Below are 72,089 nucleotides of genomic sequence, written 5' to 3' on the forward strand. Positions count from 1 at the left end.
TCGCGGTGGGGCCCACACAGCTCAACCTCATGGGAAGTTTCCCATAAACTCGACGGCATATATATATATGAATGATTGAGTAAAAGACTCGTCTCTACCATGGCAAGACACGACAGTGATTGGATTGGAATGCACTTGAAAATTCTAAATTCCATGGAGTTTAACCGTATGCGGTGGAGAATGGGTTAGCTTTGATACGAAGAGGAGAAAGAAACTGAACTGAATAGTCTCTCGGTAGAAAGATGAGGTGGTGGAGAGTACAATGTGTGTACAAAGTGTGTGAGTGATCCAGGGATCAATCCCTAGTGGGGGTGGCTAACTTGGAGTGTGTACTGACATGGGTGTGTACTAATATATATATATATATATATATATATATATATATATATATATATATATATATATATATATATATAGCCGGTTCGCATTGAACTTGTATGAACTTTTTTGAGAACTCATCATATGTGATATGACTTCAAAATTTGAACGGTCCACGTGAAGCAGCACCCCATGAAATCCTCCAAGCCCAAGTTTTACTTTGATCCAAAACTTTGGTGGGCCATGAAAAATGAAAATAATTTTCAATTTTAGATCAGAGTCAAAATTGTTCTTTGGGGTTTCATGGGATTCCGCATCACATGGACTGTTCCGATTAGACACCCATGACACGTGTGCAAAGGTGTGCACGTGTGTAAGTGCGTAGGTGAGCATGGCTATATATATATATGATAAGTCATTTTTATTCAGAATTGATCCATGGATCACTCACACACATTGTACTCTCCACCACCTCATCTATCTACTGGGAGGCTATTCTGCTCAGTCTCTTTCTCCTCTAGCCTGGATCATCTGTTTGTCAAAACCACAGCTTTCCTGCTTTTTTCCTCCTTTGCTCTATAGTGATTGGTCCATCTCAGTCAGCGATGCATTATTCAATGCATTACACAATCACACGGTCCAATTAGATTGCAACAACCATAATTTTGCTGCTTGACGCAAACATAGGATCAGTATTCCTCCTCTAATTATCAAAGCTAACCCCATCTCCACCGCATGCGGTTAAACTCCATAGAATTTCCAAGTACATTCCAAGCACACTCCAATCCAAACAATGCCTAAAATTCAACATATGATCTTGCCGTGGCAGAAATGAAGAATCTTTTACTCAGTCATTATATATATATATATATATATTCTGATAAGTTGTTTTTCTTTGGGATTAATCCCTGGATCACTCACACACAGTATACTCTCCACCACTTCATCTTTTTACCGGGAGACTATTCAGCTCAGTCTCTTTCTTCTCTAAATATCAAAGCTAACCCATCTCTACACTCAGTAGAATTTTCAAGTACATTTCAATCCAAACATTGTCTGAAATTCAACGTGTCTTGTTGTGGTACGGACGAAGAATTTTTTTACTCAGTCATCCATGGAAATTTACTATCTCTGTCCCTGCCCTCATTGGCATCCTCTTCACACGTGTGAAGGAGTTGAGTCACTTATCATATAATTCATCTTATTCTTTCTCATCCACAGATTCATTCTCCACCCTCTCGTCGCAGTCACCACCGGCCATTCCTTCCCCACGCGGAGATAGATTTCCCTCTATCTTGCCCTCTGTTGCTACAGACTGGCTATCCTTTAGTGACTGCTCTCTCATCAGATCATAGACCATTGCGGGCTGCCCCTTGATCGCCGCGGTTGCATCCCATGTCCGGACACATCAAACATATTCTTTCCTCCATTGCGTCTGTTACTTATCGATTATCTCACACATACCTAAAGAAGCGAAGACATAAATATCAGCTTTATCCAAAACTTTTGTGGCCCTAAGAAAATTTTTATAGTAGGCGTTCAAATACCATTGTTTTCTGTGGTGTGATTCACGTCAAATTTAGATCTACTTCATTTCTAGGCTCATGACCTAAAATAAATTGGTAAAAAAAAAATAAAAATGGTGAGGGTAGATAAAACACATATATCATAGTGCGGTCCAAAGATCTCTAGAGTCCAAGTTTTGTTCCATGAGGGAAAGCTCAAGTCTCTCCAACTATCTTAGGACATGGCCCTAAAATAAAATACATTCAAAACTCAAGTTCGCGACGTGATAGGAACAAGTGGTGATTGAATGCCCCCCTTCTCTGATTAGCTTTTTATTTTTGTGTTTTTCAGTTCATCGGAATGGGAATGATCTTATAAACGGTTGGATTGGTATATAAACATGACAATGGATCTCCAAAGTTTGAACATTACCACTAATTATGATTTTTAAAATAAAAACTGAAAGATCAGAAACTAAAACATTGAATGTTTTTTTCATATGTTTTCATTGAGAATGTCTTTGAATTTATACCTAAGGGATCACCTCGAAAAGAAATTTACAATTAATTTACCTAATCAAATATGTCCAAAACAAAAATGATAAAAATTACTTTTAATATATATAAAAGAAAATATCATCTTTCCTAATCATATTTCCTCCTCAGTTTTTATCCGTCGCGTGGCCCATGGCATAACATGAGCTGGCAAAATGGATGAGTGAGATGGATTTGATGGGGACATCACGCGCACTCACGCCGCCCCCTACGCACGTACGCCAGAAAGAGGGCCCCACCGTCGATTTGGATCGATGACGACATCCAGGGAGGGCCTCCTACCTAAAAGACGAAGTTTTTATTTAAAACAGTGGACCCGTTAGTTAAGAAAAGTCCATCATGAGATCTCATGATCGTGGCCCACTAGTTAGATTGATTTCATATTTTATGTTTTGCTTATTAATGATATTTAGAACATCATGGACGCTTTAGATTTCTTTGATTAGTTTTTATTTTGGTTTACTTCATCGCCAAGTAATAGGTTGCGCACATGTCGCGAGTTTTGAGGTATAGGATTTTCTTATAAATAGGCACCCCTTGTAGCTTTTTTTTAAATTTATTGAAGATTAATAAAAATTCTACGTTTTCTTACTCTTTGAATTGTGAAGCCTAATTGGGTGCGAAGCCCTCCCTTCATCGAATAGTTAACTACCGTGGTGCGAAGCTACATCTATCTCGATTCACCCTCATCCATCATCATCTCTACTACCCATCTTCTACCATCCATTCTTCTTATCTCACTCCATCATTTATACTTCGAATCAATCATTTATTGCAGCAATTCTCCTCCCCACAGTAGAATTTCAAAATATAGCCCTATAGGAGGGCTGAAACTTTGGCAGAGCACCATGCACAAACCGTACATCGGATCGAGCTAAGATTTGGAGGTTTTGAAGTCTATCCTTGGCCGACCAAGAACAAGTAGCCTTTTTTTGAATAGTGGGCCCCACATGGCCGGTATCACATGCATGTGCGTTTAGGTCATTGTTGTTGTCCACACGTGCAGTACTTCTTTGGTTCATCTCTCTCCTTTCTTTCACTCCGCTTTCACCCAAAATCCATAAACCTAACCCTAAATTACTCAAATCTTCAATTTTATGCCCACTTTTTTACCTTAGGGTTCCCCGAATTGGAATTTCTGAATCCCTTGGATTATGGACTGATTACTATACATGTGTAGATGATTATTTCTTATCTTTGAGTATCGTTTGGTTCATAATTTTTATTGATCCAGCCCTATCATGTGTAGGCCTGGACCTACATAGATTCACCTTACTTGAATGTTTGGACTTTCATGTGGGATATGAAATTTGTGTAATTGTTTCTGAACTAACGTGATCTTAAGCCTGAAATCTCACATATCATATTTAATTTTCATGTCCTGCATCAAATTTAGTATCAAAGCCTTGGGTTCTTGTAGGAGAATTCATTACATGTTTAGGGTTTGGTTGTTTATGTCCATTACGCATCAATTCTCATCATATATGGCTGTTTAGAGGTCCATAAACCCTAACATAAGCTGCTGAAATTTTTTGTTATCCCCTTATTTGAATTATTTTAGGAATTAATTTAGTTTTCTATTTCTAGGTTTAAAAACTTTCTTTTTCTGTTTTTTTTTTAAAAAAACTAATTTTTTAGAAACTTTCTTAATCTGTTTTTAGAAACTAATTTCCTTTCCTTTTTCTTTTTTAGAAACTAATTTACTTTCCTTTTTCTTTTTTAGAAACTAACTTACTTTCTATTTTTAGAAACTTTCTTTTTTCTTTTTCTTTAGAAATTAGGTTTTTTTTTTTTTTTAAGAAACTTTTTAATTTGTTTTTTTTATAAAAAAAAAGCTTTCTTAATTTGTTTCTTTAGAAACTTTCCTAATTTGTTTTTAGAAACTTTCCTTTTTCGTTTTTAGAAACTAGGTTACTTTTCTTTAGAAACTTTCCTAATTTGTTTTGTTTTTAAACTTTCTTAATTTGTTTTTTTATAGAAACTTTCCTAATTTGTTTTGTTTTTAAACTTTCTTAATTTATTTTTTTATAGAAACTTTCCTAATTTGTTTTTCTTAGAAACTTTCCTTTTTCGTTTTTAGAAACTAAGTTGCTATTTTTTTTTAGAAACTTTCCTAAATTGTTTTAAAAACTTTCCTTTTTCGTTTTTAGAAACTAGTTTGTTTCTTTTAAAAATTTAAGAAAAAAATTCTTATAATTTGACAATTATATTGCTGAATTTTGGTTGGCACCCTACACTAAATATAGAATAGTTGAAAGAATCATTAAACAAGCTGTCCCAAAAGTTGGAGTTTATGATTAAGCGCTTGGAAATGGACCAATACTTAAAACAACTTGATGTGCGCATTACCCGACTAAAGACCATCGCCAAGACAAACCCCACCATTGGGGTAGATGTCCCATCTCAGGCAGGTGGCTTGGTGGATAGACCAATGGATGGAGTTGGTGAAGGAATCAATTATGGGTGTGTACCCATGCACCCACCCCATGAGAGACATCAAGGCCACTATTTTGAGGGGTACGACATGTGCGGCCTTGTGGCTGGAGAGAGTACACCAGACGCTAGTGTAGAGTTACCTACTGAGGTCATTCCGATAATGAATGAGTTACGTGATGTCTTTCCTGATGATCTATCGGATGAGTCTTCCCCTAAGAGGGATATAGAGCACACTAGAATATGGGACACCGTAATACCTATAGCCGAGTTTGCGTTTAATAGTTCTGTCAATAGGTCCACAGATCCCAGTTCTTATGAAGTCGTTACTGTTTATAAACCTGAGAAACCTATTGATCTTATCCCTATGTCACTGTCCCATAGGGTGTCAGAGCCTGCGGAGTCTTTTGCTCATCACATTCATTCATGGCATTAAGAAATCAGGCAGAAGATCACTACTAGTAATGAACATTACAAATTTTATACAAACCAACATAAACGTTTCAAAGAATTCAATATTGGGGACTCTGCGATAGTCCGCATCTGGCCCGAATGGTACCCTCCGGGAGCCGTTCGTAAGTTACACGCGCGTAGCGCTGGACCCTTCAAAATTATAAAATGAAACGATCTCAATGCGTATGAGGTAGATCTTCCACCTTATATGGGAATTAGTTCCACATTCAACGTGGAGGATCTAATTACTTTTCAGGGGACCCCTAATACTTTCTCCGGCCCTTCGCTTACCCGTCCTCATTCCCCATATTTATCCCTTGAACCATGATCCCTTCCTAACCCATTTTTTCAACCTCTACCTCTCATACCCACTCTTCCTGACCTTTTTTTTCCAGCATCTACCTCCCATACCTACCATTCTCTACCTATTTTTCTAGCCTCTACGTCTCATACTTACCCATCCCGACCTATTTTCGCATCCTCTACCTCTCATACCTACTCGTCCCGACCCATTTTCCAGCCTCTACGTCTCATACCTACCCTTCTCAACCCATTTTTTCAGCCTCTACCTCCCATACCTACCCATCCTGACCCATTTTCTCAGCCTCTACCTCCTATACCTATCCTTCCCGACCCATTTTTTCAGCCTCTACCTCTCATACCTAACTTTCACACACCCAAAAAGGAAATAGAGGATATCATGTACCATCAGATAGTTTCAACGTCGGACGGTGGGTTTCAAAAGTACCTGGTTAAATGGAAGTTACGCCCAGCTTCAGACAGCACGTGGCTCACTGAGGAGGAGCTTCAGAGAATTGATCCTAACATCCTGGAGCGGTTCATGAGTTTTATTTCGCCAGTGGCGAAATCTTCGCAGCCGGGAAGAATTGATGGGGACATTACGCGCACATGTACGCTCACGCCGCCCCTCCTACGCACGAACACCAGAAGGAGGGCCCCACCGTCGATCTAGATCGATGATGACATCCAGGGAGGGCCTCCTACCTAGAAGACGAAGTTTTGATTTAAAAGAGTGGGCCCGTTAGTCAAGAAAAGTTCATCATGGGTTCTCATGATCGTGGCCCACTAGTCAGATTGATTTCATATTTTAGGTTTTACTTATTAATGTTACTTAGAATATCATGGACGCTTTAAATTTCTTTGATTAGTTTTTATTTTGGTTTACTTCATCGCCAAGTAATAGGTTGCACACATGGTGCGAGTTTTGGGGTATAGGGTTTTCTTATAAATAGGTATCCCTTGTAGCTTTTTTTTAATTCATTGAAGATTAATAAAAATTCTGCGTTTTCCTACTCTCTGAGTTGTGAAGCCTAATTGGGTGCGAAGCCCTCCTTTCATCGAAGGGTTAATTACCGTGGTGCGAAGCCACATCTATCCCGATTCGCCCCCATCCATCGCTATCTCTACTACCCATCTTCTACCATCCCTTCTTCTCATCTCACCTCATCATCTACACTTCGAATCAATCATTTATTGCAGCAATTCTCCTCTCCATAGTAAAATTTCAGAATCTGGCCCTACAGGAGGGCTGAAATTTTGCGGAGCACCATACACAAACCATACATCGGATCAAGCTAAGATTTAAGGGTTTTGGAATCCATCTCTGGCCGACCAAGGCCAAGGTGGCCTTTTTTTCTTAATAATGGGCCCCACACACGTGCGGCCGGGATCACACGAACGTGCATTTAGGTCATTGTTGTTGCCCACACATGTAGTACTTCTTTGGTTCATCTCTCTCCTTTCTTTCACTCCGCTTTCACCCAAAATCCTTAAACCTAACCCTAAATTACTCAAATATCTAATTTTATCCCATTTTCTTACCCCAAGGTTCCTCGAATTGGAATTTCTGAATCCCTTGGATTATGAACTGATTACTATGTATGTGTGGATGATTATTTCTTATCTTTGAGTATCGTTTGGTTCATAATTTTTATTGATCCAGCCTTATCATGTGTAGGCCTGGACCTGCATAGATTCCCTTTTCCTGAATGTTTGGACTTTCATGTAGGATATGAAATTTGTGTAATTGTTTCTGAACTAACGTGATCTTAAGCCTGAAATCTCGCATATCATATTTAATTTTCATGTCCTGCATCAGGATTTCTCATAAAACATCACGGTGGGCAACCTGCCGTCAAGGGTCAGGCAATCCGCATCCAAGCAACCCTCTTATAAAATTACAGGCTGATCTGGACTCTAATATGGTTCTGCCATAAAACTCCAAATAGTTGTAGGCCCCACAGTTTATTTTCCATCATCGGTGGGCCTCACACGGTTCGAACGAATCTCATCTCAAATCACTATAAAATGGAGAGAACCTGCCTGCATACCACCACATCATCTCTTCTTCTTCTCGGCTCTTGGTAACTTCTCTCTCAATCTGTTTCCCGCCAATGGACACCCAAAATCCCCACGTGGCAATCCTCCCCAGCCCCGGCATGGGCCACATCACCCCCCTCCTAGAGTTCGGTAAACGGTTAGTTACTCTCTACGGCTTCCACGTCAGCTTCTTCGTCCTAACAACCGACGCCTCAGCTGCCCAAACCCACCTCCTCCGCTCCGCAAATCTTCCACAAGGCCTTAACATCATCCACCTCCCACCGACCGACGTCTCTGGACTGTTCCCGCCCGACGCTGCGATAGAGACCCGAATGTCTATAATCGTTAGAGAATCAGTCCCGGCCCTTCGGTCCGCGCTAGCTGAGTTGGCGCGGCCCACCGTCCTTGTCGTCGACGTCTTCGGCACCGACACGTTCCCGATAGCAGATGAGCTACACATACCTAAGTACGTGTTCTTCACATCGACAGCGATGCTGCTAGCTCTCCTTATGTATTTGCCAACGCTCGACGTGGAGGTTACAGGCGAGTACGTCCATCTCCAAGAACCGCTGCAGATTCCTGGCTGCAAGCCTATCCAGATCGAGAACATGGTCGACCCATTGCAGGACCGGAAGAACGATCGGTATGGATGGGTGTTACACCAAGCATGCAGATACACGATGGCCCAAGGAATTCTAGTTAACACGTGTGAAGATCTTGAGCCAATAACGATCAAGGCCTTGAAAGAGGACCCGATTCTAAGGAAAATCCCAACACCTTCCATTCACCCAGTGGGCCCGATAATACAATCGAATACCCCACTGGTATCGGGTAAAGAGTGTTTGACATGGTTGGACCGGCAACCGGCTGAATCAGTCATATATGTGTCGTTTGGGAGTGGCGGGACGCTATCAGCTGAGCAGATTACTGAGCTGGCATGGGGGTTGGAGTTGAGTCAGCAACCATTCCTTTGGGTGGTCCGTCCGCCTAGTGGAAATGAGAAATCGGCAACTTACTTCACATCAGGCGGGCAATGCGGCCACCCGTCGGAGTACTTGCCAGATGGGTTTCTAACAAGGACACAGGGAATTGGATTGGTGGTTCCTTCGTGGGGCCCACAGAGAGAGATCTTGAGACATAAGGCGACAGGTGGATTTCTAACCCATTGCGGGTGGAATTCTACGCTAGAGAGCATTGTCTATGGTGTGCCAATGATCGCCTGGCCACTTTTTGCTGAGCAGAAGCTGAATGCATCGACATTGACAGAGGAGCTTAAGGTTGCAGTTCGACCGATGGTGTTGCCGGAGAAGGAAGGAGTGAGACGAGAGGAGATTGAGAGGGTGGTGAGATTGGTGATGGATAGTGAAGATGGAAAGGCGTTGAGGGGGAGGGTGAAGGAGGTGAGTGATAGTGTCTTGAGAGGTTTGGATGAGGGGGGTTCCTCTTATAATTCGCTTTCTAATGTTGTCAATGAATGGAAAATCAACCTCCAAAAGCCTATAGGAAATGTAGAGTAGCTGTTTTGTGAAATACGCAACCTAGTTTAGGAAGTCTTTTGGTGTTTTCTTCTCTCTGATATTGGCAGGTGTAGTTACATATGCCAATGGCCCTCATTTCAAATAAGTTAACACTTCTCTTATTTTCTTCAATTTTTTCAGAATGGTTTTTGACTATGTGTGTTGGGACACGACATTGTAGAATATAAAATCACAGCTGATAAATCCAATCAAAACTCCCATTCAAATCTAATCTTAAGTGATTTCGGATCAGCCTAACTCGCAATTACAATTCATATTTGTTTGTGCTAATCTTCTTATACATGAGTGATGCATAGAAGATTGCAGACCTATTCTTCCCACGATTGAACCCCACAACTAAATCGAAAGAAGCACCAAAGTGGATATAGTCCATCAAATCTGGATCCAATCTTATATGAGGCACGGCGTAACTGCCATCCCATTCAAAGAAATTCATTCTATATATGGAGAATGTGTCGTTCAAGGTTAATCCATTTCACGATAAAACGTTTTCTTCCGGTTCAAAAGTGTGATTTTAGTAAAAACTTATTATTTTTAGTAATTTTTAATTTTAATATTTCTTATTCATTTTAGAGTTTTAGTGTGATTTTAGGAACAACTTACTACTTTTAGTAATTTTTAATTTTAATGTATCTATATCATTTTAGAGTTTTAGTATATGCAATCTTATTAGGAATTCTTGTAATCAAGTTAGGAATCATCTAGCACCATTAATTTAGAATTTTTATTTTTAGTAAAATTTACTATTTTGGATAAATTTTAGTTTAATTGAATTAAAAATCTTAATTAAAGTTTCACTTTTTTAAAAAAAATATAATTTGGAAGTATGCAAATTCGTTGAGTAATAAAATTTTAAAAATTTTATTTTAATTTACGAATTGAAAGTTTTGTCTATTTAAGGAATACGGTGATCTTTTTTATTATTGTTTCAAGATCTCCCCTACATCAATGTGTAAATCCTGTATGGATAAACTTCTTGTTAAATCCTAAATTTTAGTCAACAATTTATATATTTAAATGAATAGAAAAGGTATACTCAAGGTATCTAATTCCATGGTACCAGCCAAACCAAGTAATCTCATTTGTAAAGAAAATCCTTACAACTTAAGATGATAACCAACCCCACTCCAATAGCTTTCTTTTGGCAATTCATTGAATGCCCGCTATGCGAATTTATTTATTCACGGCATGCAAGACATGCATGAATATCCAGACCATATACCCAAATGCTTGTATATTGAATTGGGTGCTTATTGAATTGGGTGCTCCTGTAGGACACCAAGTCATTTTGATGTATTAGTGTGTTAATAATATAGCCCACGAGAAAGAGACTCTTCGACTTCTTTTCTAATTAATCCATTTATTCTCTCTGCCGTGCTCTTTACTTATAAAAGAAATCTCAACAACTGAAGTGGACAATAATAGAGAGAGATTGGCAGTTCAAATCTCGTCTGCTTGTGCCACGTGTACGGCCAACAATGTGGAAGCACCATATGGACCATGCTCTGAAAATTTCCTTAATGAGGTAATTGTAACAGGCGGACTTGTGACTGACCGTCAAGAAAAGAAATATTGCAATGGTTAGAATATTCAACTTAAAGAAAGTCAATGCATCTCTACTAAAGGCGTGTTTGGGCAGTGGGATTAGAAGGGATTAGGTGGGATGGGATTCATCTGGTCCTTGGTCTTGTGCCAATTCCACTCCATGTTTGGGAAGAATGGAATTAGCTTAGATGGAATTGTACCGGGTCCGTGCCAATTTCACTCAATGTTAACAAGTTGTGTAGGTCCCACCATGATGTGTGGGCTATATCCACACCGTCCACCCATTTTTCGAGATTATTTTAGAGCATGGGCCAAAAAATCAGGTAAATCTAAAGTTCAAGTGGACCCCACTATAGAAAGCAATGGGATTGAATACTTACCGTTGAAAACTTCTTTGGGGTCACATAAGTTTTGGATCTACCTCATTTTTAGGCCCATGCCATAAAATGAGGTTACAAAACAAATGAACAGTTTATATATAACACGTGTGTTATTCTCAGTAATTTCAAATGATGGTGGATATATCCATTCAATGTACCATCGTATTACCAACAAAGCATGGGATTAATCTTATCCCATGGCTCCCTTCTAATTCCACCGCCCAAACACGCCTTAAATGTAATGGGAGGAATATTTGAACATTTTTATCCTCACAATTAATTTATGTGGGAGAGACCTTTGGATATACAAAGGACAAAAGAAGATATTCGTACGAAGTTTAAGATGTTTTAGCAATTTGAAAATGTGGTATTTTAATGTTTCATGAATTAGATTTTGCTTACGAAAAACCTGTAACAAACATGCTTAATGCTAATAGGCGGCTCTCTTCTTCCTTGCATATAGCCAGAGCGGTTGTATTATTATAGATATGTGTAACAAAGGATATGTAGGGCCACCATAATGAATGTAGAAAGGTTGAGTCACTTAGCCCAACTCTCTCTTTCTCTCACTCTCACTCTATCCAATCTATCCATCCATTTTGTAGCCCACAAATAAGGCAAATCAAAACTTCAGTAGGCCACATCACATTAAACCATTGCCACAGAAACGACCACCACTGAAACTATCCTTGGGCCCACCAAGTTGTTTATTGCTAAAATTCTGCACCAAAATCACTATTGAATCTGTTTTTTTTTTTTTTTTTTCAAAGCCCATATGAGCCATGTTTCAGATATTAATAAGACCCAAGTATTAGTGTATCTTAAATTAGTATTTTTGACATTTTCCTCGTGAAAATGTGGGTTTTATGATAAGTTATGTTAACGTTAAGAAAGAATTATGATTTTTTGTTGTTTTTTAATATTTTGAGAGCCTCAAGAAGAGAGAGTTAGGGTTTTGGCTGTAAGTTCTCTCCATCCTTATAATATTTTCTGAATAGTATATTAATCGTCACTTTGTGTCGTAGCTTTTTTCCACAAGAGCTCTTCACATAAAAAAATCATATATTCTTTGCATGGTTGCTTGAATTTTCATTTTTTTATTGATACAATTCAAATTAAGTTACTTCTATAAAATTGATCTCCAACGTTTATATACCATTTACCTATTCGTAAAGTCATTCCACTGGATGAATGGAAAACACATTTATATATCATTTAACTATTACTAAAGTCATTCCCACTTGGATGAATGGAAAGCATAAATATTCAGATAATTCAAAACTTCAATGAGAACTCGGAAAGTTTCAACTTAATGCCTTGAGGGAGAAGGCTATCCTAAGCAAATCCCCACCCCACGTGCATCCAGTGGGCCCAGATGAGATCGGACTGCCCGGAGTGTCTCACATCGTTTTTGGGAGCAGGGGGACGACTGAGCTGGTGTGGATGTTAGAGCAGAGTCAGCAGCGGTTTGGCCCATCCACCTAACGGAAGGTGCGGATGTTTATGTGTTGATGGACGGATCTGATGATCAGTTGGTCAAAGATGATCATGGAGAGCCACATAGCTATCCCATAGCATGGATGGACTTTGGCGTAAGCGGATTGCATGGTGTGGCAATCCGACCTCTGAATTGTGTTGAGGTGGCAAAGCTATGGAGGCCCACCATGTTGTATGTGTTATATAAACACCGTTCATCTATTTCGCCAGATAGATCCAAAAATGAGGTAGATCCAAAGTTCAAATTGATCACACCAAATAAAGCAGTGGGGATTAAAAAAGTACCATTGAATTTTTCATTTTTTATTTTTTATTTTTTTTTGTTGCTGTTGAAGTTTTGGATCAAGCTTATATTTATATTTTTCCTTCATGCAGGTCGGTGTGATACCATAAACAGGTTGAATAGCAAATAAACATGATAGTGAACTGACGGTTGACCGGTTGACATCATCTTCCCAACTGCTTTGTGGTGTGCACTCAGCTTTGAGTCTGCCTCATTTTTTAACTCGTATTGCCTAAAATAATCTCCTAAAATGGATGGATGGCACGTATATAACACACACATGCATCGTGGCGGGGCCGGAGACGGATTGGCTACTCCCCCTGACACCAGCCCGGTGGCTGGTGGTCGGTGCTCTGTGGGCCCCACCATGATGTATGTATTTCATCCATTTCATTCATCCATTTTTACATATCATTTTAAAGATTGATACAAAAAAAAAAAGTGTTATAAATCTTAGGTGGACCACACCACAGGAAAACAATAATAATTGGATATCCACCATTAAAATCCTCCTAAGGCCCACTGTACTGTTTATTTGACATCCAATCTGTTGATTAGGTCATAAAGACCCAGATGAAGGGAAAAAAATAAATATCAGCTTGATCCAAAACTTTTATGGCCCCCAAAACGTTTTTAATGGTCAACGTTCATTCAACACTGTTTCCTGTAATGTGGTCCACTTGAGATTGAGATATACCTCATTTTTTCTTTTATACCATAAAATAATCTATAAAAATAGATGGACGACATGGACGAAACACATACATCATGGTGTGGCCCACAGAGCACCGACCACCAACCAATGGCTGGTGGCAGGGGGAGTAGCCAATCCCTTTCCGGCGGGGCTATAAAAATTTGCCACGTCAACACACCACCGAGATCCACACCACACATTTGGCGTCCGACTTTTGCACCCAAGTCGTCCATGGTGGGCCCCAACAGAAGAATATTCGGCAATCGCTGAACAGTGGGGCCACTGGAACAAAATAGGGAATTGCATCACGGAAACGGATTTGGCTACTCATGGCTGGTGGTCGGTGCTCTGTGGGCGCCGACATGATGCATATGTTTCATCCATGCTGTCCATCTATTTTTCCGGATCATTTTATGATATAAGAAAAAAAAAGCCGACATATATCCCAATCTCAAGTGGACCACATTACAGGAAACGGTGTTGAATAAGCGTCGTCCAATAAAAACCTTTTGAGGGCCATAAAGATTTTGGATCAAGCTGATTTTTGTTTTTCCCTTCATCTGGGCATGTATGACGTAATCAACAGATTGGATGTCAAATAAACAGTACAGTGGGCCTTAGGAGGATTTTAATGGTGGATATCCAATCACTATTGTTTTCATGTGGTGTGGTCTACCTGAGATTTATATCCCTCTCATTTTTCAGATCAAGAAATAAAATGATATGTAAAATTAAATGAAACACAGACATCTTGGTGGGGCCCACAGCACCGACAATCCGTTTCCTTGCATCACACAGGACAACTTCAAATGGAGTATTTTAGGTGTAAGCAGCGATAAGGCTGACATAAAAAAAAATTCTTTGCTTATGTCAGCACGATGGATACCCTCAGGTGAGGGAAGACCTTTTTTTTCTTTTTATCTCTAGCGGTAACAGCTTATTGAGTGAGGCTCTGACTGTGGGGCGTACCTGGATGTTTGTATAGTATATCCACTATGTTCATCCGTTATGCCGGGTCATTTTAAGGTATGGTTCAAAAAATGAGGCAGATCCAAATTTCAGACCACACCACAGTGATGATTGAACACCCACCATTTAAATCTTTTTATGGCCCATTTTAATGTTTATTTTCCGACGTCCAACCTGTTGATCAGGTCACATGAACCTGGATGAAGGAAAATACCAAAACTTTTGTGAAATTTTTTAACTGTAAGAGTTCAATCCCTATTATGTGGTCCACCTGAAATTTGGATTTGACTCATTTTTTATACCATGCCTTTAAATGAGTTGGAAAACAGGTAGATAAAATAAATATCATCTTAATCCAAAACTTTTATGGCTCATAGAAGGTTTTTAATAGCTAATTACCACTGTGTCTGGTGGTGTGATCCCCCGGAAGTTTTATTTGCTTCAGGTAATTTAAGACCATATACTGATTTATGCTGGCAAAGCAGATGACGGTGTGGATATAAAATGCATACATCAAGGTGGCCCTGCAGTCAAGTCAGGGTCCCACCCACATTGCTAGTTCGGGCCGCAGCCAACTCAGTGCCCGGAAGTGGATTGGGTACTGCCCCGCCCCGGACCACACGACAATGAACAGCAGTGATAGGATGTGGATTGCGTCCTACCCCCGCCGTCTACACCATCCATTCATTTTTTGGTATTATTTTAGGGTATAAGTCCAAAAATTATGCAGATCCAAGGCTCAAGTTGACTATGCTGATATTTGTGTTTTCTTTTCATCCATGTCTATGTAACTTTATGAATAGGTTGGATGGCACTTAAGCATCACAATAGGCCGTAGAAGAGTGTTTCATGAATAGGTTGGATGGCACTTAAGCATCACAATAGGCCGTAGAAGAGTGTTTCAACTGTGAGAACCATTATCACTGCTGCTTCCTGTGGTGTGGTCCACTTGTGCCTTGGATTGGACTCATTTTTTGTTTTATATCCTAAAATGATACTAAAAAACGGATGGACAGTGTGGACCCATACATCACAGTGGCCACTCAAAGCTCCTGACTGTTCCCAGCTGGAGACGGGCCGGGGTAGGACGCAAATCACTGTGATAATGGCACCCACGGTTGAAACCTTCTTAAGGCTTTTTTTTTAAAATAAAATAAAATAATAAAAAATTTTTACTTTTTTTTTTTTTTTTTTGCATTAAAAGAATGGAACTACTATACAGGACAATAACAATTTCAGGCAGCCCCATCGGAACAAAGGGGGGCACTGCCTATCATATTCTGTCTATAGAAAAACTTAGTTTATCTGGATTGTAAAAACTCTCGTATAGCACCTTCCCTGACCGATAAAGGACGGGCTCCCCACGGGACAGTAGGGGAAGGTCAGCGACCTCAGAGAAGAGGAAATTTGACTGGGAGGAGCTGCCCATATGAGCCAAGCTGTCTGCTAATCTGTTTGCCTCTCTTTGAATATGAGCAATCAACATGTTTTTAGAGTCCCAATGACATTGAACCTCATCTTGAAGCTGTAGATTTTCCACGGGATACGGTCGTCGGAGGACAGTAAGTAGGGGTGTACACAAACCGAGCTAGCTCGGTTAGCTCGCTCGACTCGACTCGAAAAAACTCAAATCGACAGAGTTCGAGCCTAGTCAGCTGGTTTTTTTAGCTCAAAAATGAGTTCGAGCCGAGTTCAAGCTCGACTCGACTCAGATCGAATCCAGCTCAAATCAAACCAGCCCGGTTATGAAATGACTCAACGAAGTGTGGCTGGGGGCAAGGAAGGTATGCACGTGAAACAAATACCCTTTTTTTTTTCTTGGTTTTTATGTTGCTTAGAAGGTGTTTGATAAAATACCTGTAAAACTATTGCTTCTGTTTTATGAACAGTAGAATTTTAAAGGTACAGTCCAGGTGTTTGTGGAAATGCTGCAATGGCGAACTCGGCTCGATCTTGGCTCAAGCTGGCTCAAGCTGCTGACCGAATCGAGTCGAGTTGGCCAGTCAAGCTCAAGGACCGAGTTGAGCCGAGTTCAAGTTGAGGTCAGCTAGTGGCCAAGCCGAGTCTAATTGAGGCCAGGTCTCCTTCAACGAATAAGTGATCTAATGTTTCCTCATGCTGGTTGTTTCTTGCTCCGTAGCAGAGTAGCAAGAGGCGAGAGACACTCATTTCTTCTTCACGCTGACTTCAACCGGGACAGCTTTGTTGAGGATTTTCCAGGCGAACGTAGCTATCTTAGGAGGCAGCTTAGCGGCCAGACCCACTTGGCCGAAGCACATCTCGAGCCCGGCTGGTGAATCAAACCCCAAAACGATTTGAATGAACATTTCCCATAAGAAACCTTCTTAAGGTTCACTTTGATGGTTAATTGACATCCGTTGAAACTTTCCTAAGGCCCGCTTTGATGGTTAATTGCCATCCAACCTGTTCATAAGGTTATATATAAGAAGATGAAGAGAAGATACAAATATCAGCTTATATATAGGAAGATGAAGAGAAGATACAAATATCAGCTTGAAATAAAGTTTTCGTAGCCCTCAAAAAGTTTTCAATGGTAAGCGTTTAATCTCCACTTTGTTGCCCACGTAAGCCTTAGACGTACCTCATTTTTTGCCTTTTATGTTAGAATGATACGGAAAAAATAGATGAACGCTGTGGATAAAACCCATACATCATGATGGCCCCCATAGCCCCATCCATTCCTGGCTAGGCAGTACCGATCTACGTCCACGGTGCATGGCGTACCCGGAGTGCAATGCCCACCTTGATGAGTTACCCATTGGTTTCTCCAACTCATTTTTTAGCCCAAAAATGAAGTAAATCTAAATACCAGGTGGACCACATCACATGAAACAGTGCTGATTGATCATTAAATTTAATATTCTTAGCCACAGAAGCTTTAGATCAATCTAATATTTTTATTCCCTTCATTCACGTCTGCATGACCTTACCAACAGGTTGGATGGAAAATAAACATTACAGTGGGCATTAAAGTAGGCCTGGGAAATTTTAATATTGAGCGTTTAATCACCGCTTTACTATGGTGTGTTCCACACGAGATTTGGATCTGCTTCATTTTTCGGCTTGTCTGCTAGAATGAGCTGAAAAAATTGGATGTACGGTATGGATATACAGTACAAACATCAAAGTAAGCCTACGGTCAGGGACATACCGAGTTGGGTAAGGTGAGGTCCACCTAATCCAATCCCTTTGCGAGATGGAAGCAGATTTGGTGCCGCCTGGCCTCATCCAACATGGTGAGGCCGTGAATGCGAGGTACGTCTTGATGTGTCATATTATATATACACGTCATCCTTCTATTATTTTCAAAAATTTAAGGGCATGGGATAAAAAATAGGCAGATCCAAGTCATAGAGGACCACACGACAAGAAAATGTTATGATTCACCGATAAATTCCTGGGGGGCCACAAAATTATATTTTAGATTAAGCTGGTATTTGTTTCTCTCTCTCTCTTCAGTGAGGTTTGTTTGACCTTATCAACGGGTTAGATGGAAAATAAACATTATGGTGGGCATTGCAGTGGACCTTAAAAAGTTTTTAATTGTGGATATTCAATCACCACTCTTTCCCATGGTGTAGTCCACATGACATTTGGATCTAGTTCATTTTTGAGCTCGTGCCATAAAATGAGCTGGCAAAACAAATGAACAGCATTGATGTACAATACATACATCATGGTGGGCCCAACCGTCAGAGCTATACCATGTTGGGTGTCACACCTGAAAATCCGACACATGAGTCCTCGTACTCATGGACATGAGTATGCTATGGCTAATTTTTATACACATGCTAATCAATACAATCCACTATTATCTCAAATAAAAAAGGAACTTCATAATCTTTATTTAAATCATCACATTCAAAGTTAAAATAACTTATATACAGCCATTCATGGTCTAACACCAATACATGAAATAAATTATTAAAATAAATAAGCCAAGTCCGCAAATCTTCATCCACAACCGTGTTGTCGAGGTGCTTGTCCTAAAATATTAAAAATCCCAACAGAGCGAGTTATGAAGCCCAGTGGGTAGTCCATATACAAGTTTTATAAACAAGTGCAATTTGAACTAATCCAGGTAATATCAAGGATGATAAGATGAATATGGATGGTATGTATGAATATGGTGCAACGATGATGCATGTGATGAAAAACGAAACGCGCATGAGTAATATCGACATAACTTAATACCATCGGTCGGTTGAACGCCAAGGTGACTTGTTACAATCCTAACATGCCCATCCACCAGTTATAAACATAATCAATTTGTTGCAATCCTGGCATGCTTTAAGCTAGTTAAATTTGACACATTCATCACAATTCTAACATGTATTAGGTTGGTCAAACCTTTTATCCATTTAGTTACTAATGGGCTCCTCTTACAATCTTGACATGCTCACCTACCATAATAATCTCAAAAATAAAATAAAATGTGCACGAGTTGGTACATGAGTGCTCATGTACATGTATATTTTAGTGAATTCTTAACAAATAAGTTTTTACTAAATTTTGATATAAAGTTACATGTGTGCACATGTACACACTTGTATACACCTCATAATAACTATCATAGTCTCCTATATCTTAGTATACCTGACTGTTCTACGAACTGACCACAGAAATAACTACTCATCACTAGATTAACCTATCTAATCGTCCCCTCATCTTTGGACCATTTGATCATAGTAAACCAACCATGACGTCATTATATGTTCATGCATACATTTATTTAAGATTTTGATCCATTCATCTTATTCTTTACCTATATGCATGCTTAACTTGGTATTGAAATCTCGATATGAGAACATTACACACTTGTACAAAATTATCCAAAAAATTTAAAGGGGCACATGCACATACCGTGGACCCTTCTCAAAAACTTATTTATACACATCCGATTATGGTAAAATTTTAACCAAATGATTATTGATTTATTTGAGTCGTGCATCTTAATCTCTACTCCTAGATCATAATATCCAACTGTTTATCAAAAAATTTCATCCTATCCACTTGATAACCCACCTAAAAATCACCATGACAATTCTTATATTTTTCTCAATAAATATGTCAAATTACTTTTTATGTCAGGCCTCAATTGAACCTATTTCTAGAGCCTATAAGCTTTGGACAACTTTTAATATCTAATTTATTAAAGGGAGAGAAACCATATATGTGTGTGTGTGTGTGTGTGTGTGTGGGAAAAGGTACTATGCGGTCGACCTCACAATAAGCTCCCATGAGGTTGAGCTGTGTGGGCCCCACCGTGATGCGTGTCGACCATCAACACCGTGCATTTGATGGGTCCCCTTTAAATTATGGGATATCCCAAAAATCAGCCGTATACGGAACTCAGGTAGGCCATACCATCTAAAATCACGTGAAGACACCGTTAAAACATATAAAAACACTTGGTGGGGCCCACCTGAAATTTGCATGCGTCTAAAACTTGGTCTGAACCCTCATCCAAGTGGGACACACATAATGGATGGGCTGGATTTGCAAACCACATCTCGGTGGGCCCAAAAATGGTTATGAATGTTTTAATGGTGCACGGCCCCTCTCCACTTCTATATGTGGTGTGGCCCACACAAGTCACGGATTGACTTGATATTTGACAACTAGGCCCACGATGGAATGGTGCATCTGACTGATGGGGTAGATGTTCGAAACGCATCACGGTGGGGTCCACACAGCTCGACCTCATGGCACGGACTCGTGAGGTTGAGTGCATAGTACCTTTTCCCTATATATATATATATATATGAAGTACAATATGTTACGCTTTACTCCCATTTTCAAACTCATCCACCTGTCCATCATGTATATTTTCATAGCCATCAAATGGCCCGTCCAAACAAAATTTTAACAGTCCATATTGCAATAAACACAACTTATTGTACCAGTTTAAATTTCGCGGAGGACTGCACACAACAAAAATAGTAAGTTTTTACTGTTATAAATTTTCCTTCCCGTGATGACATCATCAGGGCCCATTCAAAAACCGATTTTGGATGTCCAATCCAGTGATCTGGACCGTCCATCATCAAGATTTCATAGGAAATAGCATAGCGAATGGAGTACACCGGCCACCGACTAGCGGCCCACATCGTGTACACAATCAAAACATTAAGGCTAAAATGGGCTTTGTTTTCAAGACCAACAACGGCATTGCCGTTCACTTCAATTCCTTCTGTTTAATAAAAATAATAATATTATTAAAAAACCTAATCAAAGATGTTATTTGCTATGAACGTTCCAATCAGTCTTCTATTTAAACAACAAAGAAGCGTGCAGCTTGTTGTGTGTGTAACATAACAGGGTTAGGCTATTTTCAGTTCAGGATTTTCTCTGGAAAGAAAAAAGAAAAAGAAAAGAAGGAACGTGAGGTTGTTGGAGCCTTTTAGCGTGGACGTCTTCAAATAAAATTAATTGAAAAGGAAAAAAATCGACGGTGGTCGTTGGTTACGTCTGGGACAGTGTTTTTCCATCCTTAATTAAAAATAATAATAATAAAAAATAAATAAATAATAAGAAAACAGAAAGAAAGAAAGAAGATACATACCTGTATAACTTTGCCATCTTGGAGTAGGAGAGAGGTGGTCCGACGTCATCTACATAAAATAAAAAATAAAAACAACAAAAGTAAAAGAAAAACAGCAAAGTCAATTGTTATTGGATATATGTCCAACCATGGATGCATTATTAAAAAGAAAAAACAAGGCAGAGACTTGTTTCCTATTTGGGAGGTATTCCTAGGGTTCTAATTCATCGAAGGGTTTCGAATGGTGTAATAAGGGTGAGATTCAATGTTGTTCAAATCGGGTAGGCTCTCTCTTTGTAATTTCTACTTTCATAGTGATCATCCCTTGCTTTGTGTCGCAATTTTTTCCTGCAATGGTTTTCCATATTAAATCATTGTGTTATCCTTGCTTTTGTTTGGTGTAATTGGATTACTCACCTAGATCCATCTATATGTGCTTTAGCAATCCCCCAACATAACTCAGGAGACTTAATCGCTCCACTTATTTTCCATCTAGTGTTCTAATTGGTTCATAGGTCCATAATGCGTGAGTTCATAATCACATTCAAATCCATTACATCGCCAATGCATAATTTCCCTTAAAATCATGATCAAATACCTCCAAAGTTTATCAATTTCATTATTAATAATGCACTAAGAATCATGCATAATGTCCACGCATAATTAAGATATCATAACTAGGCTTAGCCATATCTAGAGATTCATCCAACGTCCTATACTTGGCCAATTCTAAGGGCCGATCATGGTATAGAATACGAATAATATTGTATGCATAGGTCATGTTAATAGGCTTTTAAGGGATTAATTAGTGATCCAAAAATGCATTTTTAATAATGCAGTAATGTATCAATTTAAAAGCCAACCTCAGACATTTTATGAGCTTTTCAAGATCCAAAAGATAGTCAAATAGTGCGCATTACCAGCCCAAAATATAATTCCTCCAAAAGTCAACCAATAAATCAGTTTATAATGGTTTATGGTCCCACCACATTTTGGGCACCTTAGTGATCCAAAATTGGGCCTTAACGTTTGACCCTTAAAACTATAAAATGGGTCCAAATCATTTAATGGATAGAATTCATTTGTAGGGCCTAAAATGTGAGTCACATAAAGTCCACTCCCAAGTCCAAAATATAGAATATCTAGGGTCTAGTAATGGCTCGACACGAGACCCATTAGTTATTCATTTAAGGGTCATTATACAGGTTCCAACGGTAGAGTCCAATAAGGTCCCAATTAAGCCCAAGAGAAAGTCCATTGTCTCAATTTCTATGGGCTTTTAAGTGATCTAGATATGGGGCCGAATATGGGCTTTTCTTGTCAACCTAGAGTAACCATTTAGCTGGTCCATTTAGTGCGTCCAAAGGGTAAAAAATATGGGCCTTAATGGGCTTAAAGAGTATATTCCTTTATTTTATTTGTGGTCCACATAAAGATAATTTTCTGAACTATTTAAGGAACTAATTATGATTAGTTTGCTGACTTAATTTAGTGGGCCAAACAAAACATACAGCTGGTCCAAATATTACTTAAACACTGTCCATTAATTAACCCAAGTTGGAGATGTAATTGAGCCTTACATGGGCCATTGTAATGCATCAGTTTAGAATATTTTCAAGGACTGACTGGAGTGCCACTCAATGGTATTCGAGGGTCTAATAGAGTCAATTAATATGGTCCACCCGTTAGTTAGAACTCAGTGATCAATTGGCTCCAATCATTGAATCCAATCACGTGTGACCTTATGAAGAGGTTGGATGATAAATAAACATTTCAGAGGCCCTAAAGAAGTTTTTAATTGTAAATATTCAATCACCACTGTTTCTGTGGTGTGCTAAACCTAAGATTTGGATCTGCTCCATTTTTAAGATGATGCTTTAAAATGAGCTGTCAAAACGGATGGACGACGTGGATGTAAGGCACATACGTCACGGTCGCCCAACAGTGAGGGATCCACCAAAACCGCGCCCCTGGGACCTAAGTTCCCCTCATGGGCCCGTAGATAGAGATCTTGAGACACTTGGCAACGAATAGATTTAGGTGGAATTCGGATGGGGATTGCTAACTGATGCTGTCGTAGCCAGCAGCTACTGATCGGAGCTCTATAACCTCACCATGATTTATGTGCATCCATTTTTTCAAATCATTTAAAAGCATGAGCCTAAAAAATGAAGCAGATGCAAATCTCATATAAACCCCACCACAGGAAACAGTGTTGCCCAAAATTAAAAACTATCGGTGCCATAAAAGTTTTGGATGAAACTGATATTTGTATTTTCCCTTCATCCAGTCTCTCTAACCTAATAACAGGTTGGATGGCAAATAAATATTACAGTGGCCCTTGGAAGCTTTTAATGGTCAGCGTTCAATCACCACAGTTTTCTGGTAATGTGGTTCACTTGAGATTTGAATCTATCTCATTTTTGGCCTCATACCCTAAAATAATCTAGATGGACAGAATGGATCAAACACATATATCATGGTGGGGCCGACAAACCATGAAGTGGTCCGTGGAATTCGATGCTAGACAAGGTGTACCTCATGCTGGACGGGGATTGCGTGGCACAAGTTCTGTGGGGCCACCATGATGTGGGTTATATCCACACCGTCCGTCCATTTTGCGGAGATCATTTTAGGGATTCAAAGTACAAGTGGACCACATCACATAAAGCAATAGGGATTGAACACCTACCATTAAAAACTTCTTGAGGCCAGATAAGTTTTGGATAAAGCTGACATTTTTGTTTTCCCTTCATCCAGGTTGGTGTGACCTATGAACAGATTGAATGGCAAATAAACATTATGGAGGGGCCTTGTGGTGTGGTCCACTTGAGCTTTGTATCTGCCTCATTTTTGGGCTCATGCCCTAAAACTATCTCGCTACATCGTGGTAGGGTCCACAATATTACCACCTTGACGCACCACCGACACAATCTGCATCCGCAACGGCCCATGATCACCCAGCCACTCAATGCAGAGCAGAGATTGACACAATCCACGTCCGCCCATGATCGCGCTAGCCACTTTATGCAGAGCAGAGATTGAACGCACCAACACTGACAAAGGATTCCAAGTTGGCAATTAAGCCACTGGTCTCGCTAGAGAGGGGAGGAGTGGGCCGAGAGGAGATTGACAGGATGGTGAGATTGGTAATGCACTCGAAGAAGGAAAGGCCTTGAGGACCACAGTGAAGGCAGTGACAGATGGCATCGTCATACAGAGTAAGCTAGCTAATACGTAATAAAGCGGTTCTATGGATGTTCTTGTGGATAACTATAATACATAATTACAGTTAACTAAAATGAGAAGAAGAAATTTTTATTTGTCCACTCAACTGGGCCATGATGTATGTTTTGTGTATTCATGGAACATGAGTTTTCTTCTAACATCTCTGTAGCAAAGGTAAGGGGCTTATCAAGGTAACAATACTTCTCTATACCAAATTGAAGAATTCAACATATGGATGAATAGGAGCTGCTCCACATAAACACGACAATGGAAATCGACACAGACAACCACAGGGGAACAAACCAAACGAGCTTTTAGATGATGAATGACCTAGTGCAAGGAGGCTAACAGTGAAGTGTGAACTGACAATGGGTGTACTAACAAGCTAACCAAAAAAAAAAAGCGCTCTCTAATGCTATTTTCAACTGATTACGACTTGCTTATTATGACTTCTTCTTCCTTTTTCATTGCATTTTCCCGTCTTTCCTATTGCCTTAATTCCCTCCGATTTGTTTCCATTTCCTTCATTCTGCAATCCCTTTACTTGTCCTTTAAGATTCATTTAATTCCTTTTTCTTATCCATTCATTTTCTCCCAAATTTTGTTGACTGGTTATTTTGGTGCCATTAGAAGGGCAAATCAAACATGGCCCATCATCCATTTTGAGGAATGCCCGATTCAGCTTTGGAAACATCTTATGATGAAATCAGGTAGTATCCACAAATTATAAATTAACTCCACAGCGGACCACCAACACCAACACCTTAGCCTTTGATCCCAGCAATTTGGGGTAAGCTTTCAGATTGTAGATTGGCAAAAGTTTTGCAGTTTGTTTGCCCACCAGACATCAACCTTCCTACTTAACCCAGGCATGGCAGTTCACATAGGCACCACTCACATGCCATAATGATCCCACCCCATCTTGAAAAGGCTAAGCACAGCTGTTACATCCATACCGCTATGGGCAAGCAAGCAAAGTAAACATTGAGAGGCACTTGTTGGTCAAAGTACAAAAAGGACCTTACTGAAGGATTTATAGGACTAGGACAACTAATAAAGGAAAGAAAAGAAGAGGCTAGTTTTAGATGAAATAAATAAATAACATAACACAACATCAAAATCTAAGAAAAAGGGGTTAGTTTTAGTCGAAATAAATAAATAACATGAGCTCAACTTAGTATGAAGCTGCCCCTTTATTTCAAGCAAGGACCAACACTGTAACAACTGACGTCTATGTTTGTTTCTGAAGAGCAATATCATAAAATTATAAATAAGGGCAACTAGAGAGATAATACTAGATTCATTTCAACCAACTGAGCAAATGTTCTTGATAATTTAGAATCAGACGCACGCTCGAGCCAAAGCAGATGGGGCCGTTCAGAGACTACTTAACTGCTTATGGGTTCAGTTGCTCTTTTCAGCCAAGCAATCTCATGCTCATCCATGTATGGCAACAAAACTTCTCTACAAGTCGAATGGTAGTTATTCACCCATTGTATCTCTTCAGGCGTTAACAAGGTCGGGTCCATCAGTTTTTTCTGGTAAGGTGCCTGCATAGATGAAAGGAGGTCTTTAAAGCATGTTAAGCAGAAGAAGAAAAAATAACTAGCCTGAAAGCCTTCAAATGATACGAAGAGTTCTATGGAACAAGAAACATTATATATATATATATATATATATATATATTCTTGACAAAGAGAAACATTTCTTCTTCTTTTTTCCCCTTTTTTTTTGTTGTACTGTTTATATGCAATGCAATTGGATATTGATAAGACTGTTGGTGGCAGACAAAGGTGGCTTTTATAAGTCACATTCCAACACATCTGTACAAACATTTTAAAGCAGTCTACTTTGATAGTGCTGTGATTACTTAAATATAAAAATCACATAACCAATAATAAGCCTAACAAGCAATTATTTATGTATGCAAAAGTATTCCAAACATTAAACATGATAAAATCGAGTATAGAAGGATGCCATTTCATATGAACGTATCCACAAGCACTAGATCTGCAAGCCAATGTCAACACAGCATTTGTGATTTCTTAAAAAAGTGATTTGTCCATATGCCTTTTTTACCCAGAAGATACATGTCCTTGTTAGATAGGTAGTCATCATCATCATCATCTAAGCCTTATCCCAACTAACTGGGGTTGCCTACATGAATCCTTTTCCATCATTCCACTCTATCAAGGGCTATAACTTCAGTTAGACCATAGATCTTCAGGTCTTTTCTTACCACCACCACCCTTGTCCTTTTGGCCTTCCCCTTGCCCTTTCCAAGCCTTCAACTTGTACCAACTCACTCCTAACTGGCACATTTCTTTGTCTCCGTTGCACATTGACCAAACCATTTAAGTCCACTTTCCCTCATCTTATTACCTATTGGTGCTCCTAATTTCCAAAGAAAAGCTAAGAACAGGGGGAAAGAAAAAACCGAAGATTAGGGAATGATCTCCCCACTAAGAAAGAAGAGCAAAAGACCCCTCAAGAACATTAGAAAAAAATTTTGAGAAGAAAGCAGAAGTACAGAACAGGGGAAAAAGAATCTGGATCAAGCCACAAAAATCCACTGAACTCCACCCATTTCCCTAACCTCCAAGGATACCTCTCCAAGATTTTGCCTATTTTATGGAATAGAAGAAGAAAAGAAGATAGGTATGTAGACATGGGTTTTGCACACATTTCTTCAGAAACGAGGTGTAGTTAAAGAAGTAGAGAAAACAAACTATGGGCATTGCAGAAAGGGATTTTAATAGCTGAACTAAGCAAACACTACTAAGTTCTGATGTGAGAAGAAAGGAAAAGATTAAAATATAAACTTACCCATGTTATGTGCTCAAATGATAAATAGCCTTTATCGCCAAAATTAAATTTTGTGTCAGCTTCCTTGACTATAAGCACATTCTCCAATCTGATACCAAAGTTCCCATCCTCATAGTAACCAGGTTCTGAAAAACAGAGGCAATAACAAAACACCTCAAAACAGTCAGAATATGGGCTCCTCTTCATAAAATTTCTCAAACATACCCTCACATATTTATTATTATTATTTATTTTATTTTTATTTTTGTGTGTGTGTTCTTATAAAGCAATAATAAGCTAAACATAGATAAGAATCAACCATTTTTTCGATTGAAATGAAACTTATTCACTGCTCTGTTTTTGAGTGGAATAAGAGGCTAAATCACAGCCGATTTCATTTTTACAGAAGAGAACAAAATCCAGTGCATCCCATAACTATTGTTAAGTTTAAAATTGGTTAAATGTGGTGACTTGCATTTATCTTTATAATTAAGGTTCACTATTCCTTCTAAACTTCATCACAAATTGACAGAAGAGAAAGCATGATACTAACCATCTGTTATGGTCATTGAAGGTTGTAATGCCACATTTCGAGCATGAGGTCTGAAACTAATTAGCTGAGGGCCTGCTCAACATAAACCGCCAATATGATATTAAGCATGACTGCATCTAATTGGATCGCAAACACATCAAAGTGCAAGGGAGGGGGTAGGATAGTGAGCATAATGACTAATGGGAGGAAGAATAGGAGATCCATGCATTCTAAATTGGTTATCTACCAACCTTCATGAACATTCAAGTAAGACCCAATCCCATGCCCAGTCCCATGTCGATAATCAAGACCGTCCTTCCACAAAGGAACTCGAGCAAGAATATCAAGAGCATGTCCTGCAATTAAATAATTCTTTGAACTTGAAGAGATGCTAACATTTCGATCTTAAAAGATAAACATGTTTAGGTGCATCCTTAGAACTTGGATCACATTCACAAATATAAATAATGTAGTATAGACAAAGAAGTGCTCTGAAGGATCAGTGATACCGGTTGTCCCAGTAGGAAACCTGGCACTATCCAATGCAATATGGCCTTTGAGGACCTGCCGAAGCCAGAAAAATCAACCAGCTGTTAGGAACTCCAGCATAAAGACTTGCTAGCAGCAAAAATTATGCAAAACAAGAAACAAGACTCATCCCACACAAACAGTGATTAGTAATAGAAAATTTCACTGAATGACAATGAAGTTGTATTAGTTCTAGAAATACCCATCAGAGAGTAGCACAAGATCTAACTGTGCTAATAATTCATGATATAAACTTAATCACAACAAAACAAGGTGATAACTCTTGCTTTTCTAACTATGCTGTGTATTGAGTTAATGCTTAACTAACCCTGAAGAAGTGCAAACAGTGATAGACAAAAGTCATCCATTATTTCTATGGATAAATGTAAGCATAAAAATCACTAGAGAGTAATAACAGTATATGCTAATAAAGACAGGATCTTATAAACTTGGTTGAAATTCATTAAAGCATCTGAAATAAAAATAAGTTCAGTAATCCTGTTTAGCAGAAAGAAGTTTCTTTTTCTTTTCTTTTCTCCTTTTTTTAGGGGTAACAGAATTTATTAAAGGCCCAATTGCAAGCTAAACAGGAAAAAAATACAAGGATCCCAAAGGGACAGCCCTAAGACTGACCAAATACAATCGGACTCAAACTTTCAAAAGAGCCACTCATTCAGAAACCGGCACTTTAATTGAGTCCACAAATGCCTTGCTCAGGCCTGAAGACTTCAGAAAAACATCATGTATTCCATTCGCCCCATATAGCACACCACACAAAAGGCAAAATCAGATGCCAAATAGCCAGAAAGAAGGTTATTTCTCACCCACTAGCAGATAATCATTTGATCACAAAACCTCTTTGAGACTACAAAAATACAGAATATTCTACAGCGATCTATAAATTCTGGGCAACAATAGAGCTACCCAATTGGAAACATGGGAATAAGTGGCAATACATATGATCTTCATCATTAGCCATATTGGTTAAAACACCATCGCATGAGGCACTTCTTTCGAACCCATTTTTCCAGATGACAGGAGATACAAGATGTATTCATAAAAGTAAAAATAATTCAGTGATTATTTCAAATAAAAAAAATCCTAATAAACTTCTGTTTGGAAGAAAAAGAATGCTCTCTATAACCTTTTTTAATGAAAAAAATGGAAATTTCAAATAATAGCTAACTTTCAAAGGTGAAGTCTGAATAAAATGTTTTACTCTATATAGTAGCAAATAAGTAATAGTTGATCATCTAAGAAGACAACTTGCTAACAAAGAAAACAGGTCAACAAGGATACACTATTAGCAAGACACTAGTCCAACAATGCAATTAGCATCAATGAGCAACACTCTCATAAAACAGAAGAAAACAATAACAACTCCAGTTCTGAAACAACTAATGAGCTTAAAGAAGTATCCAACTGCACCTCTTCAGAAGCTATGAACATGACTAACATGAAAGCAAGCACCAACAGAAATGAAATAAATTACAAGGAATGTAGGGGCCTAGAGTTAGCAAAAGAGTCCACCTACAGCAGTATAGCAGGCTTTCTCATGTGCAGAAGGATTGCCAAAATGAACAGTCCTTGTTATATCAGTTGTTCCATCTTGATACTTCAAAATAAACATAACAAGTGTCAATAAAAAATAAATAAATAAATAAAAATAAAAATAAAAAAAAGAACATGATGGAATATTAGTACAAAAATGCATTGGAAACACAAGCCAAAAAAGAAAAAATCAAAACGCACAGCCTGATAATGTGAGAGGCCATGATAAAAACTAAGGTTTTCAACAGAAATTAAGATGATGCTTTGGATCAACTGATATGAAGAATATGAATGAAGCACATCCAGGACTCAGGAGTTTAGATAAGGTTTTAAATTTTTGGAGTCCTTCATGCTGCGATTGTATGATGTGACTCACAAAGCGTTATGCAATGGGTGCCTATGAAAGACTTGGAACCTTGGAACTATTATTCGGTGCTAGCATTTGGGAGCTAGCATGTTCTTCAGCCATTATCTTTTGTTATGTGTTTAGAGGGACAAGAGAAAGAGGCAACAACCTACAAAAAAATGGTGTGGTACTGCTACATGATGAGTTTTCCTTGCATCAGATATGAAGTGTATCTATCTATTTTATTAAATCCCTCAATTAAAAATAAATAAATAAATAAAATAAAATAAAATTCATTAATAATAATGCAATAACGGAAAAGAAAGAGTTGTAAGCAAACCTGTGCTCCCGAGTCAAATAGATATATGCTATCAGCATCAAGTTCTGAACATGATTTTAAATTCGGTGAATAATGAATAATTGCTGCATTTGGACCAACTGATGAAATTGTTGGAAAACTCAGCCCTTTAAAATGCTGTAGAAGAATCACACCAACAGGAGCAAATTGGAAAGAATGAGATCTCCTTTAAAAACCAAGCGAAATGGTCACAGAGCATCATGTGGTTCAATTCTTGAAATAAACAAGGTTGAGATTCAGAACTTGGAGTTTAGATATCAAATGATATGTCATGAACTATGTTTCGACTTGTCTTGCAAACAGAGAATAGGAAAATTATGGAGGCCATACCTCCTGCTTTGCACGGAAACCCTCTAACTTATCACTCGCAGATACTTCTGTTATTTTCATGGTCTCCCTGCCATAAGTCATGCCCAACTCTTAAACAACTTACATGATGGAATTAACCGATGCAGCCAACCAAGAAGGAAAATCATAAACCAGGAAACAACTGAATAACATAAATTTTACATAATTTCATTTTCTTCTTTAACTCAAGAGCACTGTTCTACGACCTCAGCTTGAGTGACAAGGCCTATGTTTTTTAATTCAGATATGCATGGGTGCACGAAATTTCCAAATTAAAACTTAACATTTCTTTTTGTGTTGAAAGGTAAAGAATTATATTAAAAGAGCCAAGAGGCAAAAAAAAATACAACAAGAAAACAGAAAGAAGACCAAAACCCATTCCCTGATCTACAGAAAAAGAAACCCTTCTAACCAATGCCAAAAGAGACCCACAAGTACTCCCAAAACATCAGTTATTCATCCTGCCCCAAATGGTCCATAAACTTGTGAGCAAGGCCAGTGTCCACCACTTCTTACTAGCATTCCTTCATGCTAGGACAAGAACAGCCCCTCTACTGTATTCGGCATCACCCAAGGAATATTAAAGAAATCCAATATACGCTGCCACAGCCCTCTAGCAAAAGGGCAGAGGATGAAAAGATGATTCAATGATTCCGCATCATTCATTCAGAAAAGACAAATACTGGGGAGAATCATTGCCCGCCTATGTAAATCATCGATGGTGAGAACTCTAATCCTACCCACGAGCCAGGCAAAGGTTGCTACCTTAGGCGGAGCTCCATACGACCAGACTTGGCCTGTGTGACTGCAATTACTGATTAGAGACCTTCGGCAAACTATCCCATACAAGAATTTCACTATGAAGGTACCCTATCTATAATGCAGGGGCATTTTCACACTGGGCTCGAGTAGGGTCGCCTGTGGGATGCAGGGGCACACTCGGGGTGGGTGACCCATGTGATTTGGGGCCCTCGGGGGAAGTCTCATTTTCGAGACTCCTCACCAGGGGTCATTAATGCGCATTTCACACCGGGCTAGAGTGGGGTAGCCCGTGGGATGCGGGGACACACTCGGGGTGGGCGGCCCATGTGATTTGGGGCCCACGAAGGGGGTTCCGCCGAGGTCCTGAACCCATGAGATGTAAAGCCTGAGCTATGAGATAAAGAGATTAATTCGTCATACTCTAACAGTTCGAGCTTTTAGAGCAAGTAGTTGATTGTCCTGCATCAAATTGGTATCAGAGCGGGAGGTCTCGTATTCGAGATTCCTCACCAGGGGTAATTAATGCAGGGGCATTTTCACACTGGGCTCGAGTGGGGTCGCCTATGGGATGCCAGGGCACACTCGGGGTGGATGACCCATGCGATTTGGGGCCCACGGGGGAAGTCTCGTGTTCGAAACTCCTTACCAGGGGTGATTAATGCGCATTTCACACTGGGCTCGAGTGGGGTAGCCCGTATGATGCAAGGACACACTCGAGGTAGGCGGCCCATGTGATTTGAAGCCCACGCAGGGGGTTCGGCCAAGGTCCTAACCCATGAGATGTGGGGCCTGGGCTATGAGATAAAGGGATTAATTCGCCATACTCTAACAGTTCGAGCTATTAGAGCAAGTGGTTAATTATCCTGCATCAAATTGGTATCAAAGCGAGAAGTCTCGTGTTCGAGACTCCTCACCGGGGGTGATTAATGTAGGGGCATTTTCACACTGGGCTCGAGTGGGGTCGCCTGTGGGATGCAGGGGCACACTCGAGGTGGGTGAACCATGTGATTTGGGGCCCACAAGGGAGGTCTCATGTTCGAGACTCCTCACTAGGGATGATTAATGCGCATGTCACACCGAGCTCGAGTGGGTAGCCCGTGGGATGCGGGGACACTCGGGGTGAGTGGCCCATGTGACTTGGGGCCCACGAAAGGGGTTCGGCCGAGGTCCTGAACCCACGAGATGTGGGGCCTGAGCTATAAAATAAAGGGATTAATTCGCCATACTCTAACAGTTCGAGCTTTTAGAGCAAGTGGTTAATTGTCCTGCATCAATCTGTCTTTCAGCCAAAGCAAAGAGTCCTTGCAACCGGGGAAGGCGAGATTCCATCCAGACATTACAAGAGATGAATCAATTCATCCGCCCTGACATCATTCAAGTTATGTCTACAAGGGGGGAACCAAACTCCAATAGCATTTGCTCCAAAAAAACACCTTTCTACCGAAATATTATCCATGGGGCAAAGAGCAGCAATATTAGGATTCTAATCTCAAAATGCGCTTCCCCAATCTGTATATCATACCAAAACCAAATTCTTTCACTGCTTCCCAAAGAGAATCCAATGCCCTCCCAAACCTTGTGCTCCAGCTGAGCGACTAATTTCCACATGAAGGAAGCTCTATAAAGGGATGAGGGATCTAGTCCACAATCCAAAGAACGATAACCATACTTGCCCTCAATGATGGATCTCCACAAGCTGTTTTCTTCGCTCCCAAATCTCCAGACCCACTTTCCCAACATGGCAGCATTCATGTCCTCTAAACGCCTAATTCCCGCACCACCTTCCTTGTAAACTTTGCAGACCTCCCTCCAATCAAGCAAGTGAAACTTTCTTTTGGACACCGCACCTTGCCAATGGAAGTCTCTAGACACTTGAACAAAGACAAGAAATAAAGAGGAAGATTAGAGAGAGACGCTTTGATAAGCGTTAATGTACCTCCTATGGGAGATGACTGCTTTCCCAAGGAGATAATTTTCTTTCCATCTTTTCAATGAGCTTGTCCCACAAGTGCTTAGGCAGCTTGCCTATACACAAAGGGAGACCCAAGTATGAAGTTGGGAACGAACCTGCCCAGAAATCAAAGATTGTAGCCATCCCAGACCTGCCCAGCAATCGAAGACTATAGCCATCCCTGACACCTCTTACTCAAATAAATGAATCCCCAGGATTTCGCATTTAGAGATATTTACTTTCAAGCCCAAAATAACCTTCAAAAACATATCGATTTTACAGAGATTATCAACCATATAGTCAACTGCTTCGCGAAAAATGAGGGTGTCATCCACGAACTGAAGGTGAGAGACCCAGTGGACCACATTCTCCACCTTGAACCCTTTGAAGAGACCCACTTCCTGACCTTGGGACAACATTCTGCTTAATGCCTCTGAGATGACCAAGAAAAGGAAGAGAGAAGAGGGGATCCCCCTATTGGAGCACTCTAGATGCACGGAAGTATCTGAGAGGGGATCCATTAACTAGGATTGAGAACCCAGGCAAGTGGACACACACCTAAATCCATCTCATCCATCAATACCCACACCCCATCCTACCCAACATATAATCAAGGAACTTCCAGTCCATGTGAGGAAATGAGGAAACAGATTTTCTCAATGCACAATAGGTTTTACAAGAAACCTTTTTTGGAGTCCATGAAAAAAAAAAACTTTTTGTTTTTTTGTTCTTTTTTTCAAAAAATACAGTTCCACATAATTCTCAATTTAAAAATTCGGTTAGCCAAGAAAGTAAACCGACAAACAAAAGCATAGCTTGAGATATGAAGTAAACAACAAAAGATATAGTAGTTATCAGCATTTTAGAGCGACTTGAACCAACTCACAATCAAATTTAACGGTACACAATTTATAGTTGTGATCAGAGTGCACTTCCATCATCATCGTCAAAGCTATATCCCAATTAACTGGGCTCAGCTACATGAATCCTATTCCGCCCTTCCACTCTATCAAGGGCCATACCTTCAATTAGACCATAGGCCATCAAATTTTGTCTAACTACCTCCATCCACATCATGCTTTGCCTTCTGCTTGTCATTTTAGAGCCTTCAACTTGTACTGACTCACTCATACACGGTTCTTGTTCTCCATTGCACATGACCAAATAACCTACGTGTACTTCCCCTCATCTTATTACCTATTGGTGCTACTACAACTCTTTCAGTTCCCTCGAATGCACTCATTTCTAATTTTATCCTTATCTTGCTACTCATCATCTCAACATCCTCATTTCAGCTACAGTCAACCTGTGAATATGCTGTTCCTTGACTGCCCAACATTCTTCCCATAATGCATGGCCAGTCTTATAGCTATCCTATAAAATTCCCCATTCAGTTTGAGTGGTACACGGCAATCACATAAAACTCTGTAGGCACTTTATTTTTTTCCACCCAGCTTGAATTCTATGGGCAGCATCCTTCTCAATCTCTCCACCCTCACAGATTATTGAACCAAGGTATTAGAAGTGGTGCAAATAAACCAGCAAATCTAGACAATAATATGACTAGGCATCCAGGATACGGCCAAACGCATTCATCTACCAATTATTGAAACCATTTCGAAGGAAATGACAATCTTACTCAGTGCCATAAATAATATGCAATACCAAGTTATAAGTTGTAATGTGTGCCCAGTCTCTCTCATCCCATTATCAGCAGGCATCTAAGCGAGTTTTTTGGCTCTCTTTTTTAATGAAGAAAAGACATAAAAGACCAGAATTTAATGAAATCAAATCCAACAACTACAAGGATGAAAACATTTCGAAGTCAAATACGATGTTTCATTGAAAAGTTTACAGAATATGTGGATACGCAAGCTTACGAGCGCTTTCTCTTATTTGTTCCTTCGGGCTCCAAAAAGTAACCAGAAGCTCCATAAATATCCTGCATCTGCAAATTTGAAAGAATTTAAAGTTCACAATCTTCCGTGAAAATTTGCAGGAAATAAGATCAATCAAGCAAGACCCTCCAATGCAGACCACTGAAATATCTATAAGTGGACAAACAAAGGGATCAGAAGATGAAGTCATAAAAAGAGTACATGATAGTCAGAAACAAGAAAATGAATATTTGGGTGCCACAAGATACCTTATTATCCAGCCAGACAAGGTATTGCACAACTGCTGCACCGTCTCGAATATGTGCCTTTCTTAGGCCCTCCAACTCAACAGGGTTCTAGAATACAAAGGCATAGACAGTCAATAAGTGAAGATAGACAAGATAATCAGCATCCACAGTTTGACATGCCCACTTCTTTGAAATTTAACACCATATTTGGTATTGACATTTTTATTATTAGAGAATAGTGCTTGGAAATTGGAGATCAATCATATAATCAATTAAAATAAAACATACACTGGAAGAACATTCATAATGAATAGAAAATGCTGAAGGTCAAAGGCAATAAAGATATATATATATATATATATATATATAAATTAAAGATATAAATTGTTATTCGATAGGTAAGCAGGGCCTGAAGCCGAGACCTCAATGGTGGATGCATCCTGTCTACCACTGAGCTAAAAATTGTTAGGACCATTACTTTGCTAAGTGATGCAAATCATATCATTTATTGAACCAGCTGGACACCAGATATCTGGGACAAAACTATATTAATGATGATGACTATGATGCTGATCATGACCATGAGAAACTGATGTTGTAAAGAAGTTTTTTCTTTTCTTTTTTCTCTTTTCCCCCAATCTCTTCCTAGGAAAGACCCCTTTTTTCTTTTTTCTTTTACCGTGTTCTTTTTTTTTTTTTTTTGGCTACTGGGCAATCTCTTTTTTTTTTCCTGGAAAAAAGAAGACAATTACTTGTGTAAATGTATTCCTTTTATCAATATATACATTTCTTACTTACAAGAAAAATACATAAATTAGAAAGTTATTAATAGAGAATGCTGGAGTTACAGAAAAAGCAGATTGTACCTACCATATAGAGCCCACCTAGGACATAAGATAGATTCATACAAAATACATAACGGAGGCATCCGAACCACTAGACATTAAATCTAATTGATAATAGATGTAAAAATCAATGGACTTAATCTCTTCTTTATTGCTAACAGGATGGCACTCAAATTCTTGCCCAACAACTTACTTTTTGGGGCATTTCTTTTGGTTCATTATAATGGATGAGATAAATTTACTTAAATGCGATAATGAGAGAAACTATATGGAAAATTCAGTTCTTTTGAAATATATTGACACTTTGGTTGTTTAATGGTTCTTCCCAGAGCAGTGAAAATTAGCTGTTGTTACACAAATTGGTAGTACTTCCACAACTTCTATAAGATCCAACAGATAAATAATCATAAGCTAGCCCTTTGAACACAAACTTCTGAATGTTGGATATCCATCCAGTAAAAGATATTAGTGTAGTTATCAAATAAATAAATCGTAACCAGCTCAGAATAGATGGAACTCTCATGATACATTTGGAAGCTTGAGGATATTAATTTCAACTAGTTCAAATTATATGACGGAATAGCATTGAATGGTCAGCCATGAACATTCTACAGTATCTCCCTTTTTTTACCATCATAATGATTATTATTATTATTATTATTTCAGGAATTTGGAATGGTAACTCCAATTTTATTAAAAACAAAAGGAAAGAAGATACAGAACCAGGGTGGAGGATGCATCCATCGTGATCAGTTTCTCAAATGATGTTATTGATATTTTTTAAGTTCCATCAAGAATTTTAGAAACTTCGTACATAACTCACAATGTAACAATATCTTTATGCATCAGAAAATCTCCAAAACTAATCTGTAAGTTCTAAAAATTAGACATGTCAGTTTGCTTTTTAGTACTATTCCCAAGATACAACATATACAGATATGCCGAGAAGAAGTATATTAAGGGCCTGTTTGGATCCATGGAATTTTATTTTATTTTTATTTTATTTTTTTGAGGAAAATGGTGCTTTTGGGGAACGCCATTTCTAGAAAACAATAAGAGATGAAAAGTTATCAACAAGATTTTCTTGAAAAAAAAAAATCTTCATTTCCAAATCTGTTGTTTGGAAAAAAGAAATGTTTCATGTAAAAATTTACTTGAAGACGGACAGTGACGCGTGTGTGCTGAATAATATGGTTTGTGGCACATGTGTCACATTGCCAAGTGACACATTGGCACGTGGGACATTGACATGTGTGGGATGCTTGAAGATAGATGGCAGCACATGTTTGTCACAATTCTGTGGCACATGTAGAGCACTTATAGATGGATGGTGGCACATGTGGCACAATAGCACATGGCAGAAAATAAAGGTCTAAACTTTGGAAGATGTCTCTTTTGGCCGTTTGGTGGGCTGTGTGGGAAGAAAGAAATGGGAGGTGTTTTAATGACACTTCGAAGTCGATAGAGGCTACGGTCAACAGAGTCATTTTCTTTATAGTTGAATGGGCTTTTGCTGTTGATAAGCTAAAGGGATGTAATTTACTTTTTTTAGGGAGTAGCTGATCGGCTATCTCAGCTGGTCAGTTCCCCTATGTTTCTCTGTTTTTTTTCTCTTTCAATAAAATTTCTTGCTATCTATCAAAAAAAAAAAAAAAAGCACATGGCGGCACATGTACATTTGCACTTGGGGTGCTTGAAGATGAGGGTGCCAATTGTTGTACATGTGGCACATTAGCACACTTGACGTGGGTGGTTTACATGCCGCACACATGATGCATTGGCACATGTATGGTGCTTTAAGATGGAGTGTAGCATATATGGTATATGTGGGGCACTTGAATGGACGCAGATGTGAGGCAAATGAAGGTGGTCGGTGACACATGTTGTATATGTCACACATTGGCACATGTCTCGCATGTAAAGCAATTAAACATGGACTGCCACCATGTGGCACACGTGGCTCAATAGTACATGTAGAGAATATGAAGATGAGGGCGGCACATGTTGCGCATGGCATATTGGGATGTGTGGCACATTGAAATGTGTGTCACCAAAAGATGAGCGATGGCACATGTTGTATATGTGCATAATGACAAGTATGGCACTTTAAAATGGATGGTAGTATGTGTTGCAGATGTGGCACATTGGCAAACGTGGGGTGCTTGAAGATAAATGTTTGCATATGTGAGGCACTAAGAAGATGGGTGGTAGTACATGTGACTATCTACCTTATAAAAAGTGTCATTATTCCCTCTCATTCCCTCAATTTCTTGAAAATGAGGTTTCCTAAGTCTAGGTGAGGAAACAAAAAGGGGGGCATTCTTCAGGAAATGAGAGGGAAATGGAAATAGCATTAAAATTTTACAAAAATAAACAATGGAAATGTTATTTTCATGAAAATGACATTTCCTCAATTTATATTTCAATGAATCCTCTCTCCCTCCCTCCCTCCCTCCCTCCTTCACTTGCAATCCATTACCTTGACAGCTTTTGCAAGGGCCAAAGGTGATTGCTGCAGTAGAACCCGCTCAGAAGGCAGCTTTGAATAGATGGCAAAACAGCAAGTGCCAGGGTCGACCCATATGAAACTAGACTTATTTTCTTTAGCTTCGTTTTCATTGTTTCTGGTCAAACCAATCTCACCATCTTTTGGGGCTTCCACCTGAGAATCTTTACGAGAAGATGAGTATCTTAGCTCACCAGATGCAAGCAAGGCTACTTCAGATTCCACTACACCATACTCCCGAACTTCAATTCCATTCTTGGTCAAATATTGGTGAACCTGTGAGCAGTAAACAATTGTTGGAAAACAATTAGATAATGTCAACCTACTAAAGTTGTCACTCTAGTGATCTCCCTTCAGTATAAGCAATGATGTTCCCCATAGATACAACAGTCAAACTACAAATTGACCAAGTACACTTGCTACCCTTTAAAGCATTTTCAATCCATCTTGTTAGCACAGCTACAATCCTAGTGGGCACCAAAGACCTCTTAAAGAGTAATATCTCCAAGAAGGGGCCATGTCTAGTTGTTACCAAAACATCATCCTATGGAACTGAAAGACATTAAAAAGGGGAGAAAAAATAAAAATAAAATAAAACTGACCTCAGCGGAAACCTTTCTCTTGTCAACATAAAAGAAAGCTGAATCATCTGTTACAATGGCAAATGCATGAATAACTGGACAGTAAGCTACATCATTCCCCCGAACATTATACAACCAAGCAACCTACATTGGTAACAAAAGGCCTCATGAAGCACTGTTAGACAAGAAATATATTGAGGCACAATAGGAACAAGATGACAGCTCCAAATGGAGGTCCAAAAGAGTAGGTTTTAAACCTCAAGGTTACAAGATCAGAATGTTAGGTAAAGGATGATATGGAGATACCTCATCAAGTGTTGCAATAACGATCGCATAAGCATTCTCCTGAGCAAGTTTCTCTCTAAGATCCTTTAATTTTTCTGCAACACTACGTCCAGCAAATTCTAATGGCTGAACAACAACAGGATGAATTTCTAGTGGAGGTCGTGTTTTCCAAACTTCATCTACCAAGTTCGTGGACAATTGAATCAGACTCTGTTTCTTCTTTGAGAAAGCATGCTCCCATCTCTGTGCAGCTTCCACAGATACGCACCAAGGGTCGACCCCAATAGCAGCATCACTGGGCAGATTCTGGTAACAAACCAATCATGAGCCACATAAAAAACTAACTTCTCATATCAAAGTTTGATGAGCAGAAAGTATACAAGAAACAAGCACACCACTCAACAAGATATCATTCCAATTTCAACAGTGTAAGACAATAAGAAGCAACCTTTATATAAAACAACAAGGGATGAAGGTCACGAAAGTCCGTGGATGGGTTGCAAGTAACAATAACTAGATTTAGTTTCTCATCACAATATCTCCAACTGAACATAACATTGTACACTGTACACTATATCCTCTCTAGTATTTTAGCCTTTTTAAGTTTAGGACGCTAGAAATTTGAATCATCTGTATCAAAGAATTCCACTCAAAAATCTCTACACAGCTAGCCACAGGACCATTCAGTAGATGACATTGATCACCAGGATAAACTTGCAAAACCATCACTAAACTAGTAAGCTTAAAAAGGAAATCGCAACTCACATCAGCTATCCAGTTCTCTACAGATGGGTCTTCTCCAATTCGCATGAGCTTCCACCGGTCGCTCAGCTCCTTTGTTGCCTGCAAGAAATAACGCCCATCGGTCCAAAGCCGTGCATCATCCATTGTTATGAGTGCCAAACCTGCATAGCAGATTCAAGAATTTGAGAGAGAGAGAGAGAGAGAGAGTGGAACCTCCACACGTAACATAATGGAACTCAGAAGTCAGAACCATATATGCCTGAAATACTTGTAGCATTGGGAGAAAAAGTAAAGACAGACAAAACAGAAATGAAAACACTAGGAGAATTGTAATTGGGATTTGCAAGGACTTTAGTGTAATTTCACTCTTAATAGTTACTAGAGCATTATCAAAGAAAAACAACTCACACATTTCACCCTCTTCCTTTTCCAAACTTCCCTTCTACCTTGTTCTTAATTCTATTCTCCCAAAGACTCTATTACAACTTGGTGATCGAAGAGATCTAGAGATAGGTTTACTCAAAACATCAAACGGTGAAAAGGGTCTCCATTCCAGGCCTTGGGCCAGTATGGCTAACATTGTAGCAGTAAGATAACTGTTGAGTCTGAAAAGAACATTAGTGTGGGCTGAGAGATCTTCTTACTTGAAGACTAACAAGGCGTGATTGGAGATTCTATGATGGTCATTAAGGTCAGTTGCCTTCATTATTGAAAATATTATATGTAGTGGGCATATCTAGGAGGTTCCTTTTTTATTTTTTATGGAGCTTGATTTGAACTTGATATAGTTGATCAATCTTGATCACTAGCAGCTCATACAGTGTGGATCTCATAGAAGTGCATCCCATGTGCAGTTTTAGACCAACAGAAGCCAATTTGCAGAACACCAAACATTTTCCCGTGCAAAAAAGATCGAATTAAATGGAAACTATCTAATACATGTATGTTGAATCTGATACAACTGGATATCCAATCACCAAAAAGATGCTCAGAATTTGTCTAGTAAAGAATAAGGCCATGACAATACCGACAAACTATTACTTTGTACTCTGCATTCAGACATAAACTTCACTTTAATCACGGTCAAGCCGCAACGAAGTGAAAGAAATGTCAGTCATCTCCCGATTTCTTGCAACTGTATAGTTTTGAGTCCAACTTAAAACGAACATAACCAAAATTTGGGACTCATAATTCAATCCAACATAGAAAACTAACTCATCTGGACATTTTGATTTTCACAACATGACTATTGTAATATAAGGCAAGCAAACATCCAAACGAAGCCTTGATACTGAATAAATACACAATCCTACAATTTCATCAGATCCTATTCCTATTACAACCCAGGCAGTTCTTCCTGCAACCTAAGATAAGAGTAAAATATAAAATGAGAAAGAGCAAAGAACTCCCATTCCCGAATCTACTGAAACAAAATCCAAGTAAACAAAGAAAGATGGACAGTCTTCTCACCAGCACTGCCGGTGAATCCAGAGACGAACGCACGCCGTTTGTCCCGTGCGGAGACGTATTCGCTCTGCAAAGCACACGAATTTTGCATCAGAAACCTCGATTTTCAGCAGCGATTCAGGAACAGTTCCGAATAGATTCTAAAATAATAAATTATAAGAAAATGAAGAGAAGATCGTCGTGATTGAGAAAAGATAGGATTTTGGAGGAGTTTCCTTCGGTAGCGTTGCAGTAGAGGGAAAAAAACCCTAAGAAATTGACAATCTTTAAATGGAAGGAGAGAGAAAGGAAATTTGTATACATATATAGAGAGAGAGAGTCTGAAAATGAGTCTGATGGTGAGAGTCTGACCTGATGAGAGTCTTCCGATGGAACGATGAGGGCGTCGAGAGAGTGAGTCGCCATGAGAGGCCTCAGAGCGTCTAGAGGATCTTCCATCTCTCTCTCTCTCTCTCTCTGCCTGCTTGTAGCGAAGTACGACGAGGGAGGCCCCGGCCTTTATACTGCACGCGAGTAAGCTAGCTTTTCGGAGACGCAGATTGTGTAGTGAGGAAATTACCACGCAATACCGTGGTGAGCAAATTACGTGGGGCCCACTTTGATGTATTTGTACTCATCCACGCCGTCCATACGTTTTTAAAGATAATTTTAGTTTATGAGAAGAAAAAATGAAGTATATCCAAATCTCAAGTGAATCACACTAAAGAAAACGGACGTGATGGTGACCTTCACGGTTGAAATCTTCCTGGGCCCACAGTTATGTTTATTTATCATCCAACCCGTTCATAAGGTCACATATACGGATGAAGAGAATACACAAGCATCATCTTCATCCAAAACTTCTGTCCAGGAATTTTTCAACGGTAATCATTTAATTCCCACTATTTCCTGTGGTGTGGCTCACTTGAATTTTAGATATTTTTAAATTTTGATATCAGTCCCCAAAATGATATGTAACAACGGATTTACAGCGTGGATGAGGAAACATAGATAAGGGTAGTCCCCACATAGTTGCTGAGTTCCTCACGACATAATATGCGACCCCCCCAAGTATCATATGTACTGTAACTTCCCCTTGCGGACGAAAGAATGCAATCGCTGCATGCCAGTTGCATGCATCTCCACCCTCGCCGTACACGCGGCATTCAATATCATATGACTGAGACGGTTGCTCTTGCGGTCCATCACATGGATAGTTCATTTTCGTGAAATTAAGGGACTGGAATTTGCCATCCATCCGATCAGTGGCTTTCAATATGAACGGTTGCATCATCATTTCTGCATTCGACTAGCAAAATTCACATCAACTGGATGGTCAGATTTGTTCAATCACTTCTATTTTAGATCATCTACGTGATTGTCCATGAGATCAACAGCGTATACAAGCATTCCTCTTGCGAAGATTTTTGATACGCTGGCATAGCATGCCACTCATACACATGCGCAATATCACTGTCCATACGGCATGGACTTGTCATAATCCAAAACGTCCAACTTGTGGGGCCCAACTTAGATGGGCAAGATGGCAAGCGGTCATTGAACTTTTCTAATTTCAACCGTCCGTTTTCTGGCCACCAGTCCCGTAGCTGTATGTCATCTACAGTCATTTTGGACTATGACTGAGTGCGACCTGGCCGCTACCTAGAACCACCGTGAGACCCTGACCATAGGGCCTACCTCGATGTATTTATTGTATATCCACGCCGTGCATCTACTTTTCCTTGTTATTTTAGAACGGAAGAATGACGTAGATACGAACCGAAGGCGTACCACACCACAAGAAACAGGTATGTGTGACCTGGATGAAAGGAAAAAATAAATACCATCCGGAACTTTTGTAACCCAGGAAAGGTTTTTAATGACCAACAACTACTGTTTCATGTGGTGTGGTCCACCTGAAATTTGTATCTGCTTCAGTTTTAGACTATGGCTTAAAATAAGTTAGAAAAAACAGATGAACAACATAGATATACAGTGCACATAAGAGTGACCCTAGTCTAAATCAAGCTCAAACAGTAGTAGGATCCTTGCTCTTGCTCCGGTGGTAGACTCTCACGAGTTTAACACCCGGTCAAGGGTTCGATTATTTATAAGTGGAGAAATCCCACAATGGCGTGAGTGTGTGGGGGTGTATGTGCATGTTTAAAATAAAATAAAATAAAGGCCCAAACAGTAGTATTGGGCCCACCGTGGGGTATATAATTTAACCGTGTGTCCATCCAATTCTCAAGCTCATATGGGCATTAGCCAAAATTTAAATCATATCCAAAGGATATGGTAAGCTCCTTTTAGGGCACTGACCCAAAATTAAAGCATATCTAAAGTATAAATTGGCCACAAAACAATGAAAATTTAAAAACTTTTCAGGAGTTAGGAAGTTTGGAAAAGACTAATATTTGTGTTTTTCTCTTCACCTAGTTCCAGGTGGCCTCACAAATAGGTTAGATGATAAATAAGTTGATATTTGTGTTTTTCCTTTATCTAAGTCTAAGTATCCTTATGAATGGGTTGGATGACAAATAGACATCACTAAGACCTTACAAAGGTTTAATAGGGGGAGATCATTAGCTCCACTATATATTTCCAATGATATGGTCCACTTGATCTTTGGATATGCTTCAATTTGAGCTCATGCCCTAAAATGAGTCAGAAACCATGGATGGAAGCCGTGGATAAAAAAACGTACACCATGGTGGGCCCCACAAAGCATCCATACTATGCTATTGTTTGATGAGCTCCTCACTACACAATCTTCATCCTTAAATAAAACTTATGTTACGTGTACCTGCGGTGAATATGGATGCACTGATCAAGGATGGTGTAGGTTCCAATGGGATGAGATGCATCCTTAGGCAAAAGTAGAGAGAAGAACTTATTCTCAGCGTCCACACACACGCATGCAAAAGCATAACGTGGCATTTGTGCAACTGAAATTGATTTTAAAAAATTGGCTCTCCAAATCACGGCCCCTATTAATGTATCATAAACCAAATTTTAAGCAAAAATGTATTGTAGATGATTATGCTTTGAAGAAAGCTTTGCAGATATTAAAAAAAAATAACAATAAAACTAATTGGAGTCTCGAGAGAAAAGGGGAATCAAAGGTGGGCCACTTGATGGATGGTGTTTTTCCCCTTTTCTCTCGACACTCCAATTAGTTTAGGGTAATTCTTTTCTTTTTTTTTTATCTAACAAGCTTTCCTCAAAGAATAATCTTTCTATAATTAGTTTTTTATGTAATTTTTTATTATCTAATATGCGACTATATATGATTACCTGTGATTTTTTCATTACTGATTCGGGCCATTAATTTTGTTGTCCATTGATTAAATGGCTAAAGAAGATCATATTAGAGTGATTCTTTGGAGGAACATAGAAATCAAAAGGGGGCCCACCACATATCAGTCTAAATCCATGATCAATGGCTCTTTTTTTGTTGTAAATGAGATAAATTGTGTATTTTGCCGAAGCAAAGTGATTCATAATGATTCACAAGAGTAATTATGAAATAAAAGATGAGGCCAGCAAGATGAACGGTTCATCTCTATATTCAAACATTTTTCATAAACAATATGAACCATTTGTTTTGGCTGGCATAAATCGAGTGGCAAGGATTATTAGACTAAAGTGATTCTTAAAGGCATTGTGAAGCCCAAGCATGGCTTGCAACACTGACAGCTACAACCATGATTAGAACCTTCTTCCACATTAAGGGCTTTTTTTAGCTATTGTTTTACAATAAGCTCATTTGTTAAAATTACTTTTTTTTCATTGTAAAAACAGTTCCGTATTTGAGATAAGCACATTTGATAAATATTTAAATAAAAGATTTTTGTAAGGATGGTTGCTATCATTTTTAAAAATCGTGACAATTTCACTATGATTAATGTGAACGGCTCATATTTTGTGTTGTTGATTGGATGACTAAAATTATCTGATCAAGACAAATTGGCAACCAAAGGTGGGGCTGATATTTAACATGGTCATCTATCATGTTTGGCCCACTCATGCATGGCCCCAAGCTATATGAGGCTCATCCACACCTACCAGGCCATGAGGGCATAGGTATCCCATAGCAACCAGGCTTCTCTTAAGACAGATGGTGAAATCCCGACTCAACGGTAAAGAGTGACTAAATGTGGTTATCTATCACACGGGGCTTACTTTTGATGCCATCATCCATCATATGGGGTGCATCTTCAATGTAGTTCATCCATCATGTTAAGCCACCTTGGACATGGACCATTCATCAGGTGGGGCCCACTTGATGTGGACCATCTATTATGTGGGCCATACTTTGATGCGTATCATTCATCATGTGGGGTTCACCTTTGATGTGCTGCATTTATTATGTGTGCCTACCTTGATGTGGACCATTTATTGTATTGTGCCCCACCTTCCATATGGATCTTTCATTATGTGGACCTACTATACCTTCAATGTCAACGATCCATCACGTGGCCTGCCATTAATGCCCATCACCCATTGGTTGGGTCCCACCTTTAATGTGGAGAAGAGAAGATGAGTTATAAAAATTCCTTTAAAAGTTTATAAACAACACCTAGATCCATAGCTCAACTGGCAGTCTGAGTGGAGATACTTCGTTTCAACACTTGAGGGCTTGGTATGTGGTGGCTAACATGGAGTGTGTCCTGACATCAATGTGTACTAACAAGCTAACCCAAAAAAATAAAAAATAAATAAAAAAACTCCCTACACTTAAAGAGTTAAAAGGTAAAACCTCTTATATATTTAAATTAGTAGATATAAAATTAGATAAATATCAAATAATTTGTATTTACCAAAAAAAATACTTATTTTTTAAATTTGAAAAAAAGAAGAAGCTTGGAATCTAATTTTCCACATTATTTACATCCCAACTTTACTTGTTCATATTCCATTCTTTTTCTATACCCGGTGGTAAGAAAGTTATTCCGAATATATTCTGACGTGTAAATGCCACCAAACACATTTTAAGGTTATCCAACCGAGGATTCGAATCCTATATATAATAACTCCTCTATTCCCAAGCTCAGCATTGGTTGAAGCTTTCTGAGCTCCATCATGATGTATATGTTTTATCCATACCATCCATTCATTTTTCTAGTTCATTATAAGGCATCATCCAAAAATTTAGGTAGATCAAAAGATTAAGTAGACCACACCACATGAAGCAATGGGGAGGCGTTCAATCCCCACGGTTTCACGTGGTGTGGTCTACTTGGTCTTTGGATCTACCTCATTTTTGGGCTAATGCCCTAAAATGAGCTCACAGCATGAATGGATGGTGCGGCTAAAATGCAGGGCCCACAGAGTTTTTCCAGTACCGACCAGTACCAAGCTCGGTATGGAGGGGTCACTACCAAATCCGAGTCCAATTGATACGGCTCTTTGGCATCACACTGTCGGACGCGGATTAGCTATTGAAGTGACGTCACCAAGTTTTGTGGGGCCCATCATGATGTATGTTTTGTATCCACACCATTCATTCAATTCGAGTTATCATTTTAGGCTATGATCAAAATATGAGGCAGATCCAAATCTGTAGTGGACCTCACAATAGAAAACAGTGGGAAGAGTGACTTGCACCGTTGAAATCCTCCTAAGTCCACCATGATGTTTATTTGAGATCCAACCTATTCATGTATTAACGTGGACACGAATGAAGGGAAAACACAAATATCAGCTTGATCGAAAACTTTGTGGCCTTTAGAAGTTTTTAAAGGTGGGCATCACTCTCCCCACTGTTTTCTGTGGTGGGATCCACTCGAGCCTTAGATCTGACTCATTCTTTGAATCTGGCCCTGCTATGATCTCTCCAAATGGATGAACGGTGTCGAAATAAAACATACATCAGGGTGGGGCTCACAGAACTTGGTGACATCACTTCAGTACCCAGTCTCACTAATCAACCTGTCAGTATCTAATCCGCGTCCCACACTGTCATTGATTTTACATTATATATTAAAGTACATGCGTACAAGTTTACAAGGGCGGATCAAGCTGGTAATACCACAGTGGGTGTTTCCTTGACCATGAGGCCCACCTTGATGTATGCGTTGTATATCCACACCGTCAATCAATTTATCGAGTTCATTTTAGGGCATGGTACCAAAAGTGAAGCAAATCTAAATCTTAAGCGGACCACACATTAGGGATTGAATGTCCACAACTTAAAACTTTTCGGGGCACAAAAGTTTTGGATCAAGCTGATATTTGTGTTTTCCCTCCACCCAGGTCGGCATCATAACCTTATCAGTAAGTTAGATGGCAACCGTTGTTTCCCACCGTGTGGTTCACTTGATATTTGGATCTGCTTCACTTTTTAGATCATGCCTTAAAATGAGATTGAAAAATTGAACAAATGGTGTGGATATACAATACATACATTAAAGCAAGTCCCACGATTAGAGAAACACCCACTATGATTTTAGTAGGGGTGTTAATGGGTTGGGTTAGGGATGGACGAGGCAGGCTTTGTCCAAGCCTGATCCGCATCATCACGCTAAGCCCAAACCCAACCCCAACCCCAACCACCCCAACCACAACCCCGACCCATGATGGGCCAGAACAGTCTAACTTGAGCTCGGCCTGAAATTTTTACCAAGGGTCCGACTCAGGCCCAAATGTGGACAAATTTTGTAAATCAAAGGGATGCACACCCTTGGTGTTTTTTAGGGGTCCACCGTGACGTGTATGTGAGATATAGATATACTCTAACCATTAGATGTGTAATCCCATATTAAGCCAAGGGGGGAAAATTAGGTTTTCTGTTATTCAGGCAGGCCACACAAAAGAAAAAAATTGGAAAGAGACATCCACCCTTAATTATTACAGGCCCACTATAATGATTATATAAAATTCACTCAAAACATTAGATCACATACAAATATTTATGCATGATCCTAAAAATCAAGCTGTGGAGGGCCAGCAAGGCGACCCACACATAGTCAGGCCATCATGATGCATGTATATCCATGCCAACCATCCATCCACAGTGGATCTTCTTTGATGTATATGGTTTATCATCTACGCCATCCATCTGGACAGCCATGGGGCCCATGATGTGTGCATTTTTGGATGCCCAAATAGGACAGCCTGCATGTGTGCTTAATACAGTCCCTTTTCCTTGATAGTTGTTTAGGATCTTTGGGGTGGTGGTTTTTGATAGTGTGGCCATATGGATGGGGCCCACTCTAATGTATGAATGAGGTATATCTCTCATTTTTCTGTTTATGTCTGCTGTATATTATAAGTTGTTTAGTTAGGATACTTACGTTTCGCCTTTGAACCCATACCTGATTTTTGGAATTTTGGGCCATTTTTCGGCATATTTGGTAGACCCATGCACAAGATATGTGGAGGCCACCACCTAGACTTTATGTACTGGTGGGGATTTTCTCCTCATTGCTGGGTTCGATAAAATCGAACCAGTTTCGATATCATTGATAATTGCTGAATTGTTTACCGCTGGTCGCTGGACAGTTTTTTGGTCCTGTCGATATCATTAATGGACTTTATATGACATCAAAGGCTGTCATCGAGAGACCTTCGATGACATCGATAATTGTTGGATTTTTCACCCCTGGTAGCTGGACAGTTTTTGGTCTTGTTTCGATATCATCGAAGGACCGTCGATGATATCGAAGGCTGTCATCGAAAGACCGTCGATATCATCGGAGAGTTACGCAGATGCGATTGCAGAAATGCAGATTCTGCAGATTTTGTTTCCTATTTGGATTCTACCTCTTTCTATTCTTATATAAAGGGGTGTATGCGGGATTAGGGTGTATTCCAGGATATTGTAGGGTTTTTTAAAGCTTCGCAAGGGTTTTGTTAAAGGGCTTAGGGTTATCAAAGGTGTGAGAGAGAAGAAGCTTGTGGAAGGGAGGCTATGCTTGTAGAGGTGATCTACCATATCTCAGTGCTTCCATGTCCTCGTAATCGGTGAGATCTCTCCGTCTTCTTTGTTTCTCTTATTGTTTATCCACTCCTGCGTGAGTGAAGAAGGTTTGATCCAAGTGGTGTGTGCTTGTGATCGGTTGTAACGTTCTGCTTTATAGCGGATTGTTGATCTAGACGTGGTCTCGTGGTTTTTACCTCTTTGAGGGTTTTCTACGTAAAAATCCCTGGTGTGGTGTGGTTTATGTTTTAATTTAGTTCATTGCATTATTATTCCATAATTCTTATTTGTTTTGGGAGGCTAGATCCTAAGGTTTTGTGCAACGACCCCCATCAAAGTGGTATCGAAGCTAAGTTCATTGAATGTAGATGGATCGGTTTTGAATTATGGAGGGTGGCTCATCAAAGATGATCAACCTCAATGGTTCTAATCGGACCATATGGAAGGCTAAGATGGAGGACTTGCTTTATTGCAAGACCTATATTTTTCAATTTTAGGCATATCAGCAAAATTCAAGGATATGTCTGATGATGATTGGAAGAAGATAGACCGGAAGGCGGTGGGGTTTATTAGACAATAGTTGGACGATTCCGTATTCCACCATGTGTCTACAGAGACCTCAACCGCTAGCCTATGGCTGAAATTGGAAGGGTTATATGAGAGGAAGACAACCCGGTAATAAAATCTTTCTGATAAGACGACTTGTGAATCTCAAGTTCAAAGATGGTGATTCTGTGGCCGTGCATATGAATGAGGTCAGCAATATAGTGAACCAACTCTCTGCTATGAAGATGGTCCTGGATGATGAATTACAGGCTTTGCAATTACTTAGTTCATTGTCGAATAGTTGGGAGACATTGGTGGTGTCTCTAAGTAACTCCGCGCCAGACGGAAAGATATCCATGGAACAAGTAACCTGTCTCTTCAATGAGGAGACAAGGAGGAATTCTCAGGGGTCTACTCAGCAAGAGGCCCTTATTACATAGGAACGGGAGAGATGAAAGAATAGGAAGGGCGGGAAGGCCTGAGATTAATCAAGAGGCAAGTCGAGTAATAGAAAGGATGTTGATTGCTAAAATTGTGGCAAGAAGGGCCACTACAAGCATGAATGTTGTGGTAAGAAGAACGACAAGAAAGGAAAATGAAAGAAGAAGGAAGATGAATCGGATTCCACTGTGGTCGCTTCAGATGGCGACGTTGTTATTATTCTTTCAGCAAATCACGATGTTTGTCTCATGGCTACAAGTCAGGACACCGACTGGGTGATTGACTCGAGAGCCTCTTTTCATGCGACTCCACGTAGGGACTTCTTCACAGGCTACAAGTCAGGTCACTATGGGACTGTGAAGATGAGAAATTTTGGCGTATCGAAGATCGTAGGGGTCGGTGATATTTGTGTGAAGATCGATGTGGGATGCACATTGGTTCTCAGGAATGTGAGGCATATTCTAGACCTTCGCCTCAACTTGATGTCGATGAGAAGGTTGGATAATGATGGCTATGAAAGCCGATTTGCTGGTGGGCGTTGGAAGCTCATCTAGGGTTCGTTGATCACAGCCAGAGGAAAGAAGTGTTACACCCTTTACAAGGCAAGTGTCAGTGTGTGCAAGGGTGGGTTGAATGCAGTGGAAGATTTAACTATTGATATGTGACACAGGCATCTAGGCCACATGAGTGAAAAAGGGCTTCAGGTACTAGCAAAGAAGCAGCTCCTTCCAGACGTGACAGGTACACCTCTCAAAACCTGTATTGATTGTTTATCAGGGAAACAACATAGAGTTTCATTTATTAAAACTGTTTCTCACGTTAATAAAGTACATGTATTAAATTTGGTTTATTCTAATATTTGTAGTCCTATGAGGACAAAACCTTGGGTGGGGCATTGTATTTTGTCACTTTTATAGATGATGCATCTAGGAGGGTTTGAGTTTATGCTTTGAAATCTAAGGACGAGGTCTTTGGTGTGTTTAAATTGTTTCATACTATGGTCGAGAGAGAGACAGGTAGATCATTGAAGTGCATCCGCACTGACAATGGTGGTGAATACATTGGCGACTTTCATGAGTATTGCAAGTCCCTGGGTATACGACATGAACAGATGGTTCCCAAGACCCCCCAGCATAACAGTGTAACTGAGCGAATGAATCGCACCATTGTAGAGAGAATCAAATGCATGTTATCCCATGCGAAGTTACCTAAGATGTTCTAGGGAGAAGCAATGCATACGACGGTGTATTTGATAAGCAGGTCTCCATTAGCCTCATTGAATGAAGAAGTACCTGAGAAGGTGTGGACTAGATAGGATCCATCGTACAGTCATCTCAGGGTGTTTGGATGCAGAGCATCCGTTCACGTACTAAAGGACGAGAGGTCCAAGCTTGACATGAAGATCAGGCAGTGTGTGTTCTTGGGGTATGGTGATGAAAAGTTCGGTTACAGATTGTGAGATCTAACCGAGAAGAAGCTCGTCAGGAGCAGAGATGTGGTATTCTTTGAAGATTAGTGTATCGAAGATTGGTAAGCCAGAAAAGAACAAGCCTAGTTCAGGTGAGCTAGAGGACATGGATCCGATTATTCCTCCTGTGGTGCCTAATGATGGGGGAGTACAACAAGGTGCAGAGGATGAGAGAGTTCCTTCAGAAGATGGACCAGGGGAGTAGCCCCCACTTGATCCAACTGCTAAGCCACAGGTAAGGATGTCATCTAGGGACAGACAACCGTCCAAGAGGTACTCGCCGCATGAGTACATTATGCTGACTGATGGAGGAGAGCCAGAAGATTATTTTAAAGCCCTAGCCGACGAGCATAAGGAATGGTTAAAAGTTATGCAAGAGGAGATGATATCCTTGCATAAGAACCACACCTATGATATGGTGAAATTGCCTAAGGACAAGAAAGCACTAAGCAACGAGTGGATGTTCAGAAAGAAGATTGAGCAGAAGAATTCACATACGAGGTTCAAGGCCAGACTTGTGGTGAAAGGGTTTGGTTAGAAGAAATGCATAGACTTCAAGGAGATAATCTCACCAGTGGTGAAGATGACATCCATACGGGTGTTGCTTGGGTTGGTGGCTACCATGGATCTGGAGATAGAATAGTTAGATGTTAAAACTGCCTTCCTCCATAGTGACCTGGAAGAAGAGATCTACATGCACTAACCAGAAGGGTTCGAAGTCAAGGGCAAGGAGCATATAGTGTGTAGGCTGAGGAAGAGCTTGTATGGGCTGAAACAAGCTCCACGGCAATGGTATAAGAAGTTCGACTCGTTTATATTGAAGCATGGGTATGACAGAACGGAGTCGGACCACTATGTGTTCATGCGCAAGTTCTCAGATGGTGATTTCTTAGTTCTGTTGTTATATGTTGATGACATGCTCATCATGGGAAAAGACATCAAGAAGATCGATAGGCTGAAACAGGAGTTGGGCAAGTCATTTACGATGAAAGACTTGGGCCCGGCTAAACAGATCCTAGGAATGGAGATAACTCGTGACAGAAGCAGCAGGAAGCTTTGGCTGTCACAAGAGCGGTATATTGAGAAAGTCCTAGAGCGCTTCAATATGAATGAAGCAAAGCCAGTCGGTACTCCACTGGATGGTCACTTCAGATTGAGCGACAAGCAGTGTCCCAAGACGAAGGCAGAGGTGGATGAGATAAGAAAGATACTCTACGCGTCAGCAGCAGGAAGTTTGATATATGCTATGGTGTGTACACGCCCAGACATAATATATACGATTGGTGTTGTCAGCCGGTATCTTACCAATCCTGACAAAGAGCATCGGGCAGCGATGAAATGGATACTGTGGTATCTAAGAGGCTCATCCAGGTTGAGCCTATGCTATGGTGACAGAAAACTGTATTAGAAGGCTACACAGATGCAGATATGGCAGGTGATATAGACTCCAGGAAGTCTACATTGAGGTTCATGTTCACGTTTGCAAGGGGAGCGGTTTCTTAGTAGAGCAAGCTATAGAAGGTCGTAGCATTGTCGACGACAGAGACCGATTACATTGCAGTCATAGAGGCATGTAAAGAGATGCTTTGGATGAAGAAGTTCCTATAGGAACTTAGCCTGAAGTAGGAGCAGCATGTGGTATATTGCGATAGTCAAAGTACTATACGCTCGAGCAAGAATCCAAGTCAGCACTCCAAGTCGAAGCACATAGAGATTCGGTATCACTGGATCAGGGATACTTTGGAACAGAAGGTGTTACGGCTTGAGAAGATCCACACGGACGATAATGGGTCAGACATGATGACCAAGGCTTTGCTTAAGAGTAAGTTTGAGGTTTGTAGAAATCGGGCTGGCTTGAAGAATGTGGTTCCTCCTGAGTCGAAAAGGGGAAGATTTGATGGGGATTTTCTCCTCATTACTTGGTTCGATTTTCGATATCATCGATAATTGCTGAATTTTTTACCGCTGGTCGCTGGACAGTTTTTTAGTCCTGTCGATATCATCGATGGACTTTAGATGATATCGAAGACTGTCATCGAGACACCTTTGATGACATCGATAATTGTTGGATTTTTTACCCTTGGTCGTTAGACAGTTTTTTATCCCGTTTCGATATCATCAAAGGACCGTCGATGATATCAAAGGCTGTCATCGAAAGACCGTCAATATCATCGGAGAGTTACGCAGATGCGATTGTGGAAACACAGATTCTGTGAATTTTGTTTCTTATTTGGATTCTACCTCTTTCTATTCTTATATAAAGGGGTGTATGCGTGATTGGGGTATATTTCAGGGTATTCTAGGGTTTCCTAAAGCTTTGTAAGGGTTTTGCTAAAGGGCTTAGGGTTATCAAAGGTGAGAGAGAGAGAGAGAGAGAAAGAGAGAGAGGAAGCTTGTGGAAGGGAGGTTATGCTCGTAGAGGTGATCTACCATATCTCAGTGCTTCCACGTCTTCATAATCGGTGAGATCTCTCCATCTTCTTTATTTCTCGTATTGTTTATTCACTCCTGCATGAGTGAAGAAAGTTTGATCCAAGTGGTGTGTGCTTGTGATTAGTTGTAACGTTTTGTTTTATAGTGGATTGTTGATCTAGACGAGGTCCCGTGGTTTTTACCTCTTTGAGGGTTTTTTACTTAAAAATCCTTGGTGTGGTGTAGTTTATGTTTTGATTTAGTTCATTGCATTATTATTTCATAATTCCGGTTTGTTTCGGGAGGCTAGATCCTAAGGTTTTGTGCAAGGCCCCCAGCATGTACCATACTGATGTTTGGAAGATTGATGCTTAACTTGGGCCAAGGTAGGTTCCATATGATGGGGAGTTAGATCCCAAAGCGGGCGAGTAAGGTTATGCAGAAGTTTTTGTGTAGGGAATTTAAGAGCCCATGTTCGACCTTACACCCAAAATCGTCTATGCAAACCCAACGGGACCCATCATGGGGGATGTTTGTCTCACACATCTGCGTATTGGTATGTCCTACTACTTCATCAAGAATAGACCCCAAGTGTTTGAGAAGTGGACCCAAAGTTGGGACAAATTCATTCCTGAATTGCACATCTGATTTTCAGAGTTTTGGACCAACTTTAGGCCTCTGTAGTGGACCCCACGCACAAGATATGAGTGGGCCACCACTTTTAAAATATACCAATTAATAGAGAGATAATATTTTACTTGGGCCAAAGCAGACCTCACATGATCGGGGAGTGGATCTCAAAATAAGGCTAGGCACGATTGTGCAGAAATTTGAAATACGTATGTTTGGCCTTGCACTAAAAATTATGTGTGTATAATTAGTTGGTCTCACCTTATATTTTTTGAAGTCCATATATAAGATTACTAAGGGCACCTGATGGAATTCCAAAATGTGGCTCCTTGTGATAGTGGGACGTACTCAAAATTGGGCCAAAACTAATTATGCACCGTATTTTCTACGCATCTTTGTCAAGTACCCATGTTTGGGCCATCACCTTAAATTGTACACACTCAACCAATGAGGCTTGCCTTATACTTTTTAAAACTCATACATATATCTACCAGATGGATCTTTCCTTTCACTAGATGTGGGCTTCACATGATCATAAATCTGACTCAAAGATGGCTAGAATCTAACCTTGCACCAAAAATCCGTTTGACGTAAAATTTGTGGGGCCACATCAGTGGTGTCTACCACCTTCCAAGGGCATTTAATGCAACATCTAAACCATAAAAAAGAACTCCCAGGTGTTGGTGGACCCAAAAACTTAAGTGGACCATTTAGTGTGGGCTGTCTTGTATGGGCCTTGCCATTGCCTACTGAGACCTATAATTTCCCGAGGGTGTGGGATGTGTGATGACCATCATTGCTGCCTATTTATTTCTCATATGTTATATGCGGCCATGGGCCCATCCAAATGAAGCAAAACTAAGGCCCAGTTGGGCCCAATACCAAGAGAAACAATTGGGAGTAGGAAGCCTATCATGATAAACCTTCTTAGGCCCATTAGGCAAGCCAATTGCCTAATGCGCAGTATGCCTTGCACACTACCACTGGTCAGTTGAGCCACACTTAATGAGGCCCATTTGGATTATATAAGTTGTAATAGATGAGCTTTTTTATTTTACTTGTGCATGATGTTTGTGGGGCCCAACATGATGTGGAATTTGTTCAATGTTGGAATGTGGATCTTATGTTTGGGATTGTAATTTATCTCTTATTTCGTTGATGTTAAAATTGTGGAGCCTAGTTGTATATGGGATCCACCTTAGAGGTATGTATCCATGTATGCTTTCCTTAGTCCGAGACCGTTATCCTCTACCAAACCAAACTCAAACCTAAGTGGGCCGTACCACAAGAGTGTTGGATCAATGAAGATCCCATTAATACTTGTAAAATGTAGGGCACGATCGTGTGTTGAACTTGCAACCTTCAGCTAGTGGGGCCCACTTAGTTATAGAATTGGATCCACTTCATTGAAAAGCCTGGTGATTATAGTAGTGTTATATAACTTGATGGTAACATGTATACTAAAAATGATATGATAATGAATGCATGTGGTGATGGTCATGGTAGTGATACACATATGACTACCATGATGTGCTTGATATTGGGAACCTAATAGATGATGTTGATTTCCAAGTAATAATAATGCATGTATTGATGGTTGTGATGATAACATGGATGAGATAATCATGTTTTACTTGATGCTTGGATGATGGTAAATAAATGATGTTGATATACGCAAGGATAACCTCATGCATGTATAATGATAGTGTTGGATGATGGCCATGATATTGATGGTGCATGTGAACTCTTGTATGCTATGCAATCCATGCACATGCACATTAAAAATGCACATGCTTGCATGATATAGGTTATGACGATGAATTTGATGTAGAATGATGGCTATAATAACGATGATACATGCGAACTCTTGTATGCCATTATAACCTATGCACCTTATGTAGTGCATGCTATGTGAGCATTGGCGGCCCATTTGTTAAGTAATCACAAAAGGTATGGGACTTTAGTGTGCTACCAAGGACACTTAAATGTATGGACCTTCGCGTGATATTGGCTATTCTTAAGTTGGGCCTAGTTCCTTGGGCTTGTGAAACCCCACTTGCCCATGGAATTTATAATGCAAACTGGTTATAAGTAATTGTTGGATGAGATGCCAAGTGAGCCCACTTTCATGGTCAAGGGAATGGTATTTGATTATTGTTAGTTTGTTGGTTTACTTGGTAAATTGGCACTATTGTTAAATAAAGCCCATAAGGGCATGAGATGATTATGGCATATGATGTGATGTATAGTGAAGGCATGTGATGTGTTCTTATATGTGGATGGTGTGTGCTGTGTAGCTCACACATGATGATCATGACATCTTTTATGCGGCCAATATGTGATGGATATGGCATGGAATGTGTAGCATATACACAATGTTGGGTCTCATAAGACCAGATTATAGATTGATGATTAAATCTTAGATGAGCTCAAGCTAAGGCCCATTGCTTATGGCTATTACGGCCATGATCCGGTCCCATCAAGGTAAGATTAAGGGTCTAGATAGACATGGGCTATGACCTGAGGGTTTACTATTTAGCATCAATGTGCCATAACTTGGCGATTTGATCTATTTTGCATTTAATAGTTTGATATGCGTAGTTGGTTCATGAGCACACATTTTATACAGGCATGACATATCATGAAATTAGGGCCCTCATATTGGTCTATATACTTAGATGGGATCTACATATGTACTATATTTGAACCCTCGTGTTGGTCCTTATGCTTGGATGAAAGTCCAGAGGAATTGGAATATGTGTTTGCCTTTGCGACGTATTTCATGAGGGGATGTTTGTATGGTGGTCAGGTGATGGTTAGTTGGGTGAGATGGTTTGTGTCGAGGCCTTATGATAGTCAAGTTTTTTATGCTATTGAGAAGGATTGAGAAGGGTGTGTTATAGCCACCCCAAGCTTAGATCCTAAGATTAGAGACACCTATTGTAATACCCCGGATTTTTGCTACTTTGAATTTGACAAAAAATCCTTTAAATTTTTTTTGTAATAACTAGCCATGTCATCACTTGCAGACCACTGACGCTCGAGGTGAGCTTATACGTGACTGGTACCGATAAAGAATCCTACAAATAAGATTGATCAACCGTAAAAAACCAATGAACCCAACCGGTCACTTAAACATCAAGTTTATCCTCATGATTTGTTCACATAGGGCCCAAATCTAACTAACCTACAACTGATTAATCAAGACAACCGTAACTAAATTAAAAGATCTACCTAAAGCTGAGTCAGAAAAGGCTCGAATCTTGACTAATGGACCAAATCAACCCAGTTACTCTTTTAGCCTAAAACCAACAATTTAGAGTGATCATGACCAGATCTTCACTTTCACTAATTTCGAATAAGCTATACTATGAACTTAGTTAATCCATACCTCAACAACTGCACCCAAGAAATCTCCTTACCCAATTTATTCCAGAAGTGCCCTGATTACCCGAACAAGCTCCAGACTGCTCGTTAGTGGGCCGCTAGTTTTGAAATTATAGAGTAATGTTCATCCCACTAGGCTTGTAGTCCATCGCGGACGACAGACTTAGACGACGCCCGAAAATAGATGATTCACGCTATCAAGTCAGCACTTATAAAGTGCAACTCGCCCTAGCACAGGCCTAAAATCTGAATTTTAAGACAAATGGCTTCGCTGCTTAGGACAATAAATTAGCACATTTCACTCATCAGGTTTCACCTAAATTTACACCATAAGTTGAAGATATTTCTCTGCACTTATCCGTAAAATCTGACCGTTGATCGAGGATCGGTGACCGTTGATCACAAACTGGGCTATTCCAGTAAAATCCCGCATCTGTTTGCCGTTAAACTTTTTCCAGCCATTGTAACATCCTGAATTTTCACTGTTTTGGATTTTCAAAATTCCTTTAATTTTTTTTAATTTTTTTTTAATTTTTTTATTTAATTAACTTAGAATATTACTTATTAACCATTAGCACTCAATGTTAGTGTATACAAGGGTAGTACCAGTAAAGAACCACACCAGTTTGATTAATCAGCCGTAGGAAGCCAATGAATCCGCCCGATCACTTAAACATTAGGTGTAGTGTAACGTCCCGCCCAACCAGAACAGTGTCCTGGGGCGTCCACGTAGGATTTACCAGAAGACCGTTCGTTTTAGCTACTCGTAATGAGGTATCACAAATAAAATTAGACCAAGATTAGCCCAATTGATTAGGCCAGACGGGTCCTGATGGAACCTGGTGCGGGCCTCCAAGCCAGATGACTGTTTACACCTAGCGACAGCCCGTGCGGGTTATACCGCGACACGGGAAGGTCAAAAAATTATAAAAATTTAGAAAACCATAGAGCTCACTGAGCTTGTGGACCATCGCGGACCACGGACCCAGTGGACACCCAGAAGTGGGATCTGACACTGACTAAATGCACCCCACTTATGCCAGGACCAGAATCTGGCGCTCGCAAATGAAGCTGAGATACAAGGCTATCCAGCTGTCGGATCTCTTCTACATTTTTAGGGGATGTCTAATGAATTTTCCTATACCCGTCCACAAACTCTGGGACCCGATCGTGGAACGGTGACCGTTGATCGCAAATCAGGCCTGTGTGATCAAACTCCAGATCCGATCGTCCCCAAATTTTGCGTGGCCCTTCATCGGGCTATGAAGCAACTATTCTATGAATTTCATAACCAGAGGGCCACCAGAACTAATCCAATCACCAAAATTGACCCCACAGGGCCATTTAAAGATCGAAACCGTTTACTCAAACCCCATAACCATTCATCCGTTTGATCCCAAATTTTATATGGCCCCTTATTGGGCCATAAGGCACCTATACAGCAAATTTGGTAGCCAAGGAGGTGTTGGGTCCGCCCCAAAGCCAATGAGGAATCCTAGAGGGCCATTGTGGGAATTCATTGAAACTTAAGGCCAGAGAGCCCAAATCTAACCGACCATTCGCTAACTAATCAAGGCAAGCATGACTAAATTAAAGATCTAACTGGGGCAGAGTCAGATAAGGCCCGGATCTTGAATAATAGACTAAATCAACCCCATTACTCTTTTAGTCTAAAACTGACGGTTTAGAGTGATCATGACCAAATATCCACTTTCACTAGTTATAAATAGGCCACCCTATAAATATAGTTAATCCAAACCCTGATCATTGCCCACGAGAAATCTCAATACTTAATTCATTTCAAAAATGCCTCAATTTTTCGAACAAGCTCTAGACCGCTCGTTGGTGGGTCATTAGTTCCAAAATTATAAAGTAATGTTCGTCTTACTGGGCTCGACGTTCATCGCGGGAATTGGACCTGGGTAGTGTCCAAAACTGCTCAACTTGAGCCGAAGGACGAGTGTATGATAAGCGCAAATACCCTAAAGAAAGGAACTGGAACTTAAGTGAATTGAGTCATCCACTCTTATGCAAAGTTGAGGATTTCGGACCGTCGGTTTGTGACCAAACTTCACACGTGGAGTAAGGATATTTCCCTGCTCATATCTGTATAGTCGTGGCCCCAATCAACTATCGGTGACCGTTGAAAAGATTTTTAATCGTATCTGTCGATTGACGCATCCAAATGGCGAGCCGATCATGTTCATTCGTAGATCATCATTAGGGCTAACTATCCTACGGTATATATCAATATGTACACCTCATAGTGGGCCCTAGAGCTTACAAAGACCCTCCCATAGGTCTAGTATAGTAAAAACCCAACACTTAAGGCCATTTTCACCAAATCTGGCATTATAAAAGGGCCTCATTTGGGCACCCCCTCTCCCCATACGATTTTGCCCTAGAAGAGAGAAAAGAGAAAGGGGAGAAGAGAAGGAGGAGAAAGAGAGAGGAAGAAGAGAGTGAAGGAGGGTGTTGTTGATGGTGGGACCCAAGGGAGTTCAATCTTGCACCTCCCTACCTCTTCTCCAAGGAAATCCCTACACCACAACCACAAGAATCGTCCGTTGGTCGTCTAGGTAAAACCCCTCACCCATTTTTCTTGAAATTCATGTATTGAGGAGAGATTAGCATAGATTCTAACATACAAATGCTTGCTTTAGGGATTCCGGCCGTTCAACCCCAAAAATCCCCGCTCCTAGGTCGTTCCCAAGCCTCCAACGAATTCGAAGGTGCGGACTATTGTTCTTAAGTGGCCTAGCACCAATTTTAATACGAGATTAATGATTTTGGTTGCTTGAATTTTATATTTGGAGAATCTAGAGAAAGCTTAGGAATTTTAGGTTTGTTGAAATAATATGAAATTGTTGGATTGACTCTTGTAATGATTGTTCTTGCCTCTCACATGATTTGGTGTATGGATGATTACATGTTCATGCCTTGTTTAATTTTCCCATGTGATGTTGCTTCATTGGATGCATGATTTATCACTCTTGTACATATGATTTCTCAAGATGGAGGAAGTGCTTAGCTTCCTCACAAACCCACACTATCACATGCACTTTATTTTTTATAATGTTCGCTTGCTTATAGGAATATCCATTCTTGTATGGTTGAGATGTCTGTGAATATGATATTATTATGCTTGTTGATAAGTTAGTTAGTTGACATGTTATGGGTCCCCTCACCCTCCTTGGGTTGGTCAGGAATTTGAGAAGTGACGGTAGTCCCATCGGTTGGACTATGCTATGGCTAGACCCATGCATTTGGGTAGGTGTGTGTGGGTGGCTGTAGTTCGACTACATGAGTTCTTTGTGTTCGATGTCACTCGTCTCATGCTCGCCTGACTCGGGTGGTCTAGCCTACTGTCTGACCAACCTTGATTGTTAACCCTGCTTGTTCACACTTGTATGGAACCTGGAACACCCTACAATCGTTGTAGCTCATCAATAACCCACTTGAAATTTGGTCCACAACCTCGTGAGCTAGGCATGGTGGAATGGGACATTGTGTCCGAGCTGTCGGCTTATGCTAGGGTACCGCACCTCCCCGTAGTGACCACAAGCGATCACTTTCTCATGGCACTCCTCATGTGCTTGAGGTCGGGGATGAGGAACCCGACGGGATCACGGACCGTGGGGTCTCGGCCTCACGCATTGGGGGGTCTTGGCCTCGCAACCCGTTTAGGGCATTGATACGTGGGGTGTACCAGATTGCCAAATCTTCTGGATGAATGGACCTAACTAATCACACGGCTAATACGATCATTGCATCACACTAGTTAGGGTGGCGACTTGGCAGTCGAGGTCGCACTGAGGGAGTGTTGGCATTGGCGATCGTTAGATGGTGTCGCACGAGGGAGCGTTGTGGTGAGGGCATGCATCATGTCATGCTGCATACATGCGCATTAATAAGATTACTTAGACGTATGTGATTGTCTGCTTTTCATTAAGATCATATTATAATTGATGCCTGTGATAACTTGAGGTTAATAGCACCCACTGAGTTGATCACTCACTCCCACTCTGGGACGGTGTTTTAAAACACCAACCAGACCCATTCATAGATGCAGGTGACTCGGGACTGGAGGAGCCTGGCGAGACGAGCCTGGACGAGGAGGACGAGCTATCATACTTCCAGCTGATGGAGGGTTCTCCGCCAGCTTGATCGGCGGGATTGGGTCACTGAGCAGGGGGCTCAGTCCTATTCTTTTGGTCTTGCTATTCTTTTGAGATATTGTTGGGTAGCGTCATATGCGCCCCTTTTGTACTTTTGGACTTGTATATGAATGTATGTTTATTTTTCGCTCATTTCAGTAGACTGGTGTGGTTATGTTTCATGCTCCAGGAACTTCCAAGCTGCGCAACTAAACCTGAATAAACGCATTAATGAAATCGGTTAAAAGTGGCTCTCGGGAACTCGGGAGTCGAGCGTATGCGCGACCCCCGATTTTCAGGGTGGTACAGCCCTTCATCGGGCCTTAAGGCATCTATTGTAGGACCCTTATCCTAGTCCGTACCATTCGATAGGCTTCCGCGGTCCTTTCGGTCGAATTCCGGCAATCCTCGACCCGTATCCGACGTTTACGCGCGATCTTAAGTCAGGTCCCGCATACCGAAGTCGGCTAGAACTAAACCTATATTTTAGTGACCGTGCCGTCGCTGCGGTTCTAACGCCGCGACTCGCGCACCGAACCAATACCCAGGCTAGGAGATGTGGGTCTGCATTCATTCTGAAGAAACGCCGCGTATTGTGAATTTTAAGGGAATCTCTACGACATGTCCCATCAATCAATCAATCACTTAATGTCAAGTACAAGTCATACCCCAAGTACAACAACTCATCTCTCTTTTTCCCTTAAGTCAACCCTCTCTCTCCCCTCACCATTCCTCTTTTTACAAAATTCAAACTCACCCATACCTCTTCATTACAACCACCACTCCATCCATCCCTTTAACCCATTACTTCCCTCTCTCTCTCTCTCATTTCCTCTCTTTACTCCCAAGCAACACCCCAACGTCCAAGCCTTCCTAACTCTCCCAAAATTAACAAGTGTGGCCCACCCTCTCATCTCTCATCCCCACCATAAAAAAACTTCATCATCCATCATTAAACGTTGAGCATAGGTGCATACAAGCCTAAGAGAGCAAGAAGGAGGCCAATAAGGTGGGTGATTCACCGTTCACTCTTATTTTAGGGCCCACTTATTGGTGGGACCCATTTTAATGAATGTGATGTAACCATGAGGGGCCCATAGTGGCGGGGTCCCTCTATCATCGTCTCTCTCTCTCTCTCTCTCTCTCTCTCTCTCCCTCTCTTTCTCTCTTCCTTGTATGGTGATGATGATGAAGGGGTGAATGGCCCACCTGGTTTATGTATGTCCCACCATGAAATATATATTTTTCCCATGCCATTCACCTACATGTGAGACCCATCTGATGGAAGTAATGGATCTACATCATCCAGCTCATTAGCGGGCCTGGATGGAAGGGAAAACACAAAATCATGTTGATCCAGATCAAGTGGGCCACGCACATGTGGGACCCACCATGATGCCTGCATTGTATCCACTGTCCAGCGTCCAGGGACGCTGGACGTGGCTTACAGTGAGGTGTGAATGTTGTGGGTGGGGTGCAGCTAACAGTGCAGTGTGTACTGACGTGGGTTGTGGGTAGCAGTGAAGTGTGGACTGTTCATGTAGGCCCCACCTTGATGAATATATTTAATCCAAGCCATCCATTTCATTCTCTAGATCATTTTAGGTGTTGAGACGAAAAATGAAGTTAATCCGAGTATCTGGTGGGCCGTTTCTTAGAAAATGGTGGTCTTTACCGTTAAAAATTCACCTGATGATCCTATACACAAAAATACCTTGGATATTAGACACGTTTGGCTTGTCTTGAGCCATAGGAGCGAGTGGACGGAGTGGATTTTGTTGATGCAGGCCCCACTTATAAAAATCCTTAGAAAAACCCCAAAAAAAATGAGAGGCAGTAGGCGCTGCCACTGACTGACGTGCAGCAGGCCTGCTGCGCTGGACGTGAAATGGCCAGGGTCAGTGGGCCCCACCTCAGGCCCCACCATGATGTGAGTTGAACATCATCACCGTGCATTTAGTGGGCCTCCCTCCTAGCTTCGGGCCACCCAAAAATCAGCCGTGTACGTGATCCAGGTGGCCCACGTCACAGGAAACAGTGGATTGAACGTCTGCCATTAAAACCCTTTTTGGGTCAGAAGTTTTGGAAACAGTGGATTGAACGTCTGTGTGACCTTATCAACAGTTTGGGTGGAAAATAAACATTACGGTGGGCCCCAGGTCCACGTGACCTTATCAGCAGGTTGGGTGGAAAATAAACATTTCGGTGGGCCCCATGTCTGTGTGACCTTGTCAACAGGCTGGGTGGAAAATAAACATTATGGTGGACCCCACGTGGGACCCAATGATATATGTGTTTTATTCACACTGTCCACATCACTGGACGGTGGGACCCACCATGATGCATGTGTTGCATCCCAACTGTCCAACCATTTTGAAGATAATTTTAAGACTTGAGACTAAAAATAAGACAGGTCCAATTGTCAGGTGGACCACACTACAGGAAACAGTGGATTGAATGCCTACCATTGAAACCTCTTTTGGGTTACAAAAGCTTTAGACCAATATGAGATTTGTTTCTCCCCAGGTCCTTGTGACCATGGGAATAGTCTGGATGAAAATTAAATGTTATGGTGGGCTTACTGGAATTTGATAATGGGAAATTATAATCACCACTGTTAGTTGTAATATGGTCCATATGATCTTTGGATATGATTCTTTTTTTTTAATGCTCTATAATGATCTCTATAGATGGATGATTGATTCGGCCCACTCGAGTCCATTTGATTCGGCTCATTTGACCTGGCCCGGTTGATTTAGCCCATAGTTTCGGTGCAGGTGACTAGGCCCATCTTGATGTATTTATGGCCCGATGTTGAGGCCCACTTTAATATATATAAGGCCCATGTGTAAGACCCGTATCCTAGCCCGTACCGTTCCGTATGCCTTTGCGGTCCTCCCGGTCGAATTTCGGTGACTCGCGATCTGTGAACGGCGTCTGCGTGCGATCCTGAGCCGGATCTTGTCGGTTTGAGTTGGCTAGACCCGAGACTTATACCCTTGCGACCCCGTCGTCGCCGTGGTTCCGACGCCATGTCTTGCTCGCCGAGGCGATACCCGTGCCAGGAAGTGTGGGCCGCGTTCAGTTTGAGGAAAACACTGCACGTTGTAAATTCCAAGAGAATCTATCAAATCCATCACATCAATCACATCACCTGTCAAAAGTACACCCATTAATTTATTCCATCCCTAAGTACAAAACAACCCTTAAAAGTCAACTCTATCCCTTACCCAAGTACACCCTTACATCCCTCTCTCCCATCACCCCTCTCTCCCTCTCATTTTCTCTCTCCATTTTCAAACAACACCCCATGAAGCACCCAACGTTCATGGCTCCATGAGAGAATCTAGTGTGGCCCACCTTTCTAACTCTCATCTCCACCTTCCGAAATCAATCTCGACCGTTGAATCGCACCCTTTAGATCTCTAGGATGCGTTGATGGAAGAAGAAAGTCCAAGAAGAAGGCCGATTGGTGGGTGCTTCTTTCTCTCCCTCTCTCTCCCTCTCTCTATCATTTTGTGTGATGATGTGGCCGTGTGGCCCACCCGGATGGACCCCATCATGAAGTATGTATTCTATCCAAGCCATATGTATGTGGGGCCCGCTTTATATATGTTTATATCCACACTATCTAGCCATTTGGTGGCCCACATGTGGCACATTTGTAGGTGGGGTCCACCTTATAGGTATGTGTTTCCCAAACTGTCCAGCGTCCAGGGATGCTGGACATGGCTGAAGAGTGAAGTGTGAACTAACGGTTTGTGTGTCGTCGAGCCAATGAAAATACAAATACTATTTGAATGTAAACTTTAGGGTGGGTTGCTCATGCAGGCCCCACCTTAAGGTAGGGCTTTGATCCACTCCATCCATCATGTTTCCCACCTCATTTTAGGCATTGAGCCGAAAAAATGAGGCCAAACCGACTTACTGGTGGGCCATACCATAGCAAACAGTGACTTTCACCGTTTAAATTCACTAGATTTTTCCTAGACGTTGGAAGATGCCCAATATTGGGCTTGATGGACTTGTCGTGGGCTGTAGAAATCAGTGGGCGGGGTGGATTCTTCCGATGTGGCCCCCATGTACGAAAAACCTTGAAAAAATGAGATTTTCAAAAAAAAAACATGGGTGCAGCGCCTGCTGCTGTGCAGCAGAAGCTGCTGGCGTCAGCGTGAAAACGGGCAGGGACCCATGGCCCCAGCCATGGGCCCCACCATGATGTATATTTGTCATCCAACCCGCTCATATGGTGGGCCACTTCCAACAGCGGGCCCCCCTCTGAAAATCAGCCTCATCCAATGCTCAGGTGGCCCACGTCAGAGGAAACAGTGGGATTGAACGTATATCATTGAAACCCAAGTTGGGTCCACAGAAGTTTTGGAATCAATATGAAATTTGTTTTTACTCTTCATCCAGGTCTGTGGACCTTATCAACGGGTTGGATGGCGTATAAATGTTATAGTGGGCCCCACGTGGGACCCACAGTGATGCATGTGTCTTACTCCCATCGTCCAGGTGAACGGTGGAATCCACCATACATGTGTTCTATAAATGTCGTCCAGGCATTTGCTAGACCGCCCCACCCTTGATGTCTTTGTTATATCCAACCATCCTTCCATCTGGTGGGCCACACGTGTGGGGCCCTACCTTGATGAATATTTTGTATCTACACCGTCCACTTGGACGGTGCCATGTGGGCCCTGATCTTGATGCAGGTCAGGCATCCAGACCGCCCATTCATGTGGGGCGTGTCCTGAGACGCTGACACTCCCACTCTCACACACATATATATGTATATGATGCATATTATATTATAATTTTATATTTTATATTTCATTGGTGGGCCACTCCCACGTGATACCCACCTGCAAGTGGATGGGCTAGCGTATGAATACACCAGCAACACACTTGCTGTGGTAGGCGTCAGTAAGTTCAGTGACCCAGACCGTCCCTCTTTTCTGGTGGGCCACATGTGTGGGCCCCAACATGAGGTTTGGGTCATATCTACACCGTCCCTTCGCTTGGTGAGCTCGATCCAAGGCTTGGGTAATGAGGCAGATCCATCAGGTGGACCACACTGCAGCAAACAGTGGAGGATTGAACGTCAATCATTGAAATTCTTTTCAGACGTTTTGATGTAATATAATAATATGATTCTATATATTTACATATATTATATATATTGATATATATATTATATATGTAGATATAATATATTATGGTGGGCCCCATGTGGGACCCACCTTTGGTGGAAACTGATGGACGGTGTACACCCCCCCCCCCCTCAAACAGCAATATAGCTGCTGTATTGCCTTTGGCTGACCACGTGGACCCATCATGTGGTCCTAGTTATATGCAGCCATGTCTCCATTTGCTGTGTGGAGCCCACCTTTATTAGGTCGTCCATTTGTTGGTGTGGCGCGCACCATGATATATGGGTTTTAATCCACGCCGTCCATGTGCGTGGGTCCCACCTGATGTGAGTGTTCTATCCACGTCATCGGTGGGATTCCACCATAATGTAAGTGTTGTATCCTCACCGTCGGGCGCAAAGATGGTAGGATTCCACCATGATGTATGTGTTTCTCCACCCTGTCCATTCATTGGACGTGGCCCCACCATGGTATCGTATGGGGCCCACCTTGATTTAATGTATTGCATCCATACTGTCCAATCCATGGACGGTTGATGCAGGTTGACTGGGGTACCTCACACTAGCTTGATAGCTAAGGTGTTGATGCCAGCAAGTTCCGTGCGGCCCACTTGATTTATGTGGTGTATTTCCACACCACTCATCTGTTTTACATCCATGACCGTCCTTTCGTGCGGACTGCCATGATGAAGGTATTGTATATCTATGCTGCCCGTTGATACGGCCCACATTGATGTATACCGACACAGATATGAGGCCCATTATGATGTATTTTGTAGCCCATTTGTCGGGACCACCTTGATATATTTTGTGGCCCATTTGTCGGGCCCATCTTGACGTATTTTGTGGCCCATTTGTCGGGCCCACCTTGATATATTTATGACCCATCCCTGAGGCCCACCTTAATATATTAATGCGGCCCATTGATGCAGCTCATTTGATGTGTATGATATGAGGCCCAATAATGTGGTTTATTGATGTGGCCGACTTGATGTATATGATGCCGTTGGTGTGACATGGCCCAATGAAATGTATATATGGCCCATGTTCGAGGCCCAATATGATGTATTTGCGGCCCATTCGTTAAGGCCCAATACGATGCATTTGGGGCCTATGAGTTGAGACCCATTAAGATGTATTTGAGACCTAGGTGCAGGGCCCACTTGTTATGTGTTTGAGACCCGTGCGATGAGGCCCATGGGATGTATTTGAGGCCCAGGTGCGGGGCCCACCCGTCATGTGTTCAAGGCCCGATGTGATGTGTGATTTTACCATGATGTATGTAATGATGTCTATATGGGCCACTACTTGGGAGGAATGTTGGTTAAATGTCCACTTTGATGAGCGATGATGGTTGAATGTCCATATTGTGACCTTCCCATACGCCATGTTCGACCAATCAACGAGGCTGATTATTGATCGATTCTGATTGACGTGACTGATTTGCCGATTCTGATTATCGACTGCCGATTCTGATTATCGACTGCCGATTCTGATTGTCGTGGCCGATTGGCTGATTATCGATCGAGGCCAATCATCGTGGCCGATTGTGGATTCCGATTGTGATGTATATTATGCCCGTGGGTTGAGGCCCATTGTGATATATTTGGGACCCCTGGGTTAGGCCCATTGTGATGTATAAAGGCCCATGGGCGTGGCCCATTATGATGTATATGTAGCCTATGTGATGCGTATTAGCCCCATGTGACGTGGCCCATTATAATTGTACGAAACCCATTGTGGTGTATTTGAGGGCTAGGCTATGGAGCCATTGTGATATATGTTAGGCCCATGTGAAAGGCCCATCGTGATGTGTATTAAGCTCTTGAGTGAGGCCCATGGTGTTGTATATTTGTCCCTTGTGTGAGGTCATGGGTCCACTATATGTTAGGATCTATGTGGGTCATTCCTTGGGGGCAATGTCAGTTAAATGTCCACATTGTCGAGGTCGATTGTCGATGTCGGTTATTGATACCGATTATGAGTATGTGACAGCATAGCATCATGATACATGCCCATACGCATCATCTGCATGTTTGTTATGAGATGTGGTTGATCATTGCATATGTCATTGAGCATGTTGTTATGAGACTCCCTGATAGGTGGAGGTTATCTCACTTGAGCACGCAGTATGCACAGGATTGATGCATGACTGGATTGTATGACTCATGCATCTCGTGTTATGAGCATTGTACACCCTAGTGACACCAGGACCATAGCCTCCACAGGCGTATCGTGGATGGTCAAATGGGACACCGAAAATGTTTAGTTCTAGCATACGGGCGCCATAGATGTCCCTGGGTGAAAATTTCTAAACCTCCGTGGCCAGGAGACGCCCCAACGTAAAGACCGAGTGGATATATATGAGCGCATGAGGGCCATATACCAGTAAGCCGCGTCTCCCACTGTGTCGTGGTCAGTTGGGAGGGGGTGAGACTTTACCCACCTGAGTGAGGGGGCAATATCTAGGTTGAGTTTGACCAGCTTGAGGAATGGGTCCGCTATCGACGAACCGGGCCCGATATTGGTAGGCGGATAGTAAGGTCTCTTCCACTTACCCAGTTGTGTGCCCGGATAAGGGCGGCAAGCTGGCGTAGTGTAATAGACCCCGGTGATGATCCCAGAGATGAACTGTACTGATATGTGAATTTAGTGAGTAAGAGTTGCATACTCATTCATGCATTCATTCATTCACTATCCACTCCAGTTGGTGGTGCACAATTATTTGTTACGTGTATCTTCGTAATGGCCAGGATTTCGGTTGGGACGCGTGACTAATCTGAGATCAGGAGTTTACCACATTGAGTCTGACTATCCAAATTTAGGTATGGGATTGGTTTGGATAAAAGTCCCTTGTGATGGACCTCATAGCCCGCGATACTACATACTATCATCCCGACTTCATACTCCAGTATGGTCATTCCATTCACACCGCATATTGCATGACATTCGCGGCATACGACATTTTAGGTTATCGTGTCCCTGCATTTATATGGTCTAGGTACGGCTGACGCTATTTGTGTTACTCATCAGGAATGTATATTGTATTGCATCCTCTGCATCTGATATTTGGCTATCTATGATTCCTCATTTGCATAGTTGTTCTATATTGCATATCCTAACATTGATTGACTCACGGACTTGTCTGTATTTTCGCTTACTCTGTTATCGTATGATTTATGATCTTGTCAATATTCTGATTACTATGATAATTCATGCTCTTGTCAGTATTTCTGCTCATTTCGACATTATACAATTTATGGATTACCAGTACTTTCGATATTGTGTGATTTATGACATTGTATCCTCGGCATCTAATATTTGGCTCGCTTTGACTCCTCATTTGCATAGTTGATTTGTGATGTGTACCCTGATATTGTATGATCCATGGACTTGTCAGTACTTCCGCTTAATTTGATTACTCTGATATGGAATACTTGGCACTTACCTTGTGCACACACTTACACCACCCTCTAAGCTTTCTATAAGCTTATGCATGATAGATGCGTGCAGGTGATGTTAGGTTGCAGCAATGTTGAGCTTGGAGCGTGCGGCGGTCTTCTGGGGTTTGGTTTTTTTTATTTATGTATTTCCTTCCAGCATTGTACTCAACTGATTATATTAGTGGATATGTGATGATGATGTTGCCTTTGTGAATTGGGTAATCTTGCAGTTATGCTTATTGCAAGTTAAACAAAAAAATCCTCCTAATAGGATCCTAGATCGAAATCTGGCGTATGAATGATAGGAGCCAAGAATGGAGTACTACGGAGGCTATCGGCACCGGATTCGGCGATCGGGATTCCTGTGAATCCGATTTTCGGGTTTGGGGCGTGACACCATGTGACTAGGCCCATCTTGATGTATTTGTGGCCCATTGTTGAGGCCCACTTTGACATATATGAGACCCATGTTATGAGGCCCATTTGATGTATTAGAGGCTCATGGGTCAAGGC

At 40.8% G+C, this 72,089-nt stretch overlaps 2 protein-coding genes and 1 long non-coding RNA gene across 3 annotated transcripts; 1 reads left to right on the plus strand and 2 right to left on the minus strand.

Annotated features, from left to right (window-relative positions):
• The first annotated feature begins 7,449 nt into the window (after positions 1 to 7,449).
• On the plus strand, positions 7,450 to 9,253 carry LOC131218230 (anthocyanidin 3-O-glucosyltransferase 5-like). Its single transcript, XM_058212910.1, has one exon. The coding sequence runs from the start codon at positions 7,679 to 7,681 to the stop codon at positions 9,119 to 9,121; it is 1,443 nt and encodes a 480-aa protein (XP_058068893.1). The 5' UTR covers positions 7,450 to 7,678; the 3' UTR covers positions 9,122 to 9,253.
• Positions 9,254 to 18,352: 9,099 nt separating this feature from the next.
• LOC131218231 (uncharacterized) lies at positions 18,353 to 21,247 on the minus strand. Its single transcript, XR_009157576.1, has 2 exons — positions 21,097 to 21,247; positions 18,353 to 18,517 (listed from the first exon to the last, which is right to left on the minus strand). It is a non-coding gene; the product is annotated as an uncharacterized LOC131218231 (long non-coding RNA).
• A 4,230-nt stretch (positions 21,248 to 25,477) lies between these two features.
• On the minus strand, positions 25,478 to 42,554 carry LOC131218539 (aminopeptidase P1). The gene is made up of 16 exons (XM_058213134.1): positions 42,389 to 42,554; positions 42,041 to 42,104; positions 40,592 to 40,731; positions 39,848 to 40,132; positions 39,563 to 39,685; positions 38,934 to 39,236; positions 35,631 to 35,717; positions 35,365 to 35,432; positions 30,754 to 30,820; positions 30,406 to 30,540; positions 29,703 to 29,783; positions 28,150 to 28,204; positions 27,892 to 27,996; positions 27,662 to 27,733; positions 27,130 to 27,254; positions 25,478 to 25,853 (listed from the first exon to the last, which is right to left on the minus strand). Exons 1-16 carry the CDS (start codon positions 42,473 to 42,475, stop codon positions 25,692 to 25,694), a joined length of 1,959 nt encoding a protein of 652 aa, XP_058069117.1. The 5' UTR covers positions 42,476 to 42,554; the 3' UTR covers positions 25,478 to 25,691.
• Between the last annotated feature and the right edge of the window lie 29,535 nt (positions 42,555 to 72,089).

The sequence above is a fragment of the Magnolia sinica genome, chromosome 11, assembly GCF_029962835.1.
Source record: "Magnolia sinica isolate HGM2019 chromosome 11, MsV1, whole genome shotgun sequence".
NCBI classification, from domain to species: Eukaryota; Viridiplantae; Streptophyta; class Magnoliopsida; order Magnoliales; family Magnoliaceae; genus Magnolia; species Magnolia sinica.

What these genes read in the sequence shown, in the direction of transcription:
- LOC131218539 (XM_058213134.1), bottom strand. Translation starts at nt 42,475, where the DNA reads ATGGAAGATCCTCTAGACGCTCTGAGGCCTCTCATGGCGACTCACTCT. An exon ending in TGGATTCACCGGCAGTGCTG is followed by an intron (nt 40,732 to 42,040) that starts GTGAGAAGACTG and finishes TCTGCTATGCAG; the next exon opens with GTTTGGCACTCATAACAATG. An exon ending in TAGAGAACTGGATAGCTGAT is followed by an intron (nt 40,133 to 40,591) that starts GTGAGTTGCGAT and finishes GTTTGTTACCAG; the next exon opens with AATCTGCCCAGTGATGCTGC.
- LOC131218230 (XM_058212910.1), top strand. Translation starts at nt 7,679, where the DNA reads ATGGACACCCAAAATCCCCACGTGGCAATCCTCCCCAGCCCCGGCATG.